This window comes from Muscardinus avellanarius (genome assembly GCF_963383645.1).
Source record: "Muscardinus avellanarius genome assembly, chromosome: 18".
In the NCBI taxonomy this organism is placed as follows: domain Eukaryota; kingdom Metazoa; phylum Chordata; class Mammalia; order Rodentia; family Gliridae; genus Muscardinus; species Muscardinus avellanarius.
The window spans coordinates 30,221,722-30,291,653 of NC_137804.1; the positions used below are offsets into that span (position 1 = coordinate 30,221,722).

At 49.5% G+C, this 69,932-nt stretch overlaps 3 protein-coding genes across 3 annotated transcripts in view; 1 reads left to right on the forward strand and 2 right to left on the reverse strand.

Annotated features, from left to right (window-relative positions):
- Positions 1–17,381, reverse strand: part of ITIH3 (inter-alpha-trypsin inhibitor heavy chain 3) — a gene marked incomplete at both ends in the record, with an annotated part of 18,025 nt that extends 644 nt beyond the window's left edge. The window contains 20 exons of the mRNA XM_080715376.1: positions 1,602–1,731; positions 2,054–2,165; positions 2,358–2,530; positions 3,542–3,746; positions 4,240–4,353; positions 4,487–4,522; positions 6,838–6,992; positions 7,872–8,011; positions 8,166–8,351; positions 9,837–10,018; positions 10,266–10,391; positions 10,741–10,909; positions 11,356–11,472; positions 11,721–11,846; positions 13,735–13,848; positions 14,744–14,906; positions 15,443–15,547; positions 15,637–15,803; positions 16,614–16,631; positions 17,289–17,381. Coding sequence (XP_080571502.1) covers positions 1,602–1,731; positions 2,054–2,165; positions 2,358–2,530; positions 3,542–3,746; positions 4,240–4,353; positions 4,487–4,522; positions 6,838–6,992; positions 7,872–8,011; positions 8,166–8,351; positions 9,837–10,018; positions 10,266–10,391; positions 10,741–10,909; positions 11,356–11,472; positions 11,721–11,846; positions 13,735–13,848; positions 14,744–14,906; positions 15,443–15,547; positions 15,637–15,803; positions 16,614–16,631; positions 17,289–17,381 — 2,631 coding nt within the window. The remainder of the gene's footprint in view (positions 1–1,601; positions 1,732–2,053; positions 2,166–2,357; positions 2,531–3,541; positions 3,747–4,239; positions 4,354–4,486; positions 4,523–6,837; positions 6,993–7,871; positions 8,012–8,165; positions 8,352–9,836; positions 10,019–10,265; positions 10,392–10,740; positions 10,910–11,355; positions 11,473–11,720; positions 11,847–13,734; positions 13,849–14,743; positions 14,907–15,442; positions 15,548–15,636; positions 15,804–16,613; positions 16,632–17,288) is intronic.
- Positions 17,382–21,135: 3,754 nt separating this feature from the next.
- On the reverse strand, positions 21,136–36,403 carry ITIH1 (inter-alpha-trypsin inhibitor heavy chain 1; the record flags this gene model as incomplete). The annotated part of the gene is made up of 22 exons (XM_080715776.1): positions 21,136–21,265; positions 21,426–21,537; positions 22,648–22,820; positions 23,637–23,838; positions 25,616–25,729; positions 25,868–25,948; positions 26,326–26,346; positions 26,715–26,729; positions 26,814–26,968; positions 28,636–28,775; positions 29,740–29,925; positions 30,197–30,378; positions 31,322–31,447; positions 31,535–31,703; positions 32,394–32,510; positions 32,595–32,720; positions 33,828–33,941; positions 34,472–34,634; positions 35,012–35,116; positions 35,556–35,722; positions 36,021–36,041; positions 36,290–36,403. 22 exons carry the CDS (start codon positions 36,401–36,403, stop codon positions 21,136–21,138), a joined length of 2,733 nt encoding a protein of 910 aa, XP_080571902.1.
- A 27,247-nt stretch (positions 36,404–63,650) lies between these two features.
- Positions 63,651–69,932, forward strand: part of NEK4 (NIMA related kinase 4) — a gene marked incomplete at both ends in the record, with an annotated part of 49,811 nt that continues 43,529 nt past the window's right edge. The window contains 2 exons of the mRNA XM_080715377.1: positions 63,651–63,743; positions 66,955–67,221. Coding sequence (XP_080571503.1) covers positions 63,651–63,743; positions 66,955–67,221 — 360 coding nt within the window. The remainder of the gene's footprint in view (positions 63,744–66,954; positions 67,222–69,932) is intronic.

A 69,932-nucleotide genomic window follows, 5' to 3' on the forward strand; every position in this document is an offset into this window, starting at 1 on the left:
TGTTCAGGCTGGATATCTCTTAGAGACCCTAATCCAGGGAGCCTCTCTCTGCCTCCCTATCCTACCCAGACTCATTGGGAGGAAGAGCATGTGATCACTAGGAAGTAGCAGAAGAATCCCAGAGAGTCCTAGTCCAGCCAAAGGCAAACTTGAATAGCCATGAAGACAGAAATTAGATTACTGAATTATGTGCTCCAGATCCTGGTCCAGGGGATCATGTTTATCTGTTGAATCAATGAATGGGTGGATGTACAAATAGTTAGAGGGATGGATAGATAGTAGGATTGATGGGTGGTTGGTTAAGTGGATAAATGGATGGAGAAATGGATAAGTGGTAAAATTGTTGGATTTGTGGATGGATGGATAGATGGATGGATGGATGGTGGGATTGATGGATTGGCAGATGGATAGATAAAGGGACAGATGGTTGGAGGGATAGATTGGTGGTATAATGGATGAGGTTTATGAATGGATATATGGTTAAATGGATGGTAGGTGGAAGAATAGCATTATAGTATGGATCTTGTGTGTCCCCAAAGGCCCATGTGTTAAAGGCTTATTTGTAGGGTGTGTCACCATTAGGAGGTGGTGAAATTTTTAGGAGGTGGATCTAGTGAATGAAAGCTAGGTCTCTGTGGAGACAAGCCCTCAAAGGGGATATTGGTACCCTGGACGCTTTCTGATTCTTGGCCTCCATAAGGTGAACATACCTCCTCTGTCACACATCCCCACCATGATGTACTGTTCCATTACAAGTCCAAAGTGACAGGGCCAAGTATCTATGGACTGAACTTGAAACCATGAGCCAAAATAATACTTTTCTCCTTTAAGTTGATTATCTCAGATATCTTGTTATACAACAAGATCTATCCACCTGTGTTAATCAGCTTGTGTTGATTAAAACAGGTGAATAGATTGAGAGGTGGATGACATCCCCACTTAGATGTGAACTATGCCTGCCCTGTAAACCTTGTCTACTTCTGAAGGTCCTGAGAAGAGCTCCTGGACACCATGACCCCTGACTTTTTTTGTAATGTGGACTTTGAAATGTACTCAATTCTTCCTGAATACCTTTATTCCAGAGTCAATTATTGAAGTGTGTGTGTGTGTGTGTGTGTGTGTGTGTGTGTGTGTGTGTGTTACTGATAATTGAATCCATGGGAATTCTACCTTTGAGCAATACCCCCCCCCCAGACCTATTTTATTATTAGTTTTATCTTGAAACAGGGTCTTCTCGTCTCCCTTGAACCCACAATCCTTCTGTATCAGCCTTCCAAGTACTAGCATACACCACCATGCCTGGCTTCAATTCTTATTTTTTTCCTTTCTGAATAATACACTTGAATTCCCAAACTGTCTCCCAGTTGTATCAGTTGTAAAGCCCAAGAAATTGCCTTTCTACAAGCCATCCCCTCATTTGAGTTGCCCTGGATCCAGCTGCCTGTTCCTTAGAGCAGGACTTGTAAAGACATGCAGAGGCTAGTAGCTGTCTAGTTTCCATGTTGGGCTTTATTGTCCCAGCCCCTCCCAAGGACCCCATTGGGTGTTCCTGTTCCATCCAAACAGGGCCTTCCATCTCAGCAGGGGGCTGCTGTGTTTACTGAGAACAGGCTGGGGACAATGTAGTCAGTGTGGACACCATCAATCAGCCCTTCCCCATTGTTGTGGACAAACCAGCAGATGACCTTCATGCCAGTGCTGGCATTCTTTCTGTAGTCTTTCTGGGAGCCCCTGGGAGAAAAGATAGAGTGATGCTGTAATGCACAGGTAGGCAAGATGTCAGTGACGTTCATGGGCCCAAGGTTGAAAAAGAATGTGAAATTGGAAATTCTAAGAGCCTAGAATTCTTTGGTCAAGAATGAGTTCACATGATTACTCTCTTCCAGAGGCTTTTCCTTGATTAGAAGGGGATCTAGAGGGGGCCAAGACCTCTAAGAAAATCAAAAGTACTCCATAGAAAATAAGAGCCCACCAGGCAAATGTGCTTTAACAGAGCGCTTTCCCCCTGTCTTGGTCCTGGGCAGGGAAAGAGTATCCAGAGGTGGCCCCTCACCTTGTGACAGTCAAACGATGGTTCTTCACCAGCATTGTGGCATCTGGCTTTGTAGGGTCAGAGCCTGGGTGGATGTCAGACACTTCAAAATCAAGAGGGTGAAAGAATTGACCTGGGAATGAAAGCATTCACACTGTTAGCTCCTGGCATTGCCATGGGTGATATGGCCACTGGCCTTTTAGCATTGGTGCAAAGGCTGAATGGGGTGTCATGAGTTGGGTACACGGTGACTCAGAGGGCCTTGTGCATGTCTTTCCCATGCTTCTATGTGGCCTGAAGAGCCTACAGTCTGAACATTTCATACCCAGAAGCCCATGCGTCTGTGCTGACATCCGGTGACTGTCGATCACGTAGAAGCCTAGAAAGTCATGGTGAACTGGAATTTTCTTCCACACCTGATGCAGGACAACCATAAAGGTGACCCCATCTCCAAAGGAGATAACCATATTCTTCTTCCTGTTGATTGTCACAGACAGCCTGGGAGAGAAGAGGGGTGGCTGTGAGGCCAGTGGTCATGACATTGGCCATCTGAATCAAGGGCATCTCAGCAAGGCCTTCTGGGTACATGGCACCTGAGGTACATACTCCAGAAACTGTGCATATCATCTATTTCCTCCACTGAGTGGATCTTGGCTTCTCTGTGAGCAGGAGAAAGGCCATCCTGGGAGTCCAGAGACCTGGGGCCAAGCCCCAGCTCAACCACTGACTCCTTATATGACCTTGGGAAGGACGTACCCCTTTCTGAGTCTTAGTGGGAGTAGCATTCCTGCCCAGCCCACAAGGTTCTGGGATATTAAAGACATAGTAAAGGCTAAGGAGTTTGAGAACTAACAGGTTTAGCCAGATAAGATATTCCCTCTTCCTCTTCCTCCTCCTCCTCCTTCTTCATCTTCATCTATTTCTTCTTTCTTTCTTCTTCTTTTTTCTCCTTCTTCTTGTCCTAGGCACTAAAGCCAGGGGCACTCTACCTCCAAGCTACACCCCTAATCCTATTTTATATTTTATTTATAAACAGGGTCTTGCTAAATTACAGAGGCTGGCCTTGAATCTCCTGTATCAGCCTCCCAGGTACTGGGTTTACAGGTGTGTGCCACCATGCCTGGCTTTTTTTTCTCTTTGAGGCAGGATCTTGCTAGGCTCCCCAGGCTGGTCTCAAGCGCCAGTGCTCAAGTGGCTCTCTTGCCTCAGCCTCCTGAGCAGCTGAGGCTACAGGCACATACCATAGTGCTTGAGTCACCTAATGCTTTCAGCCACCAGATTTCCTCAATCAGGCCTATCAACTATCCAGCCACCAGTTCAGCTCTTGGGACCACAGGAGTTGGTTAGGGTCACCATAGTCACCCTTTCCTAGGGACTAAACCCTAAGGCTACCAATACCTCCTGTAACCCCCATGGATATTCTGTCCTGGGATTACTACAAATCCCTCAAGCACCTCCCCAGGACCTCTGGCTGCCACATCCCTTGGAGACACAGTTGGAAGACCTTACCCGTCCTGTGTGACCGTGACTGTGTCCAGCCAACTGAAAGTGCTAGGTACATCCCCATTCCACAGCGTGATCGCCTCTGTCGTCACCTCCATCCGGAAGTCCATCTGAACGTTGGTAATGCCCAGTTTCCCAAAGTAAGTCTTTCTGTTCTTGGAGTCAGGGCTGCCTCTCTTGTCTCCAATGATCTGACCATTAACAGTGAGACCTGCCAGCAGGATGGGGTAGCAAGACAGACCAGCAAGGCCCTGAGTCCAGGCTGGATTTTAGGGGTGTGCCTTCCCCTTCAACCAGACCTTCTAAGGGGTAGCGGAGTAGGAGGCCCCAGGAAAGACCAGAACATCAGAGCCTGACCCTGTCTGTTCCCAATGCTTTGTGTCTGAGTTGGGCTAGAGCATTGTGGATCTACCTCTGGCCTGGGCCAGGAGGCGTTGTTTAGAGAAAAACTGTTGCTTAGACTTAGGCAGGGTCCTATACCCAGGGTGTCCATAATTCCAGCGCTCTCTCTCTCTCTCTCTCTCTCTCTCTCTCTCTCTCTCTCTCTCTCTCTCTCTCATTATAGCACTGGGGGTCTTAGTCTACCTCTCAGTGGTCCCCACTCCTGCATATGAAGATGGAGGTGTTAGAGCAGAGTTAGGAGAACCCAATCCCAGAGCCACCCTCCAGACTCTCCCAGGAAGCATGGCAGCCCACAGCCCCACCTGTGACTGGGTCCTGAATGAGGCGCAGCACCGTGCCTGGGTCTTCGTCGATGTTGAAGCAGAGAGCATCATCTTTTTTTGGGACTTGGATGATGAAGTGAGGGTCCCCGTCCACTGAAGACACATAGGCAAGGGGCTGGCTCCCAGGACTCACTGTTCCAGGGCCTTTCCTGGCCCCCATGTGTTGAACTCCCAGACAGGCAGGAATGCTGCACCCAGGCCCCGAGCCTTGCCCCAGGGAACTCACCATAGTAGTAGGGGTTTTGAGGACGCTGGTAGCTGACTGTGGAGCAGAGACAGAACTGAGCTGGTCTCACAGTCCTGGGAAGGGCCAGGACCCCACCCAGATTTTGGTTCATACTCCCTCCCATCCTGCTTCCTAATACTCCACTCCTCCCCCCACATTGCCACCCCCAGGCCCTGCAGGACACCTGCTCCATCTGCCTATCCTCAAGAGCTGGTTCAGGAAAGACGGAGGAGCCTGGGGCAGGCAGCATATACCTACCCTGGTAGGACATGGAGGGCGTCACTGATGTGGCTAAAAGGAAACCGAAGATGAGTCATGAGCATGGTTGAGGAGTTCCCTCCCTCTCAGCCCTTGTCTTGGGGCCTTTGGCTCCTAGTGGGGCCCTATCGCTGGAGAGAGAAAATGAGGGTATGACCCCAAGGTTTAGGCTTTATAAATGAGGGCATGTCTAGGGAAACTCCTTTACAGAGCTGGTAGTGAAAGGGGTGTGACTTAACACTAGGGGCATGGCATTCTGATGTGGCTAAAATGCAAACCCTCAAGACACCAGCTTATCTCTCATGAACAATGCTCACAGCAGACATCTGTCCACCCCTGGGTTCCCCAGCGCTTAGCTAGGGCAGGGTGAGGACCACAGTTGTCTATTGCTCCTGGTAGTAACTCCCCCCACACGTATATACACGTGAACACACTCACGCACACATACATACCGGTGACTACATTTGACAGGGCTGCTCTGTGGGGAAAGCAACGGCCCTGCCCAATATGTTCCTCATAGGTACACATGGGCAGGCTGGCAGGTGCTGAGGAGGCTCTGCCCAGTGGTGGAGGACTGGATGGGTTGGGGTTGCAATTTTGTGATGAGAGAGGTGCCTGGTACTATGCTTCCCACCATCTCCAGCACAACACTGGGCCCAGGCTGCCTCTGAATCAGTGCCAGATCACCTACTACCGAGCCCTTGAGAAAACACACTGAGCCTCTCTGTGCCTTGGTCTCCTCACTATAAAATGGGAATCATAAAAGGATTCCCTTCGAGAGTGGCTGTGGGGTTGAATGCAAGTAACTGACATGCTAAATTACTAATTTCTTTCCTTTCTTTTTTCTTTTTATGGTACTAGGGATTGAATCCAGGGGTGTTCTGCCTCTGAGCTGCATCCCCAGCCCCATTTTATTTTTTACTTTGAAATAGGGTCTGATTAGGTGGCTGACAGTCTCACCAAGTTCTTCAAACCTGCAATCCTCCTGTCTCAACCTCCCAAATACTGGGATTATAGGCCTGCACCACCATTCCCAGCTTAAATTGCTTTTTTTTTTAATATGGTCCTGCTAGGTTGTTGAGAGTTTCACTACTTGCTGAGGCTGTCCTTGAGCCTGTGATCGTCCTATCTTAGCCTTCCAAGTACTGGGGTAAATAGCTAATTTTTTCAGGTCACAGAATACTGTTGTATTCTTGTCTCTCCTTGGACAGGTAACTCTTATCCTAATAAGCTGAGGCTCGAAGAGGAATAGTCTAAACCACATCACTCATGAGTTAGTAATAGAGCTGAACCTGAGCCCAGGTGTGCCGAGGGCACCGTTCCCTTCTGGGTGTCCCCACCAGCTTGGAAAGCCCTCTTCATCTCGGCCTCCTCCTCTTCCCACAATGCCCACCTGGCTGGACTTACCTTCTGCACCTCCAGGCACAGCGAGGAAGGAAGAGAGGACATTGTTAGAAGCCGTAGACCACTGGTCCCGGCCAATGCAGCCAATGGAGTGGCCCCATGGCTGCCTGGCCAACAGCAAGTTTCATCCCCACAGTGTGTCCCCTGGAACCAAGAACTTCTGGGAGCCAGAGGCCTGGCCTGGACCAACTCTTTGGCTTTCATGCCTGTCAGAGCCAACCCCCGTCCCCGTACCACAAGCCCAGTTGCAGTGGGCATTTGAGGACCCCTGCTGAGTATAGCCCGGGCCTGCTTGAGAGGCTTGGTCCCAGCTCCAGCTCCAAGACCTCCTTTTCTCACAATCCCCCGGTGTGGAGAGGCCTGCTGTGCACCCAACTTTTGGACTGGAAGTGATTTTACTCACCTCACTGAGCCTTTCCATGCTGCAACCTTCCTTGAAATGGCCCCTAGCCTCACACCCTTGAGAGACTCAGAGGAGCCTGCTCTCCTGTACTCAGTGTGCTTGCTCTCTGCCTCGCCCTTGCCATGCCACCTTCCCTACCCCTGGCCAGTTTTGCTTCGGATGCCCCCAGACCTGCCCCTCTTCAGGAGGTCTGCTGCCCCAGGCTGGCCAGCTCTTCTGCTGGGTACCCTGGGCCCAAAGTCCCAGAGGAAGCATCTGAGCTCTAGCCTTCTTTCTCTGTGCCCACCTTCCCCAGGCTTGTCGGCGATGAGCATCTGGTCATCGGTGTCCTCGGGCTTGGTCACCACCATGGAGGTCAGAGGTGTCACAAAGTGGTACTTGAGGGACATTTCCAGGGCCTGGGCTGTGAGGTTTTCCTTCTCCTCGCCATGCGCGTTCTTGCTGCAGGGAGGGGCCGCTCCGTCAGAGAACAGCCCCCTGCCTTCCTGCGCAATCAGCCCCAGAGGCAGCTGGAGGCCCTCCTCCACCTCCCCTACTGTTGGGTTCCCCAGAGCAGAGCCCACTGGGGTTTGGGGAAGACCGATTCACCAGCCCCCTGGAGCATGTGGACAAACTCTGTTTCCTTTCTGGGCCTCAGTTTCCCCACCTGTAAAATATAATAGGCTGGAAATACCCACTTTGACAATCATGCATGAAGAGGCATGGTGGCCCACGTTTGTAATCTCAGTACTTGGGAGGCTGAGACAAGGATCGCAAGTTATGGTCAGCCTCAGTTACTTAGTGAAAACTTCGGTAACTCAATGAGACCCTGCTTCAAAACAAAGACTAAAAATAGGGCTGAGGGTGTAGCTTGGAGTTAGAATGCCCTGAGTTCAATCTCCAGTACTGCAGACCAAAAAACAAACAAACATCATGCATGATAGTATCTGTGTGCCAAGCGCTGAGCAGGCGCCAGACCCTGCTAAATGAGGCCTGCTTAATCCTTCCCAGGGGGCTCAGCTCCATCCTTTGGATCCTAGCCTTTAATTAGTTTGCTCACTATCCCTGGCTCATGCTCGAGGTACTCCCAGGCTGCTGCCCTTGGTAGCAATTGCCTGCCTGAGCCCAAGATGGGCAGGGGAGTAGACACAGGTACCATTTCCTTACTGGACCAAGAAAAGGGCAGAAGAGCAAGGCCAGGCTCAGGGACACTCTTCCCTGGTAACTGGCCAAATTTTACTCTTCTGGCCTCCCTTAGAGCACAGGGGCAGGTGCAAATAGTTGCTGGGCAATGCCAGAACCTGGGTGGGGCCCAGCTATGCAAGGGGTAGGCCAGGTCACCGTTTCTCCAGTAGCTGCTCAATGGTGAGATAGGCCCAGAGCCGCTCAATGTAGTTCCCAAAAATGTAGTCTCGTTCCTTCAGGGCCTCTTCCATCTCCTTCACATCTACCTCCTCTGTGAAGGTCAGATCACTGAAGGCCTGGGCGTGGTAGGAGAAGGTAAGGGGCTTGAGGGCTGGATCTGGGTCGGCTGGACTCAGGGGCCACCATACTTGGACCATCAGCCAGGAGGCTGAGGCCCATTGGTGCTGACCTTTCATCCTCAGCACATCCCCAGGACCCGTCCCCACTCACCCCTTGGCCCTTCACATCCGCCTTAAAGTTATTCATGTCCTCATCCACCAGGCGCCCAGCCACCACGATCTCAGAGCCATCATAGAAGTGCTGGTAGCTGTTCTGAGTGAGGTCCAGGATGGCATTTTGAGGGTACTCCACCTCCACGTCTGTTAGCAGTGGGTTAGCCACCTCATCATAAAAGCCCTGGAGTTGGGGTGGGGGGACTTGGTCATCTCGGGCTCCCAGGGCAGCATGGCAAGGGGAAGGCTGCAGCTCCCCTGGCACTGTGGACATCCCCATGCCGTGCAGCCAGTCCTGCCTTCTGATTTCTTTCTGTATGACTTTGACTGTGCCTTTCAGTCTGTGGGAACCCTCCCTGTTCCCCCTCCCTGCTCCAGGTAGAGACTAAGAAGAATACAAGGAAAGACAGAGTTCTTGGTGCGTAGAAAGTAATGTTTGTTAAAATAAGAAATGTTTGTTGGAATAAAAGCAAGGAGTAAAGGAAGGGGGAAGAGGCTGCCTCACTAGCGAGGGGGATGTGAGATGGGGGAGCGGGTGGGGGTCACCCACACGTAGACGCCTTCACCGCCTGCAAGAGGTAGCCGGAGCCAGCAAATAAAAAAAAGAAAGAAAGTAAATTTAACATGCGGTTAAGTTTGAATGTCAGATTAAAAAAAAATTTCATAATATGTCTGTTATGAGTTGAATTTTGTATTGCATTCCCAACGTGCGTAGGTTGCTGTCCTAACCCTCAGCTCCTCAGAATGTAACCTTATATGGAGGTAAAGACTTTACAAAGATAATCCAGTGAGGTCATTAGGGTGGGCCCTAATCCAAATATTACTGTGTCCTTAAGAAAAGGGGAAATTTTAACTGAGTACAGTGGCATACGCCTGTGATCCCAGTATTTGGGAGACTGAGACAGGAGGATCACAGGTTTGAGGCCAGCATGCAGTAAACTTAGCAAGACCCTGTTTCAAAATAAAATAGGCGACGTAGCTCAGAGGTAGAATGCCAAGGAAGAAGAAGGGGAGGAGGAGGAGGAGGAGGAGGAGGAGGAGGAGGAGGAGGAGGAGGAGAAGAGAATGGAAGGAAGAATAAAGGAAATAAAAGAAAAGAAAAGATCAAAATTGGACAGGGGCACAGAAGGAGGGAAGATCATGAGGGCATAGGGAGAAGCTGACCATTGACAAGCTGAGGAGGGAGGCCTGGACAGCTACTTTTTTCAAAACCCTCAGAAGGGATGCAGCCTACTGACACCTCGATCTAGGACTTGCAGCCTCCAGAACTCTGACACGAGAGATTACTTTGTTTAAGGCACCCAGTTCTCTGTTATGGCAACCCTAAAAAACAAAGTGACTTATGCAGCATTTAGGCATATTCACATCAGAAATTATCCATTGTTTATCAGCAGTTTGGGGGAGAGGTACTAGAAGTAAAACCCAGGGACATTCTACCTCTGAGCTATACTACCAGTTAATTTTTCTTAATTTTTTATTTTGAAACAGGTTCTGGCTAAGTTGCTGAAGCTGGCCCCAAACCTGCAGTCCTCCGGTCTCAGGGATTACAAGTGTGCATCACCACGTCAAGCTCAAGAAAAATTTTCTAATATGGAAAATTTCCACATAGTGGAATCGTTAAGGATGTAGTAAGCCCCTCATTCCTGGAGGTGTGCAAGACAAGGCATACCTGCAACTGCACGTCAGCATCAGAGTCTTCATAAATGCGCCGGGCAAGCCCATGGTTCTCCAGGGCCATTCGCTCCAGGAAATTATAATTCAGATTGTTGCCAAAGCCCAGGTTATACAAGGGGAACTTGCCCCCGATGGCGTTCCGCACATTCTCCTGAATCTTTTCAGGTCTGCTTTCACCTGTGGAAGAGGGTGACCATCTGCACCAGCTCTGTCTGGAGAGGTCTGACTCGTGCAACATTGTGGCCAGGAATGCTTGCCAGGGTGAGGGGAGGGGAGCCTGGCAGAGGGAGGCAGGGCTCTGCCATTGAGAGGCTCACACACCATGGAGGACCCTGGGAAGATGTGCCCGAGGTCTTACACTGAGCCAGCCTCAGAGCCAGGAGGAAGCCAGGCACTCTCTCCAATTAGAGCTGCCCGTCCTCACCAGTATTGGCATCGCCGTCAGTCAGCATGATGACGAGAGAGGTGCTCCTCTCAGGGACCAGGTGCTCCTCCCGGGCTTTGTTCAGCATACGGATGCCCATCAACAGCCCATCGTTGATGTTGGTCACTGTGGCACAGATAGATGGCATTGTGGGAGGGTGTCCCCAAGGTGTCAGGGTGCAAGGACACCAGAGCAGAGGAGGTCGGGCCAAGAGGAAGGGTTCTCTGTGGCCTTATCTTGCTAGGACTTGTGGAGCACTAGGATCTCAGGTTCAAAACAGAAAGAATGGATTTCCCTAGGTTGCAGAGGAGACACCCCAATATCTTGCCACCAGGCTCTAGGACACCCTTCCCACTTCTTTCCTGGGCGAAGGTCTGAAGGGAAGAGACCCGCAGAGGCTCTGCCCCAAGGCAGGAGAGAAACAGGCTGCTGGGTACGGGAGAAGAAGCTGGTAGGAGACCTCCCCCCATCTTACTTCCTCTGTCTTTAATATTCCTCACAAATGTCCTGGCCTCCTGGAGGTTCTCTGGAGTGGCTTGCACTAATTGGTCTTTCCAAGTAGTCACATCTCCAGTGAACAGGATGAAATTCAGGTAATCACTCTCTTTCATGTCCTCCAGGATTTTGAGGAGTGCATCCCTTGTCTAGGGAAGAGAGAGATACAAAGACAAGCTGAGAACCGGCTGCAGAGTGTGGCTGTCCTCATCAGAGAGCATTGCCCAAGGCTCCCCATGAAAGCAGACAGTGGCTAGGAACCTTCTTTGTGTGTGGGGGGGGGGTGGGGGGGTACTGGGGGTGGAACCCAGGGGCCTTCTACCTCCAGGCTACACTTCCAGACCCTATTTTATATTTTCACTTGGAAACAGTCTCACTAAGTTGCTGAGAGCCTCACTCAGTAGCTGAGGCTGTCTTCAAACCTATGCGATACTCCTGTCTCAGCCTTCCCAAGTACTGGGATTACAAGTGTGCGCCACCACGCCAGCTCTGGAACCTTCTTATATCCTGTCCATGTCCTTCCCTCTCATCAGAAAGAATTCTCTCCTTTCCCACAGTCCCTCACTCCTGCTCAGCCCCCAGCTGAGGAGCTAACCTGCTTTATCTTCCGGCCAGCCATGGAGCCGCTGACATCAATCACAAAGACCACATTCTTGGGCACCACTGGAAGGCCTTGAGGTGCAAAGAAGTGCACAAAGTATCCATTGACTACCTAGAAAGGGGAGAGAGACAGAGGCCTGGCAGGTAGAAGACAGACATTTACCACCCGAGGAAAAGGTGTCTCCTTCCCACCATCTACGCACTGTTGCCCAAGGCTCTGGAGCGTTGACTGTCCAGGCCAAGCAGCTTGCAGCCTGGGGCTGAAGCTGGAGGGAGATGGCCCTGGGTGCAGCTGCAGCTCCTCCTGAGCCCTCCCCGCCTCGATGACGATTGGCCAGCCACAGGGTGGCTGGGGGGTACCTGCACATTGACTGGAGACTCTCTGTTCACATCATAGGTGATGGTGAAGTCTCCGTCGAGGAGGGAGTCTGTGCAGGTTGGACATGAGCGCTGTTGGTCTAAGCTGGGTTTAAAGAACACATGGCCCTGAGGAACAGAAATAAAGGGCTGGCTTTCTTTCTTTCTTTCTTTCTTTCTTTCTTTCTTTCTTTTCTTTCTTTCCTTCCTTCCTTCCTTCCTCTTTCTTTTTCCTTTCTGATTTTTTTTATATTGGGGATTAAACTTGAACCCAGGGTTGTTCTATCTCCGAGATGCACCCCCAATGCTACTTTGCCTAAGTTCTAAGTTGCTTCAACCCTGCAATTCTTCTGTCTCAGCCTCCCATTATTATTATTTTTTCAGCACCAGGGATGGAACCCAGGAGCATTCTACCTCTGAGCTACCCCCTACCCAGCCCTATTTTTTATTCTTTATTTTGAAACAGGGTCTCACTGAGTTGCAGAGGACTTAAGTAGCTGAGGCTGTCTGTGAACCCTGATCCTCCTGTCTCAGCCTCCTGAATGCTGGGATTACAAGCATGTGCCACCACACCCGGCTTATTTTTTTATTTTTTAATTTTTTTGGTGGTACCAGAGGTGAAACCCAGAGGCTTTCTACCTCCGGGCTATACTCCCAGACCCATTTTATATTTTATTTGGAAACAGGGTCTCACTAAGTTGCTGAGAGCCTCACTAAGTAGCTGAGACTGGCTTCGAACCTACGTGATCCTCCTGTCTCAGCCTCCCAAGCGCGGGGATTACAAACGTGCGCCACCAGGCCTGGCTCTTTATTTTTTTTATTTTAAACAGGATTTTGTTGGGCGTAGTGGCACACACTTGTAATCTCAGTACTTAGAAGGCTGAGACAGAAGGATCACAGGTTTGCGGTCGGCTTCAGCTACTTAGTGAGGCCCTCTGCAACTTAGTGAGACCCTGTTTCCAAATAAAGAATAAAAAATAGGGCTGGGGGTGTAGCTCCAGTTTCTCTTTCTTTCTCTCTCTCTCTCTCTCTCTCTCTCTCTCTCTCTCTCTCTCTCTCTCACACACACACACACACACACACACACACACACACACACAGGATTTTGCTAAATTACTGCATGCTGGCCTCAAACTTGCAATCACCATCTCAGCCTCCCAAGTCTAGGATTACAGGTAAGGTCCTGCCCAGCCTGGCCAGCTGCTCACTGGTGAGCACCTCAGTGGGCAGGCCCAGGGGTGCACCTGCTCGCCAGGCTCTGTCTTGCTGAGCATCTCTTTCCCTGTGGGAGAACAGGGCCTCCTAGGAGGATGCCCATCTTTCTCATTCTGCTCTCTTCTCCCTTTAGGCTGGCCCCCATGCCCCTAAGCTCGGCTCGTCTTGAAGCTCAGCACCCAGAAGCCACTTAGGGAAGGAGTTTTGCACCATATACCAGAACTTCACATTGGGTGGTTTTGTATGTTAGAGCGTTGGTGCCAAGAGAGGGGTAGAGGGAAAGGTGTTTGGGGCCCCTGGCAGGATGCAGCTAAGCCTGGAGGGTCTAAATGACTTAGGCCTGTTATTTATATAAACATTTACTCATCCACAGTCCACTGCCAGTAAAATCCTTGGAATAGCTGAGGCCCTAGGGACTGGAGCCAACAACCCAGCACCCAGAACAAGGTTCTCATTAATCTTTGCCCATGAATGTGGCAACAGCAGATCTAGCCTCAGTCTCTTCTTATATGTAAAACAGGGACAGAAACCCCTGCGTTGTCCATTTCCCAAGGTTGACTGGGACTGGGCTCTATTAACAGTTCCCCTGTATCTCTCTTCCCAGTACATTTGTGACCCCAATTCCTCTGGCAAGTCATTGTCACCAGCCCCCTACCCCCAGCATCCTAACCCCTGACCCAGATGGCCAAGGGAAAAGGTAATGGTTGAAGATTGACTTTCCCCAGCACATACATATTTGTATAAGCAAAATCTGGGCTAAAAGTCTTCCCTGTGCCCCCAGGTGGAAAGGCATCTATATCACCTTTTTTCCTGAGAAGGACTTGGTGAGGGCGCTGCCCAGCAGGTCATTGGTGATAAACGAGGCCTCTGCATCCAGTGTGCTGATGCCTTGTGGCTCGAAGATGTAAGCCTCGATCTGAAATAGCCCAAATGGGGAGATGTCACTCAGTGACAGTGAGACGTCACCAGCCTCTGGAACAAGGCTGAGGGGAATGATGGTCCCCGATGGTGCAGGGATCCTCCAGGACATCACTAGGGCAAAGCTTGGTGTCTCCCATTGAGGAAGGAAACACGGAGACTGCAGAAGGGTACTCTGAACCCAGGCACTTCCACCATCTGCCATGTGTGTCCCGAGCTACACTCCAGCCCTTTGCATTTTGTTTGTTTGTTTGTTTATTTATTTATTTATTTGGTGGTACTGGAGATAGAACCATTCTACCTCCAGGCTACACTCCCAGACCTATTTTATATTTAATTTGGAAACAGGGTCTCTTAAGCCAGCGAGGCTGGCTTCGAACCTGTGCGATCCTCCTGTCTCCGCCTCCTAAGCACAGGGATTACAAGCGTGCACCACCATGCCTGGCATGTATTTTTTATTTTTGAGAGAGGTCTCAATAAATTGATTAGGCTGGTTGCAAACCTGCATTCCTCCTGTCTTGGTCTCCCAAATACTGGGATTTCGGGTGTGCACCATCACACATGGCTGGCTTTCAGCTTTGATGTAGGTGAAATGCCCACGCTCCCAGTTAAGGGCAATACAGAGGCACTTCGTGGTATTTCACTAAGGGCCCAGAACCAAATCCAATCTGCAGGGTCCACCTCAGTCTCTTTCTCCGTGTCACCCCATTACTATGTGTGGCCAGAGGCATCTGAATTGCTACAAGCGTCCCCAGCCAGGTGGCCAGGCAAGGGTTAAGCCCTTGCCTGGCCTTAACTCTTGCCTTGCTCTTGACCCTGTTCTGAGCTCTGCCTGTGACCCTTACCCAATTCCCCCTGCAGTTCCAGCTGGAGCTGCAGGAGCCATCAATTACCTCAAAGTGCTTGACAAGTTGCTTGGGCTGGACCTTGAGGAACATCTCATATTTGCCCTTGTGCCTCTTCAGCAGCTCCTCATAAGTCAGTTCAAAGGTGACCTTGCTGCCTGCAGCCACGTTGACTGAGACTGTGAATTTCTCCAGCTTCCTCCCAGAGGCCCTAGAATGGGGTGTGAAACAGCATCTAACCCAAGAACTGCAAGAGCCCACCCTTCCTGGGTCCTGGGTTCAAGTTGCAGCGCTCTGGTTTGGATGCTCCCTGACCATCCTGCCCCTTGGCTGACTCACTCAAAATGCGATATTGTAAATATGATGAGCACACTTTGCTATCACTCTTTCTTTTTTTTCTTTCCTTCTTTCTTCTTTCTTTCTCTCTTTCCTTCTCTCTTTCACTCTTTCTTTCCTTCTTTCTTTCTTTCTTCTTTCAAACCTGGAGATTGAAACCAGGGGCATTCTACACACTCAGCCCTATTTTTTTATTTTTCAATTTGAAACAGGGTCTCACTAAGTTGTGGAGGGCCTCACTAGTAGCTGGCCACAAACCTTCAATCCTCCTGTCTTAGCCTCCCAAGTACTGGGATTACAAGTGTGTGCCACCACACCCGGCTTTGCTATCACAATACCAATAATTGCTGTTTGTGTCTCTAGGGCCCTTGCAGCCCAGACTTTTCCCCAAAACTTGGCAGTCACACTTACTTGACCAAGCCGGCTGTCTTGCCCTGGGACACTGCCTTTTCATACTGCTTCTTGGCCACTTCCTTCTCCTTGATATTCCCAGGGTAGGTGACACCATCAATGGTCCTGCGGGGAAGGAGAGTTTGGAGGAGGGGATGTCACACTGGGTCAGAGCTCCCTTCTGAGCTCAGAGCCAGCATCCATGGAGCACGCACAAGGTGAAGTTGGTGATAAAGGCTGTTTTGGGCAGCTCCACGTCAAAGGAAACCTCCTTGGCCTTGTCTGCATGGTTGACTGCTCTCGTAGTGACAACATTGTGAGCGAAGCGGGAGGTCACCTTGCAGCTGATCTTGGTGCTGTAGACCTCGATGTCGTCCACCACCTGTGGGAGAGGTGGGCACTTCACCTCCACACGCTCCCTTGCAGGTCCTGAGGCTTCTGCCTGGTAAGCACCCCTGGGTTTTCCCAGACACCCACGTGGAAACCTTGGGAGTGGCCCCGGTTCCCACATTCAGCTGGCTGCTGGGATGCCGGTGCTTGCTGTCTCCTTAACCATGTGATCTATTTACACACAGCCAGCGAGAGCTTGTAAAACCACATCTGAGGCTGAGCCTGTCCAGAGTAAAGCCCTTGTGTGACTCCTGGTCGCCCTCAGGGCTCTGAACCACCTGCCCTGACTCTTCCTTCACACCTTTCTCACCCTACACCCTCCTGGTGCACACACACCAGCCCCTCTCCTGTGGCCTCAGGGACTCAAACAGGGACTTCCTTCCTGTGCCGCAGGGAGTCCTCAGACACTCTTTCCAACAGAGGTGATGGACTGAGGGAGGCTCCAGGGAGATGTCTGAATTAAATAGGGATACAGAGATGCTTCAGCAGGGGGCAACAAGGCCCCGTTCATTGTGGCTTCCAGCCCCCACACAGGGCCAAGCACCAGCAAGTGCTTGGCATGCACTTGTAGAAGGAAGAGATGACCGTGGGCCTTGCTCAGCGCCTCCCGCCGGGTCAGAGGCCATGACTGTGCAGTGCTCTCTCCCAGGGATCTTGCATCACATTGGGCTTCCAGGCCAGGGGCCAGGAGCGGTTTGCCGGCTCCATGGGACCTGCCAGTATGGCCCCAACCTACAGCAGTTGCGCAGTCAGCTCATCCCACCCTGCCAGACCTGACCTCAGCCCCGGTGAAAGTTCTCACCCCTGGGAGGCTCCGTTTCTGCAAAAACAAAGACAAACAAAGAAGTCAAGTCAAGGGCAAAGCCACACAGCCTGACAGCAGCATTCAGTGGTGCTCCCCCAAACACAACTGAAGGGGTTTCAAGACACAGGACCCTCCTACGACACATATGGGAGAAGGAAGGTCTCTGAATAGATGGGGACACTGAGGTCCAGAGAGGGACAGATCTCCAGGTCAGCCAAGGAGCAGGTCACAGAGAGCTAAGCTCAGAGCTCACGGCCACATACTCCAAACCCTAACTTACTTGGGCTCTTATTCTGCTTTTTCTGGACCCCCAGATTCTTTGGCCTCCTTCTAAATAGCACAGAGGGCTCAGTTCAACATTTTGTAGAGACCTCTCCATCTGTCTATGACTTGGGCATTCATAGCGCTCAGTAAGCAAGGAATTCATGGTGATCATCCATTTGATCTGTGGGAAAACTGAGGTCTGGGGAGCTTTAAGAGCCTTGCTCAGGGTTAGGCAGCCGGCTAGAATGGGCCCTGGCTGGAGCCTCATTTTCCCAATGTCCGGCACTGTTCCAGCATCTCAGTGCCAAGCCTCTGCCTCCTCCTCACCCACCTAGAGGACTTGCCCAGCATGGTGCTTTCTGGCTATTTGACCCCTGAAGCTCTGGGGGAAAGAGAGGGCATACTCACCCCAAGCAGCCGGAGTGGACTTCTTGGGAAGCCAGAGGCTGCCAAGCCAGAGAGCAGAGCTAAGACAATGCAAGGCCACCAGGTGGACGCCATTGCCAAGCACATTGGCCTGCTCTGCCCTCCTTATATGAGCCAGTCTGGTGTTTTCCAATCAGGGTCAGTGACCCACAGCATGGGGCTGGAGCAGCGGAGGGGGAAGCTCCTCCGGGAACTGGGTGTGGGTGGAGTAGCGGCCAGGATGTGTCTGAATGAAGAGGGCCAAGTGGATATTGTTGACAGTGTTGGTCCCTAGACAGGCAGTGTCTATGTATTGACAAGCAGACCCTGGGCTTCCTTGGCATGGTCCTGGAGACAGGGTGTAGAGTTCTGCTTAGAGCAAAAGCATCTTAGGGTCACTGCCTCTCATCCTCCCTGCTCACACGGCCTCTGGCCTGGCCCCCTGGACCACAGCCCCTTCCCTTCTTAAGGTAGCCAGGGTGCAAAACCAGACCGCGGCCCCTTGCTCACTACCCTGCTATGGTTCCTATGGCCCCAAGAAAAGAACACACTCCAAGTGCAGCTCTGCCTGGGACCTGGTCCCACCTTGCCCTGCTAAACTTACTCTTTTCTCACTGCATGCCCTCTCCCTGCGCATGGCTTCTCTTGACTCCCGCCAGCCTGCCTCTCCTCCAGGAGCCTTCTTAAGGATGGCTCTGCTCCAACCCCAAGTTCCCAAAGGGCCTGGCCTTTCATTGTGCTGAGGTTTGTGGGCTGGGTTTGGTGGTCCCTTCTGGACCCAGAGTTCCAGGAGAGCCGGACCGTGTCGTGGTGCCCCCAGGGCCCAGCCAGAGACTTGATCCCCTCAGCTGCTTGGGGAGGCCTTCCCCTAGTGTCCTCAGTGAGGCTGGGGCTCCAACACCTAGAACAACGGGAGCTTCAATGGCAGGATCTGGTCCCTTTCAATGGAGACTGGGACATCCCAAGCCACTCCAGAGTCCTGCTGGTCCCCAGTCCCTTCAGGGAAGCTGCCACAGACTGGCCATACCAATGACTTCTCCAAGCAAAGCTAACCCCATGCCCCTCCCACTGGTGAGCAGAATTGACAGGATGCCTGCTCCTAACCCAGCTAACTGACGGGTGGTACCCATCAGTTAAAAAAGCTCAGCCCTGCCAGGCGTGGTGGCGCACGCTTGTAATCCCCACACTTGGGAGGCTGAGACAAGAGGATCGCATAGGTTCGAAGCCAGCCTCAGCTACTGAGTGAGGCTCTCAGCAACTTAGTGAGACCCTGTTTCCAAATAAAATATAAAATAGGTCTGGGAGTATAGCCCGGAGGTAGAAAGCCCTTGGGTTCCATCCCCAGTACCACCAACAAACAAACAAAACAAAAACTCAGCCCTGCCAAGTGTGCTGGTGCCCGCTTGTAATCCCAGTACTCAGGAGGCTGAAACAGGTGGATTACAGGTTTGCAGCCAACCTCAGCTATTCAGTGAGTCCCTCTGCAACTTAGCAAGACCCTGTTTCAAAATAAAGAATAAAAAACAGGGCTGGGGGTGCATCTGGGAGGTAGAATGCCACTGGGTTCCATCCCCAGTTCCGGAAAGAAAGCAAAAACGCTCAGCCTGACTGTCAAATGGACAAAGAGAGTTGGTTTCCGGGAGCAGGGAAGAGAGGAGGCAGAAAGCAGAAGTTGTGATACAGGCGGCCACAAGAAGGGCAAGTTCACCACTGGAAGCAGCAGGAGCCACAGAACAATGACAGAGGGTTGCTAAGTCAGCAGTTCAGTGGCAGGGTCGCGGAGGTGGCTGTGCCTGACGCCTGGCTGTGAGACACCTGTTCCATCCAGGGGCCCAGAACCTTGACACCGATGCCACTGGCTGCAGGTGTACAGCTGCGGCCTGACAGAGCGCAAACCCAGCAAGTGCTGACACTCAGGAGTGGACAGAAGACCCCTGAGCGCTGTGTCAGGCTTTCTGGTCCTGGCTTTGTGAACATCATGTTTACATGGTCGTTTTCAACACCTATATCTACTACGCCCAATGGCTCTTCCTCCTGGCTCAGCAGGTGCTCACAGAACCTCTTCCTACCTCTTCATCCAGACTACCACCTTCTCACCTAATGCTTTCAGTTAGAGGAGAGGGGCTACTCAAAATAGGGATCCTGAAGCAGCTTTAGAGGCCCCCAGGATCCAGGTGCGGTGGTTCACACCTGAGAGTCCAGTGGCTCAGGGGGCTGAGGCAAGAGGATCGCAAGCTTGAGGCCAGCCTGGGTAATTTAGTGAGACTCCGTCTCAAAATTAAAAATGCAAAAATAAAAAGGGCTGGATGTGTAGCTTAGAGGTAGAATGCTCCTGGATTCAAGTCCCAGTACACACACACACACACACACACACACACACACACACAGGATAGCTGGGGTCTTGAAGAGAACCATAGTTATTATGAAGAATGAATTTAGAATTACATGGAATTTCTCTTTAGAATTACATGGAATCCCCATTTCCATTTTGCAGGAGGGGAAGAGGAAGCCCCAGATGGGCAGGGCATGCCTAGGCTGACCCAGCCAACTGGCAGCCTACACTCTCCCTGTAGAAGCCCAGGACACCTTAAAAGCTAAGCTGCCCGTAAGCCTCAAATGGCCACCCCTCCTGCATAAAGAACACTGTGTTCCCAGACCGGGGGCAACCTTTGAGCTCAACATTTGATTTTTTTTGTCTGGGCTGTCAATATCAGTCCTTGTCCTATCTGGGTCCCTATAGCCTTCATTTGTAGCAGAAACTGAACAGAAGGCAGCAGAGAAAAAAGCAGAAACTCTTTGAAATGGAGTTGGTGGGGCCCTTCCACCTCCATGTGGATGGTCAGTGGATCCAGCTCCCTGCTGTCTGTAGTGTTGAGTTTTCTGGGTTCCAAGGCTAAGCCAAGAGAAGGGGTAATCCTAGATGTCAGTGTGACAGTTCAGTGAGCATGGTTCCTGGGCCCCTGAAATCCCAGCTCTGGGCAGTGGCTGTCATCAGGAAGTTCCAGCCTGGCTTTCAGAAGTTGCCAAGCCCATCAGGGAAATGAGGCTAAGCTGAAGGCCCTGACTGAAATGGTGCAGCCTCCTCCTCCTCTTCATCCTCCTCCTTCTCCTCCTCTTCTTCCTCCTCCTCCTCTTCCTCCTTCTCCTCTTTTTCCTCATAGACTTATCCAGGACCCAAGAATATCTGGAAATAGTTCTTCCATATGTTTCTCCTAAGTTATCAGAACCAAGTCCCAACAGGCTTTGGCCATCTACCTCCCAGCTGACCAGAGCAGTCACAAATGACACATGTGTGATGGTGGCACAGGGTTCAAGTTCCAGCTCTACCACTGAGAAGCTGAGTGACTTTGGATAGATTACGTAACTATGGTTTCCCCAGTTGTAAATAGACATGATAAAAGTATTCCCTAGGGAGCTGGGAGCATAGATTTAGAGAATTCAAGTAAGTACTTAGCACCTGACTACAGGAAGCTCTGGGTCAGTGAGGACTACCCAGGTGTCCAGAGCATCTGTGAGTCTCCAGGCCTGCAAGTGGAGCTATATGCAGGGGGCTCTCAGGGATCTTAGAGGGCAGGGAGTGAGGCCCAGCAGTCACAGAGAACGGGGTGCAGTGGGTGGGTACAGAGTTGGGGGAGCTCCCCTCTCAGCTTTGAACCATGCTTTCCATCTCATGCCACCCTCCTTCCCCCAAAGCAGCCAGCGCTAGACTGAACTTAGCCTCTCTTTAATGGAAGTCAAAGGGTACTTCAACACCCAGGAACAGCTTAGTCAAGGAGACATAACAGATCAGGGTTCGGCCTTCCTCCTCTGCCATGATCCCAAGGGAAAGCTGGCATGCTGGCTGGAGGGCTCAGAAGATGGCAGGGACGATATAGTCAGTGTGAACGCCGTCAATCAGTCCTGCTCCGTTGTTGTGAACAAACCAGCAGGAGACCTCTGCCCCGTGCCGGGGGTCCTTGCTGTAGTCCTTCTGCAAGCCTCTGGGGACAGACAAATCAGCTGGGGTCATCCTTCAGACCTGGCAAGGTTTCATCTCCCCAGGAAACTCGCCCCATCCAGGTGGCACCTAGAGGAAGGTCCCCAGAAACAATTGGGAGCAAAAAGCAGCCACAGCAGGAGTTTCCAAGAGCAGCCACCCACCTGGTGACTGTCAGCCGGCGGCTCTTCACCAGCATTGTGGCATCTGACTTGATGGGGTCAGAGCCTGGATGGAGGTCAGACACTTCAAAATCAAGGGGGTGGAAGAATTGTCCTGGGAAGGCACATTGGGGGCAGAGGTGACTGTTGAGGGATCACTCCTGTTCTGCACTCAGCCTAAGCAAGCTGCTCCAACAGCGGTTTCAAGGGCTCCTTCCTGCCTGCCTGTCTGCCTGCCTTCTTCCTTCTTTCCTCCCTCCCTCCCTTCCTTATTTTCTTTCTTTCTTTTGTCTTTCTTTCTTCTTTTGGTGCTGGGGATTGAAGCCAAGAGCATTCTGCCTCCAAGTTACACTCTCAGCCCTTTTTACTTTTTATTTTGAAATAGGATCTAAGTTGCTACAGCTGTCCTGGAACCTGTGATCCTCCTGCCTCAGCCTCCCAAGTACTGGGATTACAGGTGTGTGCCACAGTGCCCAGCTAAGGGCTTGATTATTTCTTTTTCTCACTAAGTAGCTGAGGCTGGCTTCAAACTTGTGCAATCCTCCTGATCCAGCTTCCCAAGCGCTGGAATTACAAGCGTGCACCACCACGGCCCCCTCAAGGGCTTGATGATTTCCGATAAATCCCGATTATTAAAAGCCATCTCAGCTCCCTTGCTGTAGAGATGCAGATATATTCCCAGGTGGTCCTGCCTCCTGCCTTTTTAATCAATTCCAGTTAAACCCACCTGGCTAGGGAGAGAGGTTTGAGGTGCAGCTTCCCTTAGGGAGCAAGCGTGACAGCTGGCCACAAACAGAGCAGTGCAGCTGAAGACCTGTCCTGCTCACAGGACCCGGGGAGTGGCCTGGGCTTTTCTGTTTGCTGACCAGGCCTCCCCCCACTCACTTCCACTGGGTTTTTCACTGTGGGTATTTCTTTTGTTGTTGTTGTTGTTGTTGTTGTTGTTGTTGTTGTTGTTGTTGTTGTTTGTTTGTGGTGCTGGGAATGGAATCCAGGGCTCGCACATCCTAGGCAAGTGCTCTACCCCGGAGCCACACTCCAGCCCCTCACTGTGTGTTTGATTACAACCTTTTTGAGGACACCACCCTCACCAGGACAACCCATCTTTAGAGCTCTGGGTGTTGGAAGCCATGTTGGAGACTGGACTGTCTTGGTGCCCCCGGGAACCATGAGCAACACTGCCTTCAACACCCGGCCACAGCTCTACCGGCCTGGCCAGCCATACCCAATAGCCCATGTGTCCGGGCTGACATCCGGCGACTGTCTAGCACGTAGAAGCCCAGGAAGTCTCGGTGGACTGTACTCCCCTTCCACACGTGGTGCAGGACAACCTCAAAAGTGGCCCCGTTGTCCAGGGACACCACCAGGCTCCTCTTCTTATTGACGGTCACCACCACGCTGCAGGGCAAGGGCAGGCGCTGCTGCACTGCATCCCCTCCATCCACCTGCCCTCATCCTCTGATACCCAGCTCTTATGACCACCGCCTGAGGCCTTCGCCCCAGCTGGTTGGTGTTATTTGCTCCATGCTCCTCCCAGGTACTGCTATTGTATGTGACATGATACACCAGGCCCTGGGAAAAGTCTTCTCTGCAAACTGCACTTTTTGTTTCGGTTCTATGATGACCGAGGCTCAGATAGGTTAAATAACTTGCCCAAGGTCGCACAGCTGGTAATCAGTGGAACCAGGACTTAGACTCCAGCCAGTCTACTCTCAGAATCTGTGCCCCCTCACTCCTATTCAACACCTGTCTTCCACAGCAAACTCAGTCCACCTCTTCCTGTAGCTCTGCTGCCCAGAACCAAGCTTTGATGCTCAGCAGAATTTGTAGAATAAATGTAAGAGTGAAAGAAGGAATAAGCATGAGACAAGGCAGATTGAGACAGGTACCAGAAGGGAAGCCCAGAGAACCTGGGATTCATCAGATTAAGAGAGCAGGAGGGCTCAAGGGAAGAAGCAGCTTTTTGCTGGTCCTGGGAGGATGAGCTGGCTTTGCTTGGTGGAGATGGGAGTGGAATTCAGGTGAGGGCACAGGCAGCCAGACCAGAGCACCACCCAGGAGCCAAGGGAGGTGGGCCCGGGGGCCTACAGAGTCTCGCTCTGCTTGAGAGGCCTGGGTTCTGCAGGTGCAGGGAGCAAAGCTGGCACTGGGGCCTTTGGGCTTTGACCCAGGCCTCCCCTCCTCTGTCTCCCCTCCCAGGCTCAGCGTAGTTACCCATCCTGCCGCAGTGCAGCCTGGTCCCTCCAGGAGAACACGGGCCCGCCCAAGCCCGGGTTCAGTGTGATGTTCTGAGGAGTCACTTCCAGCTGGAAGTCTGTTGCCGGGTTTGCGATTCCCAGTCGGCCGAAGTATGTGCCCTCGTGCTGCCCAGGGCTCCTGGCCTCATTGCCCACAAGCTGCCCATTCACTGAGAAACCTGCAGTGGGGCGAGGGGCATCTGGTCAGGGAGCGGTCCCCGCCTTGATCATGCTGCGCTTCCTTCCTGGAGGCCCCTGCGCCGCTCGCGCCGCTCCTGCCATGCCGTCTTGGGGCATTCGGGGCTGGTCCTGTTCACGGTACCACCTCTTCTTCCTTCCCACCTCGCTCCCTGGCCCTCCTACACAGCAGGCACCCTGAACTTAGCTCTCCATTCTGGGCTCTAACAGAGGTCTTGTCTCCCTGAGGACAGGCCCAGCCTGCTCCTTCTTGGTGGCCCCGGTCCCTGTCACAGCAGGTGCTGGAAATGCATTTGTGGGGCCTCTTCACAGAGGCCTCCGCTGGCCTAAACAGTTCAAATGACCTCTCCATCTTCACTATCCCAACAATCTGAAATGATCATCTAAGTTTTTTTTGTTTTGTTTATTTGTTTTGGTACTGAGATTGAACCCTGGGGAGTTCTACCTCTGAGCTACAACCTCAGCACTTTATTCAAATGGTCTTGCAAAGTTACTGAGGGTCTTTCTAAGTTGCCGAGGCCGGTCTTGAACCTGGGATCCTCCTGTCTTGGCCTCTCAAGCACTGGGATTACGGGCATTTGACACTATGCCTGGATCATCTAAGAATTTTGGTCCCTTTCCTAACCCCTATGAGGACACAGACAGCCTTGGTTCCCACTGATGCTCAGCAAACTCGTGCTACTGGATTGACTGGACGGGGAGGGAGAGAAGAGGGGAAAGGGCCACGAGATAAAGAGGGAAGTGAGCCCACCACCTGGCACTGCTGGGGAGAGTCACTTTGACACCCAGGTAGCCATGCTGTGGGAAAGGTGAGCCAGACCCCTGTGTGATTTGCAAGACCTACTATGAGATAAGAATGAGGGCCTCTTGTTTTTTTTTTTAATTTGTTTATTTTTGTGGTACTGAGATTGAACCCAGGAGCATTGTACCTTTGAGCTATACCTCCATATGCTTTCAGTCCTTATTACATTTTTTTTTTTTTTTTGTGGTACTGGGGATGAAACCTGGGGCATTCTACCTCCCAGATATACTCCCAGCCCTATTTTCTTTCTTTCTTTCTTTCTTTCTTTCTTTCTTTCTTTCTTTCTTTCTTTCTTTCTTTCTTTCTTTCTTGTGGGTGTGGGGATGGAACCCAGGGGCATTCGACCTCTGAGCTACACCCCTGCCCTATTTTTTATTTCGAAACAGGGTTTCACTAAGTTGCGGAAGGCCTCACTAAGTAGCTGAGGCTGGCTGTGAACCTGCAATCCTCCGGTCTCAGCCTCCCAAATGCTGGGTTTACAAGCGTGTACCACCACGCCCGGCTTTATTCTTCGTTTTAAAACAGGGTCTCACTAAATTGTGGAAGGCCTTACTAAGTATCTGAGGCTGGCCACTAATTGGCGATCCTCCTGTCTCAGCCTCCTAAATTCTGAGAATACAGGGTGCACTATCACACCCAGCCAAGGGGCCCCTTCCCTTGTTTTAAAATGGTTAAGGATTTCTAGACAGCAAGAGCAAAGCATTAAGCCAAGTATGAAGTCCTTCTAAGTATAGGTCCTGTGCACCTGTATGCGTAGCATACCCACAAAGCCAGTCTCCTGTAGGGTCCAACCCAGGACATAAAAAGAGAAGAAGCAGGCAGACCCCAGCAGGATGACAGTGCACCAGGCAGTGGGCAGTGGAGGCCGTGGCCACAGTCCTGCCCATGGCTGAACGTGGAGGGTGGAGGAGCCATGGACCTGCCCTGTCTGGCAGAGGACATGACATCCACCATACCTGTGTCGGGATCATGTACCAGGCTCAGGATCACACCCGGCTCCTCGTTGATATTGAAGCATAGGGCATCCTCTTTCTGGGGCACATGGATGATAAAGTGGGGATCGGTGTCCACTGGGGACACAGCATGGAGTTCGTTAGAGTGGGTACCAGACGAGGTAGGCATTCAACCAGGCAGGTCCCCAGAAAGAGGTGGACCAGGCAGGGTGGGCGCCGAGCAGGGTCGCCCCTCAGACCCTCTCAAGGACTCACCGCCTGTCACCTGGTTTGGCAACTTCTGGAAGTTGGGGCTGGTGCGAGTGGGAGATGGCTGTGTGGCTGATAGTACGAACGCTGCAGAAGGGAGCGAGGGGCATTGAGAAGGGGCACCTAGGCCTTTGGGGGCTGCCAGTCCTTTTTGACACCCCCTTCCACCCAGGCCAGCGGGCCTGAGGCCCCAGGAGCAGAGGCAGCCACAGAGCATCCCGTGCCCTTGACTGTCTCTCAGGTTATAGGGACAGCAGTCTGACCCAGCATGGGGATCTTGCCCCTCTGACTCCTCCCATGGAGGAGTCTCTTCGGGGAGTCTAGGCCCTTGTCAGGGAGACTGTCCTAGGGACCCCTGGTGGGGGCAGTGCAGAGAGCTGGAAAGGGTGGTCGTCTAGAGGCTTTGATCAGAGTGGAGCCAGGAGAGGGGTAGAAATACAAATGCCGGGATGGTGGCCACTTACTCCTTCTGGGTCCCAACATTTCTGCAGAAGACAAGGATAAAAGGCACAGTCACCACAGCACCCCAACACAGGGCATGCAGCTCCGTCCACAAGCACACCCTGGGCCCAGGCCTTCCCTTTTGGGGGTCTCAGACCTCCTCACAGATGCTTGTTGGTGCATGCAGAGGGGCCCAAAAGAGGCTGGTGTGGGGTTCAGGCTGTGCACGCACTCATGAAACAGGAAGGATGCAACACGCAGTTTGCAGGGAAGCAGGGGAAGGGTGTCTCAGGGAAGGAAGTAGCCCAAGAATGAGTGGGAGCAGGGAGCTTCCTGGCCAGGGGACTAGAGCATGCACCCCAGTCCTGTTGCCTAGAGCCCCACATGAAAACCAGCATGATTTAAAACTCACCCAAGGGCTGAGAATCTGTAAGAGGGGAAAAAGAAGAGAATTAAAGCCCAGAATATATTTAGCTCTCAGCCCCCACACCCTGCAGAACCCTGCCCATACCTTCTGTGGTCTTATCAATGGTGGGCTCCAGTCCATCCTGGTCTGCCATGCCCCTGATGGTCATGGAGGTCAGTGGGGTCACAAACTGATAGTCCAATGACATCTTCAGGATCTGAGATGACAGGTTGGCCCTCTCTTCCCCTTCCGCCTTCATCCTGTGTACAAGACAGGTACCAGCTCCAAGACCCCACTCAGGTAAGGATGCATCCCATTTATCCAGTAAAAGGGACCCCCCTTTTCTTTTCTTTAATCCAGCCCTTTTGTGTGTGTGTGTGTGTGTGTGTGTGTGTGTGTACCGGGTGTAGAACCCAGGGGCATTCCATTTCTATGCTACATCTTCAGCTCTTATTTTTTGTCTTAAAACAGGGTCCCACTGAGTTGCTGAGAGTCTTACTAAATTGCTAAAGCTGTTTCAAACCTGTGGTGATCCTCCTGTCTCAGACTCCTAAGTACTGGATTAAAGTATGTACCACCATACCTAGATACCACCAGCCTTTTTAATTAATTTATGGTACTGGGGATTGAACCCAAGGGAATTCTACCTCTGAGCTGCACCCTAGGCCTCCTTTTATTTATTTTTTATTTTTTTATTTTCTTGCGGTACCAGGGATAGAACCCAGGGCCATTGTACCTCTGAGCTACACCCCCAGCCCTATTTTTTGTCTTTTTATTTTTTAAACAGGGTCTCACTGAGTTGCGAAGGGCCTTGCTAAGTAGCTGAGGCTGTTCCCGAACTGCGATCCTCCTGTTTCTACCTCCTGCATACAACCATGCCTGACTTTCTCTCTTCCTTCCTTTTTTCTTTCCTTCCTTCCTTCCTTCCTTTCTCTCTCTCTCCCTTTCTTTCTTTCTCTTTCTTTCTTTCTTCCTTCCTTTCTCTCTCTCTCCCTTTCTCTCTTTCTCTCTTTCTTTCTTTCTTTCATCTTTCTTTGTGGTACTGTAGGTTGAACCCAGGGCATTCTACCTCCAAGCTACACTCCAGCCCCCACCCTTTTTGTGGTAGCTGGAATGGAACTCAGGGGCATTCTACCTCTAAGCTACACCCCCAGCCCTATTTTTTATTCTTTATTTTGAAACAGGACCTCACTAGGTAGCTGAGGCTGGCCATGAACCTGAGATCCTCCATTCTCAGCCTCCCAAGTACTGGGATGAGAAGCACGCACTGCCAGGCCCAGCCTCAGCCCCTTCTTTATTCTCTGTTTTGAGAAGGGTCTTGCTAGGTTGCTGAGAGGCTCACTATGTTGCCGATGCTCTCCCTGAGCCTGAGAGCCGCCTGTCTTAGGCTCCAATGGGATTACAGGTGTGTGCCCCCACACCCAGCCCTTCCCTCTCCTTTCACCCTGTGTTCACTCATTCACTCATTCAACCAATGCATATTAAGCACCCACAGAGCCCTGTTCAGTGGCCAGGGCTTCAGGGACCTCAAAGTCTCACGACCTACCACAGAGAACTCCTGGAGATTGAGGGGATTTAATAGCTATGAGATTCAGGCGAGTGGCCTCTCTGAGCCTCAAATTGCTCATCTGTTTAGTAGGGTAATGAGGAAATTCCCCCACATCGTGAGGACTGAGTGAGCGAGTGTAGACACAGCAGCCTCCTCCCAGGCAGCTCAGTGGGGTCAACATCAGGCTGTCCTGTCCCCCAGTGGGCCCCACCCCCTCTGTTGACTAACTGGTTGATATTAACTCAGCTAGAAAAACAGGAGAAAAGTAAATTTGACCCACTTATAACCCTGAAGACCCAGAACCACCCCTTCTCTGTTCTCCAGGGCACAGAGGACTCTGGGCGGGCCACTGCCCGCTCCTCAAGCTGCAGGGCCTACCGCTTGGCCAGCAGCTCCTGGATGGTGAGGTAGGCCCAGAGGCGCTCGACGTGGTTCTCCAGCATGTGGCCACGCTCTTGGAGCAGTTTCTTCATCTTTTCCTCATCCACTAGGCAGGTTGTCCTGAATTCTTGTCCCTCCTGAGAGTTGAGATGGGGATAGAGGCTGTGTGCCATGTGGAACACACCTTAGCTGGCACCCATGGCTCTGAAGACCCCTCCGCCATCTGTTCTCTGTAGCTTCACTCTCGGCATTATCCTCTTTTCTGAGCTTGTTTTTCTCATCCCCATTCATTCATTCATTCCTCAGATCCTAGCCTAGCACTGCCTGTGAGCCAGGCTTAATGTAAGCCCCGGAGTCCTGTGGGGTGTAGGACCAGCCCTGCCCTCATGGAGTTACCCCAGCTGTTTCTATGATCTGCTTCTCCAGATGCCCAGATGGGCTGCCCCATTCAACTTGCCACAGCACACAAATGTGCCTTTGCTTCCTGGCTACAATAAGAGCATCCACTTCCCAAGGGGGTCCTATGCACCAGGCAGTGTATAGGGGTATAACCTGGATTATTCCATTTACCCTACATAACACAATGTTACCTCTGATGGTACAGAAAATGAAACTGAGGCCTAGACAGCCGAATTCACTTGCCCCAAGTCTTCCAGCTGGTCAGGGCAGTGCCAGAGTCCAGCTCAGCTCCCCTCACTCAAGGCCTGAGTGGCTTGATTCTATGCCCTGAAGGGTAGGGTCCAGGTCTCCCATCCCTATGACTCCTAACCTAGAGGTACACAGAGATGCTTGCACCACGACACAAAGCCTGGCACACAGTAGGCGTCTAAGTAAGAAGGGAGAGATGACCTCTTATTATCTCATACCCTAGGAGGAATGATGTGAAGAGTAACAGGGGCCAAGGAATTACAGCTAAAGGCCATGCTTCCCCCATTCCAGCCTGTCCAGCCCCAGGCCTGCGGTGTGTGTGGCAAGATGGGGATGAGGATACTACTCAGTGGAAAGACAGGCTCCTGGGGGCAGGTCGGGGTGGGGAACACTGTGCGTTTGGAGTCTTTGGGTGCTGCCTGGCCTTTCCACCCTGCAGGGCTCACCACTTACTCCACGGGCCTGCACATCGGCTTTGAAGTTGCCCAGTTTGTGGTCAGCAATGCGCCCAGCCACCACGATCTCTGAGCCATCGTAGTACTGCTTATGTCGGTGCTGGGTCAGGGCCAAGACAGAATCCTGGGGGTACTGCAACTCCACGTCCACCAGAAGGGGACTGGATACCTGGTTGTAGAAACCCTGCAGGGATAGGAAGTGCAGACTCAAAGCTGAGCACCTTGGGCACCTTTGGAGAGAAGTCAGCTCACAAAGTGGGGTATCAGGATCTCCAATTTAGAGGAAGAATCTGAGGCTTAAAGAGGTTAAGTAGCCTCTTTGAATGGATCAAGGTCACACAGTGGATTTGAACTCCATATCAGAGCTTTATCTTGTCCTCTGTGCTACTGGGCAAACAGCCGCCAAGGCTGGGCTCCCATGCATGCTGTCGGGGTATGTGGGGTGTGAGGGAGACCTGTAGCTGCTGAGTGGCATCATGATCCTCATAGATTCTCTGGGCCCATCCATTGTTTTCCGAGGACATGACTTCCAGGAAGTTGAAGTCCAGGTCGTGGCCGAAGCCCAGGTTATAGAGTGGGAACCTGCCCTGGATGGCTTCTCGGACATTCTTGAGGATTTGGGAACGGTCCGTCACCCCTGCAGCCACACATCCAAACAGTGATTGGATGCCACAGGCACGTAGGACGCTAGAAGGCTTTGGGGAACACTCCCTGGGGACCAAGCCCCCATCCCAGACCACCCGCAGCCTCTGTAGGAAGCTGGAGGCATCACCTCCCCTCTGCTCACCTGGCAGCTGCAGTGGCCACAGAGCTCCCTGCAGCTCTATCACGAGTGGATCTGATTCTGTTCTAAACTGTCCCACAGCTACTTGCTGTGATCTGCAAGGCCTTGGCACTCCCCCCCCCCCAACCATGTCATGTTCTGCATGTGTCCACAATTCCTGAGAAGGCCCTATCAAACATACATTTTTTTTTTCTTTCTGAAGCTGCCCCCTCTGCCCAGGATCCCTTCCTGTCTCCTTCTCTTCCTTCCAGAATGAACTGGATTTCACTCTGAGCTTCTCTGTCCTCCAGCTCACAATTCACCTCCTCCAGGCAGCCTTCCTGCACCTCACCTGGGCCAGGTGTCCCTTATCTGTGGTTCCTGTTCTCTCAAGGGACTTGGCAGAGCTTCTGCTCCTCCTGGGTCAACCTCCCCTGGTGGACCCTGAGCCACTGAGGACGAGGACATTTCTTCTTCTTTTGGTATCTCTTTTCAGTACTTGGCACCTAGTAGGTGCTGAATACATAGTCCATTAAACTCAGCCTAGAAATCCGACTCATCCTCCAGGGCCCTGTGCAGGCCCATGTCATGCAGAAACTCCCCCAATTCCCAGTTCACAGGACAGAAGTACAGCCCGAAATTCCCACGGACTTTGTGGTCTGAATTAAGTTTTCAGACCAGCTCTGGACTTCACTCTGAGCCTTTCTGCCCCCCAGCAGCACCTCCAGTTATTGAGTTTCTGACGTCATCTTTCACCTTGAACACCTCTGCTAGCGAGGAGATCACTACCTCCTCGGGAAGCCTTCAGAGTGCTCACCCTCCGTGGGCTCTCCGTCTGTCAGCATGATGAGGATGGAGGCCTGGTTGCTGGCTCCTGCAGGGCTTCCCTGAGCTTTGTTCAAGATCTCAATTCCCCGAAGCAAACCTCCATTTAGGTTTGTGGCTTTAAAAAAGAGGAATCAGAGCAGTGTATGAAATGTTCTGAGAAAGCAGAGGTGATTCCGCAGTGGCCTGAGACCTCTGACCTTACCCCCGGCCAAGGAGAAGCGCCGTACAAAGTCCTGAGCTGCTTTCAAGTTGGCTTCTGATGCTTGCACCAGGGAGCCCTGCCATGATTGCACTTGAGACCCAAAGAGGACCAGGTCAAAGTAGTCCTCTGGACGCATGTCTCCCAGGATTTTAAGGAGTGCTTCCTTGGTCTGCAAGGACAGGTTAGTTAGTGGAGGGCCCAGGGCGTGGGGCCAGGGTGGCCACAGGATGCCACCTATCATCAACTCCAGATACTCATTTCAGGGACCCATAGGACAGAGGCACACAGTGGACAGGCAGGAGGGCATGAATAGGGCAGCCAGGTGGTTCCAAGAGGGCAGCACCCTGCTGGGCCCCAGGGGGGGATGAGGGGCATGAAGAAGGCACCCAGCATGGGGCAAGAAATGATCAGGAGTTGGTGGGCCAGGACTAAGAAGGCCCCCAGGAGGCTACATTTCTAAAACTCAGCTTGACCTGCCATGGCTTCGCTACACCAGAGGCAGGGTGCCTCAGGGCACTGTGGGCAGCAGGCTGTTCCCTGCTGGAAGATGCCTCCCCAGAGGCCACCTTCGTTATTCCCAGAACTTGTACGGGTAGTGCACAGGTTACCTCTCCCCATGCCCTTTTCTGTTGAGAAGCTCCATGACACCATTATCCTCAGTTTTGCCAACAAGAAGGGTTGCCCTGTCCTAAGATTGCGCAGTGAGAAATCCCTAACTGCTGGGATTTCTGGTTAAATTGCCCAGCCTCCCACCAGGGGCACAAGTCTCAAAGCAGAATCTGGCAGCCAAACTTTTATAGGGTGGGGGATAGGGCTGATGAAGTTTCAGCTGGGTGACCAGCTAGCTGTCACAGTTTACCTGCCTCACTTTCTGGCCTTCCATGGAGCCACTGATGTCAATCACAAACACCAGGTTTTTGCTCATGTTTGTCAAGTTTTGGGGAGCGAAGAAGTGGGCAAAGTAGTTATTGGCCACCTGAAACAGAGGAGAGTGAGGGAGGCCTCTCTCCCAAGCACCCCTTGCCCATCCTCTGGGGTTGGGACCATGCTGCAGGCTCACCAGGAGGTCACAGAGCTTGTCTCTATTGACATCATAGGTCACCTTGAAGACTCCATTCAGCAAGGACGTAGGGCATGTGGGACAGGATTGCTGCTGGCCCACGGTGGGGCGGAAGAGCACACGACCCTGGAAGCGTTGATGTCATGAAGCATTACTGATTTATGCATTTACAAAAAGAATTTGGGGTGTGTGTGTATAATTTTTTTTATGGTACTGGGGACTGAATCCAGGAACATTCTACCTTTGAGCTACAACTCCCAGTCCTATTTATTATTTTATTTTTTGTGGTATTGAGGATTGAACCCTGGGGCATTCTACCTTTGAGCCACACCTCCCCAGCCCTATTTTTTTTGAAATAGGGTCTCATGCTGGGCATGGTGGCGCACGCTTGAAATCCCAGCATTTGGGAGGCTGAGACCGGAGGATTGCAGCTCGTGGACAGCCTGAGCTACTTAGTGAGGCCCTCTGTAACTTAGTGAGACCCCGTTTCAAAATAAGGAATAAAAAATAGGGCAAGGAGTGTAGTTGGGGTGTAGTTCAGAGGTAGAATGCCCCTGGATTCAGTCCCCAGTACCAATAAATAAATAAATAAATAAATAAATAAATAAATAAACAAACAAATAAATAAATGATGCCCATTTAAAAATATCCTTGAAGAGCCAGGCGTGGTGGCACACAGTTGTAATACCAGCATTTGGGAGGCTGAGACAGAAGGATCATGTTTCGCAGACAGCCTCAGCTAATACTTAGTGAGGCCCTTTCCAACTCAGTGAGACCCTGTTTCAAAATAAAGAATAAAAAATAGGGCTGGGAGTGTAGCTCAGAGGTAGAATGCCCCTGGGCCCATCCCCAGTACTGAGAAAAAAAAAAAATCCTTGAAGCTGGGTGTGGTGGCTCACGTTGTAATCTTAGCATTTGGGAGGCTGAGAAAAGGAGGATCTTGGTTTGTGGCCAGACTCAACTACTTAGTGAGGCCTTCTGCAGCTTCGTGAGACCTTGTTTCAAAATAAAAAATTAAAAAATAGGACAGGGGGTAGAGCTTGGAGGTAGAACGTCCCTGGGTTCCATCCCCAGTACTGGAAAAAAAAAAATCCTTGAAAATTGTTAGGAAAACAAAGATGCATCCCTGGTCCCCAGCGGAAAGCGAGTATGTGTAGTAGCATTCCATAACGGGGGAGGGCCAGGCTACAGATTCCTTGAGGGCCCACCACCGTCCCCCAACATCCCATGTACCTGCTTATCTGAGATGGACTTCTTGATAGTTTGGGCTGCTAGTTCCTTGGTGAGGAAGGTGGTCTGCGTGTCCAGCTTGCTGATACCCTGGGGCTCAAAGATGTCCACATCGATCTGCACCATCAAAGCAAATTCTGTACCAACATCAAGTCTCAGCCAAGAGCCAACATGTGACCTGGCTACCTACTGTGTGCAGTGCCCACCTAGCCCTCAGCTTAGGGCCTGACGTGTTGTGGACACTCCAAAAACGTTTATCGAGTGAAAGTATGCATGACTGAATTCATCAACTCAGCCACCACTGAGGGGCCAGCAATAATCACAGCCCCTTGGGCTGCCCAGGACTTTCTGATTTACGAATTACCTGGAAATTCAGTATCTCTTGCGATCCTTGTGGCCGTCCCAGGAAGTGCAGGAACCCCCCAATCAGCAGATGAGCAAATTGAGGCTCAGAGATGAGGAGGGAGGTGAAAGGTTTGGGAAGCTCCCTGCCCAAGAAGATCCCACTGGAGCCGCTCTGAGGAATGAGTTCCCTCCCCGCTGTGCTCAGGCCTGGGGTGGCACATGGCGACTGCTGAGCCAGTGCTGGGAGCCATGGTAAGAGTGAAAGAGGCAGAAGCAAGCCCTGCCCTGGACCTGTGATCCACCTCAAAATGATGCACCAGTTGCTTGGGCTTGACTTTGATGGCGATGTCATACTGTGTGAGTCTTCGCTTTAGCACTTCTTCGTAGGTCAGCTGAAACGTGGCCTTGCTCTGGGGACCGATGGTGATGTGGATGGTGAACTGTTCCATATTCCTCCCCGAGGCCCTGGACATGCCAACAGAGGCAACAATAGGCAGGAAAAGGGTAAGTGCCACGTAGATGCTTGTCACCTAAGGCATGGCCCTTGGAATCCATTTCTCTTATTTTAGTGCGGCTCCCAGGTTTTCTCACCCTTACTCTCCTCTCAGAAGGTCAGGATCAGGTCTCAGGGATGGGGCCCCATTTCTCCCTGAGGTCTGGGAAAGGGCAGCTGCATGCCAGCCTGGCCCAAGTGAACCTGGGCTGGCCTCTGGGTCTGGGCAGTTAGTTTGCTTTGTCTTCCATCACCCTGGGGCTTCTCCCCACCCAAGGCCACCTTGCAGCCTTTAGTGCTGTCCTGGATGGGAAGCCCTGGAGGCTCGGCCAGCAGGGCCAGACCTTACCTGACAAGGCCAGCATTCTCTCCTGAGATGGCTGCTTTCCGGTACTGCTTCCATGCCTTCACTTTGTCCTTTATGTCCCCGATGAACGCGTTCCCATCTGCTGTGCTATAGGGAAGGAAGAAGGCACTCGGGGGCCCTCCCTGACCACACATGTCCTTCCTATTGGAGGTGTGCTGAGCCTAGACACTGTGAAGGCCCTGTTCACATGACCCCTTGTAGGAGAGCATCTCCCGATAGGCTTTCCATTGCCCAGTGCTCAGGGAACCCAAGGGTGGTGTGTCAGGCAGCCATGGTCACAGAGTCCAGCTCTAATGCTGGCCTTTGCTTGATGGGACCTATGCAGGAAACATGCACTCAGAAGTCCTAGACTACTCTCTAAGATGGGATCTGAGAACAGACCTAAAGGGCCTCTCCCTCTGCTCAGATCTGGGGCCAGGTGTGCCCCATTTGGAAGTGAGAGAATTGTCTGCCACTTTGGTCCTGGGCTGTGACTTGTGAATAGACACCTTCAGGATGGGGTCTGGGAGTCAGGCAGGGCACACACATGGCAAAGTCACTGATGAAGGCCGTCTTGGGGATTTCCACATCGAAGGCCACTTCCCTGGCTTCGTCAGCACTGTTGACCACTTGGCTGGTGATGACATAGTGGGCGAAGCGAGAGGTGACTTTGCAGTTGACTTTCAAACTCCGGATGAACACACCATCAACTGTCTGAAGTGAGACATGAGGCACCTGTGGCCTGGGACAGGAGCCTCTGAGCCACTGAGAGCCTGCCTGTCATACTGAGCCCTGGCACCAGGTCTGATGCTAGGTACGCAGATGCCAGAGCAGACCAGACCTCCCAGGAAGACCCCTTCTCTCTGCTCAAGACTGCAGTGGAGCACGAGGTAAAGCGGGAATAATCTCCCATTTCCAGGAGACAGAAGCCTACAGCCCTAACAGAGGACTGGGGAAGCAAACCTGTAATCAGGGCCCTAGCACAGACCCTTTTGCCAAGACTTTCACTCACTGTGTCCACAGCCTGACGCTTCTGCAAAACAAAGCCAGCACATGGTGTGGGGGCATGCTCAGGGACATGGCCCTCTGTTCAGGGTGAGGGTGGGGCCAAGTCTGTGTCCCCTGCTCCTCACCCCGCCTCCTGCTGCTGGGAGATCACCTCTCCAGTTAGAGGTGGTCGGGCAGTAGGGATATCCCTGATCCCTGGTGTGGGATCATGTCCCTTCAGAGCCCCATCCAGGTACAGCTGCCTGTCTCTGCCCTAAGGGCTTAGTCACATACCTCGCTGCCCTTGGACCTGCCTCTAGCCAAGCCTGGAGCAGGCCTGGCCTGCAGGGCAAGGATGGACACCAGGTACCCATACAGCAGCACCCGAAGCCCCATGGCACCGTCCATGTCTCCAGGCTCCTGCCGCCTGTCACTTCACTCAGACCATTAATCAATACCCACGCTGGATAAACATGGATTAAACATTAGACACAGTGAAGGTAAATATCACAAACCGGGGAATCAAAAATTGGCAAGGAAAGCTTTCTCCTTGGTGGGGTGTCCCAGCTCTGGGCTGTGTAAACTCTTCAGCAGACTCCAGTGCAGAACCACATTGGTCCACGTGAACTATGAAGACCCCCGATGGCTCCCATTGTCCTCGATCTGGCACCAGATAGTACTGGTGACCCAATGGCATCAGGCAAGAAATCTCAGATAAAAAGGGACTTCTAAACTTCACTAAGCTTTATTTTTTTATTTTTTATTTTTTTGGGGGGTAGTATTGGGGTTCCTGGACACCCTTCTACCTCCGGGCTACACCCCCAGACCTATTTTTATATTTTTATTTGGAAACAGGGTCTCTTAAACCAGCGAGGCTGACTTTGAACCTGCGCAATCCTCCTGTCTCTACCTCCCAAGCATGGGGATTACAAGTGTGCACCACCATGCCCGGCTTAAGCTTTACTTTTGAAATTCTTTAAACATCAACAAACTTTTCAGTTGTGTTTGGACCAGGAAAGCAGACATGGTGGCTTAGAAAGTGTGATGAGAGCCAGGCATGGCGGCGCATGTTTGTAATCTCCGCTCTTGGGCGGCTGAGACAGGAGGATCACACAGATTCTAAGCCAGCCTCAGCTGCTTAGTGAGGCTCTCAGCAAGTTAGTGAGACCCTGTTTCCAGATAAAATATTAAAAAAAAATAGGTCTGGGAGTATAGCCCGGAGGTAAAAAGCCTCTGGGTTCCACCCCCCAGTACCACCAAAAAAAAAAAAAAAAAAAGTGTGATGATACCTAACTGATAAGTTGGGTCCTGCACTCGTGTGACTTTGTGTCACATGACCTCTGCAGGGCAAGGGAGGGGCTGAAACCCCCACAAGATTTGGGCGTTCCCGCGAGTAAACCCCCATCTCGTGAGATGCATACCTTGAAAAGGAGAGCCCGCGTCCTCAAGCTTTGGACAGGCGCGCAGGCCCCACGGTGCCTCGCCCTGATCTCCGGGAGAGCCGTGCAATTAAAACTTTACATGCCACGTGTACCGGACCTCTCTCGTGTTTTTCACACTCCGCCGTACTCACTTATTTTTTATTTTACTCGCATTCGTTTTTTATTTTACTTATCACTAACCATACCCATGGTTCTGATCGTGCCAACCCTGGCAATAGTTCCATCATCAGAAGCCATCTGCTCTGCTATGGGGCAGTCGTGATGGGTGATCCATGCCTTAGGCCAATTGCTTCATCTCTCTGCACCTTCTCACCCAGATTTGGAAAGGACAGAAATCGTAGTATGCCATCTGGACAAGAATGTCTGGCAGGCAGAGGAGAGAGAAAGGTGAACAATGCATTTTCATAATTGAGGACTGATCATATCTCCCTGTCTCTCTCCTCTCCTCTCCTCTCCTCTCCTCTCCTCTCCTCTCCTCTCCTCTCCTCTCCTCTCCTCTCCTCTCCTCTCCTCTTCTCTTCTCTTCTCTTCTCTTCTCTTCCCTTCCCTTCCCTTCCCTTCCCTTCTCTTCTCTCTCTCTCTCTCTCTCTCTCTCTCTCTCTGTTTAAGCTCCAACCCAGCCTGTTCTCCACAAGCCACAGCACACTGGGCAGATTGGCCCAGGGTCAGTCCACTCTGTGGCCTGAGTGGGATGTACTGGCTGCTATGATCCTGATTAAATGAGGAAGGCTGGAGGCCTTACTGGTCTCTGTTTGCTTGTCCTGGACTTTGTCTCACAGAGTAGCTTCTGGGAAAGGGTTTATTGTTCTCAGGCTGGGGTGACCTTCTGACCTGTTTTCTGTCCTTTGTGGGAAACTGGCTTGATCAACATGACACTACACATTTGAGTATCTGTTTAGTTTCTGTACCGGTACAAACTGAGCCCCTGCTGTGCTGGACACCATGCCAGGGGCTGGAATACCAACATGATGAAACGTGGCCTCACTGTGCTCAGGGAGCAGATGACTTGGGAAAATAGACTAAGTCCAGTGAAGCCCAGTGGCTGGAGGCTGAAGAATCACATAAAGGAAGAGCTGTAGCAGACTGAAGAGGTGCAGCTCATCCCCTCAGTTGTCAGGAAGTTTCTTTTTCTATCTATCTATCTATCTATCTATCTATCTATCTATCTATCTATCTATCTATTTCTGCTGTACTAGGGATGGAACCCAGGGGCATTTGACCTCTGAGCTACACCCCAGCCCTTTTTTTTTCTCTTTATTTTTCAACAGGGTCTCACTGAGTTGCAAAGGAGCTCACTAAGTAGCTGAGGCTGTCTGAGAACCGCGATCCTCCGGTCTCAGCCTCCCGAATGCTGGGATTACAAGCGTGTGCCACCACGCCGGGCTGGTAGGAGATTTCTGAAGGAGGTGGCTGGGGAAAAGAGCGACACTTGGAAAGGTACAGGAAGGGGATGGTGGCAAGGAGGCAGCCAAGTGGTCTTGGACTAGTTGGTATAGGTATAGGCAAAGGGGTGGAAAACATTAAAGGTAGTGTGTGTGTGTGTGTGTGTGTGTGTGTGTGTGTGTTATGAGGATTGAACCCAGGGGCATTCTATCTCCAAGATACACCTCAGCCCTATTTTATTTTTTATTTTGAAACAGGGTTTCACTAAGTTGTGAAGGGCCTCACTAAATAGCTGAGGCTGGCCATGAACCTACGATCTTCCTGTCCCAGCCTCCCAAGTACTGGGATTATAGGCATGTGCCACTATGCCCGAGTCCATTAAAGATATTTTGAAGCCAGGCGTGGTGGTGCACGCTTGTAATCCCAGCATTTGGAAGGCTGAGACAGGAGGATTGCGGTTTGCAGACAGCCTCAGCTACTTAGTGAGGCCCTTTGCAACTCAGTGAGATCCCGTTTCAAAATAAAGAATAAAAATCAGGGCTGGGAGTGTAGCTCGGAGGTGGAATGCCCCTGGGTTCCATCCCCAGACCCACACACACACACACACAAAAAGATATTTTGAGCCAGGCCTGTTGTCATATGCCTGTAATCCCAGGATTTAGGAGGTTTAGACAGGAGAATTGTAGGTTTGAGGATAGCTTCAGCAAGTAATGAGATGCTAATTAACTTAGTGAGACCCTGTTCAAAATAAAAATAAAAAAGCCGGGCATGGTGATGCATGTTTGTAATCCCAGTGCTTGGGAGGCTGAGACAGGAGGATCGTGCAGGTTCGAAGTCAGCCTCAGCCACTTAGTGAGGCTCTCAGCGACTTAGTGAGACCCTGTTTCCTAATAAAATATAAAATAGGTCTGGGAGTATAGCTCGGAGGTAGAAAAAGCCCCTGGGTTCCACCCCCTGTACCATACACAAAATAAATAAATAAATAAATATAAAATAGCCAGGCATGGTGGTGTTGCGGGATAGGTTTGGGGGTGGGGGGATGTGCGTGGTGTGTGTGTAGGGAGAAGTAACCCCACCACCACCACCACACAGACAGACAAACAGAAAAACCGTGGATTCTTGTCCTAAGCTAAGAATAAGTATTCATCGCTTGGACAGCTGATGAAGATTTAAAGAAGTTTATTAAAAAGATAGAAATATAGGAATAGTTACAGCCCTGTGCCTGGAGCAGGGCACAGGGGGGCAATTCGAATGAAAATGCCAAAGAACTCCAGTTTACTGAGATTTTATCCTAAATCCAGCAGGTCCCTCTGATTTCTGGAGATCATGTTACCCCTTATCTCCAGCCGAATTTATGGCCTAAAGGAGAAGGCATCTCTGTCTCCAAACACAGGCTCAGATTTATGGCCTGAGGGGGGGAGGCATCTTTGTCTCCAGACACAGGCTTTTACCTTTTGTTTTATCCCCCAAAATGTGTGAAGTTGTTCTTATGAATGCAAAGACACATTTTTCTCCTGGCTTCTAGCCTTCCTTTCTTTACAAATGAAATTACAAGTCTCTTCTTCTTGTTAGCTAACCCTGGCTTTCTTAGTAAAGAAGGTATATTATAAAATTGTAAATCTTTCCCAATACTGACACATTACTACATTTTAAACCCTCTTCCCACTACCAGTACAGTGGCACATGTTTGTAACCCCAGCATTTATTTGGGAGGCTAAGATAGGAGGATCCAGGTTCATGGCCAGCCTCAGCTACCTAGGGAGGCCCTTTGCAACTCAGTGAGACCCTGTTTCAAAATGAAAAATAAAAAATAGGGCTGGATCGACTTCCAGGAAATGGCGATGGAGAAAAACGGGGCTTACGAGCCCTGCTAACAACCAATCTCTATTACCACAAAATCAGCACCTTTCATAGCCAGAAAACACCATCAGCAGAGAAAGAAAAAAATGTAATTTCAAGAGACAGAGAAAAAGAGGGCTGGAAAAACAAGACACCAGAAACCAGACTGCAGTGCTGCAGCCGGACCCGCGGCGCAAAAGTGGTGGGCGCCATTTTTTTTGTAGCACCAGGCTCCAGAGAGGAGGGGAACTCATAACAGAGCTCAGAACCAGAGAGTAGATACGATGGCCTCACGCCCGAGGACTCAGCAGCAGCGCCTTACTACCGGCGGCAGCGGCAAGTTCACCGGAGGGCACCAGACTATAAGGTTTGCAAGTTCCACAGACACGCGAGATCATCCATGCAGGTGCCATAAGTCTTTATTAGTCCAGCCCACTTGTCCCGGGTAGCTCCCTCCTCCACCCCTGTGTCACGGGTGCGGGGTGGGGTGGGGGAGGTGTGTGGAAGAGAGCCTTCCACAAGTATAGAAATCTCTCTCTCTCTCAAGCTTCTTCTTCTTCTGGATCGCTCTGTCCCACTTTTTATCAAAGGGGAGTGGCTTTCCGTGGGAAAATCCTGGACCTTGCAGGGTAAGGAGGCGGGTCTCCCTGCCTCCTGGCTTCCAGCCCCGCCCCTGCCCCGTATGGGGGGGGATCCAGAACCTAATATCCCGGCCTTTTTGGTCATAGGGGCGACGACTCTATTCGAGCTACTTCCTGCTGTCAGAGGGGACGTAGTCAGGGGCCCCAGGCCGGGAGTCAGGATCCAATCCCCCGGAAGGGTGGGGGGGCAGGTGGGCGTGGCTACAGCGAGAGCTGGAGGTTACCTTGGTTAACAGGCAAGGTGCTATTAAAGAAAGAAAGAAAAATTGTGAGAGCAGGTCCTGGGAGCCCTTTTAACTATGAGGTAGATTGTCACTAGATCTATTAATTTTTTTTTTTTTTTTTTTGGTGGTACTGGGGTTCCTGGAAGCCCTTCTACCTCTGGGCTACACTCCCAGACCTTTTTTTTTTTTTTTGAAATAGGGTCTCTTAAGCCAGCGCGGCTGACTTCGAACCTGCGTGATCCTCCTGTCTCCGCCTCCCAAGCGCGAGGATTACAGGCGTGCGCCACCATGCCCGGCTAGATCTATTAATTTAAATAGCAGCATTTCCCTGAGGAGAACGTCTTCTGCCCCTTCAGCAGTTTCTATTTGACCAGGGTTACAATAGCAGCAACTCCCTGAGTGGGTATAGGTCTGTCTGGTCAAACGAACACCTGTTACTGCGTCAGGAGCATCAGTAACCGACTTCCAAGGTTTAATACTTATGGCAGTTTAGCATCCGAAGAGGGAGAGCACCATAACATGTAAACAAGTGGACCTGCTAAAATATAAACATCAAAGAGAGTTACGTCAAGAAAAACGAAGCTTGCTTAGTAGGTCCTAATACTGTGCAAGAAAATTCGTCCTGGGACTGTTGCAGTGGGGCCCTTTTTAGCCGAGTAAGATGGTGCCAGTGGGGGTCCCCCAGCAGTTTGGCTGTGGTGGGTGTGGTGAGGATCACTGTGTAGGGCCCAGTCCACCGTGGTTGAAGTTGTTTTGGCTGGAGTGACTTGAGAAGGACCTGATCCCCTGGCTTAAGGGCCTTAACTGCATGGTGTGGAGCTGTTTCATCAGTCCCCGGTTGGGGAAGGTATCGGTCAGCATGTTCCCTAAGAAGGTGCCTGAGGAGAGACAAATAAGGGAGATAGGAAGACAAAGGAGGGGGGTCCGAAGAAAGAGTGTGATTAAGCAAGAAAGGGTGACATATAGCAACTCAAATGGGCTCATAAAGGTGGGGCTTCGGGGGGTGGCCCTCACCCGGTCCAGAGCTAGTGGCAGGAGCTCCAGCCATGAAACCCGTAGTTCCAGAGAGAGTTTCATTAAATGATTTTTAAGAATTCCATTCATCTTTTCTACCTTTCCTGATGACTGTGGTTGGTATGGAACATGGAGCTTCTACGCAATGCCCAGAGCTTGTGCCACCTGCTAAGTGATTTTAGAAACAAAGGCTGGACCATTATCAGATTACAAGGAGTTAGGGAGTCCAAAACGAGGAATGATATCTGAGCAAAGAACATTGGCCACCGTGCTGGCTGTCTCATCCTTTGAAGGAAAAGCCTCCACCCAACCTGTTAGGGTATCGACCATGGTAAGAAGATATTTAAGTTTTTTATGGGGAGGCATATGTGTGAAGTTGATTTGCCAGTCTTGTCCTGGCAGGTGTCCCCTCATTTGGTGGGTGGGGAAGGAGGGGCGAAGGCCTCCCTGAGTAGATACAGCAGCACAAGTAGAGAAGGAGGCACTGACTTTACCAATCAGCTGTAGTTGGAGAGGAGAATAGAACAAGGGGCTCAAGAAATGCTTCAGTGCCATAGGTCCCATGTGAAGGGAGTTATGTATTAGGCTGATGATCTTTTCAGCCTGGGCCTTAGGCAGAGCAATTTTATCCTGTACCATGAGCCAGCCATCTTTCGCGCTGGATGCCCCAAGTTTTGTCAGGTGTTCTCGTTCAGCCGGGCTGTAATTAGGCACCATTGTAGGGAGTGTTAGAAACAGTATAGGTGCTGGTGGGCTTGATTGAGCCTGTTGTGTCAGCTGTCTTGCTGTATAATCAGCTTTATTATTTCCTTTTGCCACTAAGGAAGATTCCATCCGATGGCCTCTACAGTGAATGATGGCCAGCTCGGAGGGTAAAGAAAGGGAGTCTAGAAGCTTTTTAATTAGGGTAGCATTGATAATGGGTGATCCCTTGGTGGAGAGAAACCCTCTCTCTCTCCAGATTGAGGCATGGCAATGTGCTATTAAAAAGGAATATTTAGAATCAGTGTAAATGTTTACCCGCTTGTTTTTTGCCAGCTGTAAGGCTCGAGTTAGGGCAATCAGTTCAGCCTTTTGGGAGGTAGTACCATCCGGTAATCTGGCAGCTTCAACTATTTGAGTTAGAGTGACCACTGCATAAGCTGCTCTTCTCTTACCTCTGGCGTCAGGAACAGAGCTGCCATCAACAAAATAAGTGACATCTGGATTAAGAAGGGGGGTGTCCTGGAGGTCCGCCCGAGGTTTGGCTAGAGCTTCAATTATATCAACACATGAGTGAATATCGCTAAATGAACCCGAATCAGGGCCCTGACCCTGGCTCACTGGTAACAGAGTGGCCGGGTTAAGGGCTGGGGAATGAGATAGTTTAACACTTGGGTTTTCCATAAACAGCAAATAAAGTTTCTGAATACGGGATGGTGACAAAAGAGGGAGTGCTCGAGGAGAGAGCAAATCCTGGAGCCTATGTGGGGAAAAGACTTGCAGGGGCATCTGAAGACAAATTTTAAGAGCCTCTTTTGTGAGTGCAGCTGCTGCTGCCAGAGCCCTGAGGCAGGGTGGCCAGCCCCGAGTAGTGGGGTCCAGTTGTTTAGACAGATAGGCCACTGGCGCCTGAGTTGGTCCCAGAGGTTGCGTGAGCACTCCTGTAGCTATCCCTTGCCTTTTGTCAGTAAATAACAAGAAGGTCTTAGTGGGGTTGGGGAGTGCCAGTGGAGGCGATTTAAGGAGGGCTTCCCGAAGAGCCAGGAAAGCTTGTCGAACGATCGAAGGCGAAGTGAGAGGGCCAGCCAGGGTTTCCTTAATTGCCTCATGTAGTGGCTTAGCTAGAATGGCAAAGTTGGGGATCCACTGTCGGAAAAATCCCACAAAACCCAAGAAATATTGGATCTGGCCAGCTGTGGTGGGCAGCTGTAAGTCTCGTAAGGCCTTGACCCTGTCCACAGTAAGTCCCCGAGTGTTTGGGGTGAGATGCAGGCCTAGATACCGCACCTCAGGCATCGATAACTGGGCTTTATGTGGGGCCACCCTATAGCCCTTGCTCCCAAGGAAATTAAGGAGGAGAACAGTGTGCCGCTTAGACATTTCTAAGGAGGGGCTACAAAGCAGAAGGTCATCTACATATTGTAGTAGAGAACTAGGCTCTAAGGGGCACTGGAGGAGATCCTGTGCTAGAGCCTGTCCAAAGAGATGTGGGCTGTCTCGAAAACCCTGGGGGAGGACAGTCCAGGTAAGTTGCTGGGCAACCTGGGTGTCGGGGTCCTCCCAAGTGAAGGCAAGAAGGGGATATGATTCCGGATGTAGGGAAATTGTATAGAATGTGTCCTTTAAATCAAGGACTGAAAAGTGGGTAGTATTGGGGGGAATCTGAGACAGGAGGGTATAGGGATTAGGGACCACCGGGTGGATTGGTACCACTGCCTCACTGATCAAACGGAGATCTTGGACTAGGTGATATGTCCCATTAGGCTTTTTAACTGGGAGGATAGGGGTATTGTAAGGGGAATTAATAGGGATGAGCAGTCCCTGCGCCAGGAGACGAGAAATGATGGGCTTAAGCCCACGCCGATGAAGGAGGGATATGGGAAACTGGGCGCGAGCAGGAAAAATATTGGGGTCACATAGGGTAACCCGAACCGGGGTGTGGTGAGTTGCCACAACTGGGGTACTGGTGTCCCATACTATGGGGTCCACCACATCTGTTGGAAGGGGAGGTTTTTCATTTTGGTCTTCTACTTTAGCTGTAGCTATTAAAAATATGTTAGAGGAAGTGGAAACTGGGGGAAGATTAAATGAAAGTTCTGCCCCAAGTTTGGTTAAAAAGTCTCTACCCAAAAGGGGGGTAGAACATGATGGGATAATCAGGAATGGATGGTTGACCATAAAACTCTCCAGATGGCATAACAGGGGGCCTGTGGTACGTGGGCAGGAGGGTAGGCCGTCAATCCCTTGGACCGAGATTTGGAAAGGGAAACTAGGCCCAGAGAAAGAAGGGAGGACGGAGTAGGTAGCTTTTGTATCAATCAGGAAAGAGATTGGTTTACCTGCTACCTGTAGCGTGACCCTGGGCTCAGCTTGTGTAATACGGGTGGCCGAGGCCAGGGAGTGTCAATCTTCAGCCAGACCCAGTAGGGCCATCGGCAGGGCCTGGTCTGGAGGGGTGGTTCTCCAGTGTTGAGGCACCTGAGACTCACCTCCTCTCCAAGGGCATTCACTTCTCCAGTGTCCCTCTTGGCCACATGCCGGGCACGGCCTGGTTGGTGGACGTGGTTGGGGGCAACTGCGTGCCCAGTGACCAGCACCACCGCACTTGAAACAGGTTCCTGAGGGTGGCTGTTATTGCTGGCGTCCTCCCCTAGGTGGCGCTCGCTGTCCCGAAGGCTGCTTATCCTCAGCCGGTAGCAGGGCTGCCGCCAGGGCTTGGGCCTGTATATTCGCCATCTGGCGAAGTTGGAGTGTACGTTCTACTTCTGCCTGTTCCTCTCTGGAATTAAAAACTTTAAATGCCATGTTCACCAAGTCTCGGATAGGAGTTTGAGGGCCATCCTCAGCCTTTTTCAGTTTTCTCCGAATGTCAGGAGCTGATTGCCCAATAAAATGAGTGGCCAATATGACCGAGCCTGCCTCCGTAGATGGATCTAAACGGGTATAACGGGTAAAAGCCTCTCGTAACTGATTTAGAAAAACAGCTGGGGCCGGGCGTGGTGGCGCACGCTTGTAATCCCCGCGCTTGGGAGGCAGAGACAGGAGGACCGCGCAGGTTCGAAGCCAGCCGCGCGCACTGGCTTAGGAGACCCTGTTTCCAAATGAAAATGTAAAAATAGGTCTGGGAGTGGACCAGAGGTAGAAGGGCTTCCAGGAACCCCAGTACCATCAAAAAAAAAAAAAAAAAAAAGAAAAACAGCTGGGTTTTCATCTGGACCCTGGATAATTTCCTTAAGCTTATCGTAATTAACTGCCTTATGGGAGGCATCTCTCATACCATCAAGAAGGCACTGTATCATATAATTTCTTATTTCTATTTCCTCCTTTATATTATAAACCCAATTGGGTTCCTCAGAGGAAACTGCAGTGTTACCGGTAGGAAGTAGTGGGTTGGTTACATGGGCCTGGTCGGCCCTTTCCCTGGCCGCTTTCAGGATACGGTCACGTTCATCTGGAGTTAAAGAAGAGGTTAGAATGACATGAAGATCCCGCCAAGTTAAATCATATGCTTGTATGATATGTTGGAATTCCTTGATGAAACCACTGGGATCGGCTGAGAAAGAGCCCAGTTTCCTTTCAAGTTGTCCGAGGTCAGGAAGGGAAAAGGGAACATGTACACGGACCACGCCCTCTGCACCGGCCACCTCACGAAGTGGGGCCAGGAGAGAAGGAGGGTTTCTGGAACGAGTTCGGTGACCTATGGGGGTAGGCGAGGGGGAGGTCAGGATCGGCCCCTTGAGGGAGGAAGGCGGGGGAGAAAGAAGTGGGTTAGAGCAAGAGGCCGCCCCGGAAGAAGCTGATGGTCGCAGCGGTAAGGAGAGATCTTGTGGGTCAGGCTCATCAGTAAATGAGGCCTGTGCCTCAGCCGGGTCAGACTCTGGTACCCATGTTTCCTTGTACAATGGCGCCTGTGAGTCAGCAAGATTACAAGCCTGTGTCCAGGAGGGACCACCAGGTGGCGCTTGTGGGTTGCCAGGGGGTGTCCAAGATGGCGGCTGTGGCTCGCGGGAATCCCGAGCCAGCATGACTCGGGCAGCAGGGCTGGGAGGGGAGGAAAAAAGAAAATGCAGGCGCCAGAATGGCTGTAAATACAACAGGTCAGACCATTTCGCAGATCGTGTGCAAAATTCACTGAGAGCCATTAACATCCTAGGATTTAATGTCCCCATTGCCGGCCATCAAAGATTATTGGTTAAATCATATGTCAGCCAAACCTTAGTACAGAGAGAAATGAGCATCTCAGGGGACAGTTCCCCGGAGAAACCCAAAGCCTGGAGATTAGCCAGAACACGGCCCAGTGCAGACTGGGAATCAATCTTAATCTTAGATTGCTAATTTCCCCCCATTACTGATAAGTGGGCAAGAACGAAGTCAAAACTCCAGCGTCCTAGGGTTCCACCCTTTGTTTGGAAACAGATTGGTGTGCCAGAGAGAAGACATCTCTTTTCTCTGCACACACACCCGCAGGTCGGCCTGGCCGGCTGGAGAAGCCTCAGACACCAAACGTTCGGATTTCTTAACAGCCAGAAACCTGAGTCCAGAGAGGGCTAAAAGCCGGAACCCGCTTATACAAATTAAGGGGAAGCTTACCGCAGTGTGAACGCAGAGGGGCTGCAGAGCCAGACCCACGCTGTGGAAATGTGTGTGAAATAATGGCTGTGAATGGTATTTAAGATGGCCGCCAACTTTCACGATTGGCCAGGAGAAAAAATGGGAGGGTTTTAGAATTTCAATGAGCCCTAGGATTGGTTAAGAGTGAAATAGGGTGGAGTATAAGATGGCTGCCGACCTGTAGGTTGGATAAAATGGCCACCCCCGGCATAACCACGTGTCAAGATGGCTGCAGTCACTCCCAGAGAAGGAGGAGGAAAGATGGCCTCTACCAACATAACCACGTGTCATGGTGGCTGCAGTCGTCCCCTGAAATCCCGGAGGCAAGATGGCCTCCACCAGCATAACCACGTGTCAGGGCGGCTGCAGTCGTCCCCTGAAATCCCGGAGGCAAGATGGCCTCCACCAGCATAACCACGTGTCAGGGCGGCTGCAGTCGTCCCCTGAAAATCATGAGGCAAGATGACTGCAGCCAATATATCCACAGGCCAAGATGGCTGCAGTCGTGCCCAGAAAACCCGGAGGCCCATATAGTACTCACGACAATCCAGAACAATCCAGAACGTAGTGAGATCAGCAGGGAGAATTGGAGATCGGGTAGGGGCCTTTTAGTCCGCTGCGCCAATGTAAGGCCAGTTCCAGGAATCTGCGGGGCGGAGTCAGTGTCCGGCTCCGGGTGTCACAGAGCTCGGGCTGGGGGCGGTCGCGGGTAGAGTCCTGGCGGACTTTTGTCGCCATGATGGAGGGCGCCGTGCCAGCAAGAGTCCAGTCGCAGGGGTGCAGGGGCCCATCGTGGCCACGGCTTAGAGGATTTTAGGGTGCGAGATCACGGGCGCCCAGGGCACCCTGGTAGAATTGAATCCAAGCCTTAGCACATAAGTTTTTTTTTTTTTTTTTTTTTTTTTTTTTTTTTTTTTTTGGTGCAGGTGCCAGATCTCAGCGCAGAAGTTTGCAGCGTGCAGGTTCAGGCGCAGAAGGTTTTTTTCTGCGGTGCAGCGGTCTCCGCGGCGCTCAGAAGCATTGTTGTTAAATCCAAAGGCCAAAATACTTCATTTGGGGTTTCGACACCAAGTATAAGGTTTGCAAGTTCCACAGACACACGAGATCATCCATGCAGGTGCCATAAGTCATTATTAGCCCAGCCCACTTGTCCCGGGCAGCACAGTCCCAGGACGAATTTTCTTGCACAGTATTAGGACCTACTAAGCTTCGTTTTTCTTCTGGATCGCTCCGTCCCCCTTTTTATCAAAGGGGAGTGGCTTTCCGTGGGAAAATTCTGGACCTTGCAGGGTAAGAAGGCGGGTCTCCCTGCCTCCTGGCTTCCAGCCCTGCCCCTGCCCTGTATGGGGGAGGGGGTCAAGAACCTAACACAGACCAACGCAATCAACAGCCCACCAGGCTCCAGAGACGAATGGCAGACAGCGAGCCGAGGTGAGCCGCTGCGGATCAGCCGGGAGAAATTCGGCAGATCTCTCGGCACAGGGAGCATCTAAAGCTCCCAGAGGCTGGGCTCAGCACACCCTGCAGGGACTCAGAGCGGAGCTCAAAAACAGAAAAGAAATATGCCAGCCTCACGGCCGAGGGTGTGGCAGCAGCGCCATATTACCACCGGCGGCAGCAGCAGTGAATTCATCGAGTTCACTACAGCTCCATCTGCGCACTCAACAACAGTGAGTCAAACTGTGGCCCCTCGAGGAGAAATCCCAGTACTGTACTCCCAGGAACTTGACCCAGTGGGGGAGTGGCGGTGGCAGGGATATCACACTATAGGAAAATGCCCAACCTGGCACCCCCCATGGTCTAAAGCAGCCTCGATTGACTCCCAGGGTCTGAGATTCTGCAATACAACCCAGTAAAGGAGTAGTGGGGACTGAGATACCACAGACTCGAGATTTAGAGCACCTTAAGTGAAGTCATAGTGACCCAAGGGAAGAACCCAGAGAAGGCACAAACTTCCGAAATCATGGGAAAGAGGAATAACACTGGAGCAATGAATGCCCACAACCCCACAACATCAGAACCTGATAAAACAGAAATTCAGAGATTTCTAGAAGATCAAATCAGGAAAATAACTGTAGAAATAATAGAGGTGTTTCGAAAAGAATTCAGAGAGAGCCAAAGAGAGATAAAGGATGCAATTAATGAAGTAAAGGCCTCAATTCAAAGTACAAACAACCGATTAGACCACATGGAGAATAGAATCTCGCTCCTAGAAGATGATCATTCAAAAAATGAACGCATATTTTCTAATTTAGAAAAAAAAATCCGACAGCAGGAATCTGACATTGAAGAAATATGGGCCCATTTTAAGAGAGCTAACCTAAGAATAATTGGAATAGAGGAGGGAAAAGAAAGTGAAACCAAAGGGATCAACAATCTTTTCAAAGAAGTAATAGCAGAAAATTTTCCAAACGTAGAGCAAGAGGTCTGTACACAGGTCCAGGAAACTTACAGAACTCCCTTTAAACAGGATCAGAGAAGAGGATCCCCATGCCACATAATTGTCAAAATGACCAATGTGGAAGCCAAGCAGAGAATCTTAAAGGCAACAAAAACAAAGGGCCAAGTGACATTCAGAGGGAAACCAATTAGAATCACTCCAGACTTCCCAAACCAAGTCATGAGAGCCAGAAGGGCTTGGAGTAACATATTCCAAACTCTGAAAGAAAACAACTTCCAGCCAAAATTTCCTACCCAGCAAAATTTTCTATCAAATTAGATGGGGAAATAAGAAGCTTCCACGACAAACAGAACCTGAAGGAATTTATGTCTTCAAAACCAGCGCTAGAGAAAATACTCAAAGAGATTAACTACAAAGAAGAAATAGGTAACACACACCAGAACCAGAGAAACAAGATTTTCCATCCAACAGACAACTAAGACTGGTTATCTGTGTAGATTCATTATTTATGTTAGTCTTTTACCTAACTCTAAATTGTATTGTTTGCTTTTATTGTTGCTAATTTTTAGGATTTCTAGTTGGAATATTAATATACCTTCAGATATAGCATTTGGAAATATTTTATCCAATTCTATCAGTAACTTTTAACTCTGTTTACATTGTCTTTGGATATACCATATTTTTTTATTTTTAGAAAGTTTGTTTACCCTTTTGTTGCCTGTGCCATCGAAATCATATCCAAGAAATCACTGCCAATTTCAATGTTGTGAGGTTTTATGACCCAGATTTTCTTCTAAAAGTTTATAGTATTAAGATTTATATTTAGGTCTTTTATCTATTTTGAGTTAATATTTGTATATGTGTTAGGTAAGGGTCCAATTTTATTATTTTCTTGTAATTATTATTTTTCAACAATATTTAGTTAAAAGATTATTATTTCCTCCACCAAATGTTCGTGGAAACCTTGTCAAAAATAACTTGACGATATATGGAAGAATTTAGCTCAAGGCTTTTATTTAACTCCAATGGTTTATATATCTGCCTTTAGAACAGTACTACACTGTTTCAATTATTGTAGCTTTATATGGTTTGAAATCAGAACATATACATCTTCTAGCTTTGTTCTTCTTTGAGATTGTTTTGGGTATCTAGAGTCCATATTCTATATCAGGATAGATTTTTTCTGAAAAATAAATAAATAAATGTATGATAGTTTCACCTAAAATAAAGAAAGAAAAAAATATTCTCTGGTAAGAAAGAAAGCAAAAAGAAATATTGAAATGTTATCTTTAAGTCATCAAAAGCTTGGAATCAGACAAATGAAACTGTTATGTGAGATTATCATCATTAATATTGGATAAATTGCTATAAAACTAGATGTCAACCACTAAGCCAAGCATGGGAAGGAGGGATGGGGAGGGAACAGGGTGGGGATCGGGTAGGGGCTAACTGGGCGATGTGTACATGTATGTCTACAAAAGTATTTTCTTTATACCATTATGATGTATGAATACATTGCACCAATAAAAAATAAATTAAAAAAAAGAAAAAAATAGGGCTGGAGCTGGGCTTGGTGGCACACGCTTGTAATCCCCGCGCTTGGGAGGCTGAGACAGGAGGATCACACAGGTTCGAAGCCAGTGGCGCTGGCTGAAGAGACCCTGTTTCCAAATTAAAAACAATATAAAAATGGGTCTGGGAGTGTATCCCGGAGGTAGAAGGGTTTCCATGAACCCCAGTACAACCACATAATTAAAAAAAAATAAGGTTGGAGGTATAGCTCGGAGGTGGAGTGTCCCTGGGTTCCATCCCCAGTACTGCAAAATATAAAAAAATTAAAAAATGGAGATGAGAATAGTACCAGCTTCAGAGTGTTGACAAAAACGAATACATTTAATGTAGAATTAAACCCCTCCCTATAAGAATGCATAATATTGCCAAGTGTGGTGGCATGTGCCTGACCTCTGAGCTACTCGAGATATATACCTTAAATGCATGCCTACCCAGCAGCTCCATTCCTACAAATTTACCCAGTAAATGAAAGTATATGTCCACAGGAAGACACAAATATTCACAGAAATTTGATTCATAATAATCCAAACTGGAAATAACACAAATATTCATCAGCAAGTGAATGGATAGACAAATTGCAGTGTATTTGTGCAATTACAATATTATTTAGTGATAAAAGGAACAAATTATTAAAACAAGCAATAACACAGCTGCATTTTATAATCATAATGCTGATTGAAGAAGCATTATATAATATATAATGTATAGTTTTATTTTGTGTTGCCGACTAATCTCAGTTGGGTCATTATTGTCAGCTCCCGGTCAAATCCTCAGAAAGATGGGGCAAAAGGCAGGTGGAGTTCTGCAGAAACTTATCTGCAGCGATTCTTTCCCCTCTATGAATTCCTTAAATTTTTTAGGTACGACGCTTTGGAAAGAACCTGAGATGGACAAAGGCTTCTTGAGCCAATGACACTTTATTACAAAAACCCCAAGAAATTTATACCCTTCACCAGTAAAGTTAATAGTAAGAGGAAAGGAAGTGAATGTAATCACTGTGAAACAATAGTGAATGACACGTAAACAGAGGTAAAAAAAAAAAAAAAAACTAGTCCGGTTTTCAGCTGGCTTTTGGCTTTCAAGAGATTAACTCCGGATCTCTCCCAGATCTTGCAGTCAAGCAGTTCCAAAGGGCAATCTTTCAGAAGAAAACGGGCACACCCAAGGCTTGGAGGCTTCTCGGGGAATCTTCTTTAACTTTCCTGGAACTTTCCATCTTTTGTGCTCAGTTCCATATAGCAAGTGTGGGGAGATGTGGTGATTCAGGTGAATGTGATAGAGTTTCTCCAGGTGTTGGCATTTTACCTTCTAAATCTGAAAGCTTAAGCAAACTCACAACACAGTTTGGCAGACAAAATACCACAAACAACACCACAAAGTTCTTGGTTTTAACTGTCAGATGTATTTCCTTAACTGCTGAACACTCTTCTTTAGACAACAAGCCTATTAAAAGTCTATCCATCTTTAATAATCCATTTCCCTGTCACAAGCCCTCTGCAACCTGCTTTTAACCTTCTAATTCCTTTCTTTCCCAGTTGGGACTTTCTTATGATAAGCTCTTCTTCATGCAAAAATGCCTTTTTTCTTCAGGAATATTTACACTGGGCGTAAAAGTCAACAATCTTTTTCCTTGGCTCTATTGTATTTGGGCAACTAAGTTGTTCATCAACTAAATTGCTTCGAAGTCACACACAAAATTTTATCTTCTCTGTCTCTAGGCAGGATCTCAAGGGTAAACAAAGTTTCCTTAAACTGAGCTACCGGTTACCGGAGTTAATAGCTTAACCTAGTGATAGGAGTGAGGGTCGGAGACCCTTTGTGATTGCTGCAGCTGGAATGCTTATCACAGCATCTGAGTTCTGGCCAGTTTTTTCATTACTATTGAGCAAAGCCAAGGACGTTTAGACAAATTATTAGAGAATTTATTTCCACAGACTCAATTTCTATCATAGTCCTGTTCTCACATCACCGGAGCAATTCGTGTAGAGAGTTAAAAGGATAATAGTAAAAGTGGGGGGTACTTTGGCCAGAGACGGCACCTCCTTCTCGGGGCTTGTCCGCCGATTGGCTATGTGGAGTGGGGTCTCAACACATAGATGCCGAGGCAGCAGGATGTCTTGGCAATTTTGCTTTTAGGAAAAACTAATATACAGTGAAAAGAAAATCACCAGTACCAGGGAGATACTGGGAACTAGCCAGGAAGGGACACAAATGAACATTTTAGGGCAATTGTAATATGCATTTTTGTGGGGTTTTTTCTTTTTTTCTTTTTTTCTTTTTTTTTCTTTTTGCATGTGGTCCTGTGGATTAAACCAAGGGGCACTCTACCACTGAGCTACACCCCCAATCTTTTATTTTGAGATCAATCTTTTATTTTGAGACCCTTGATCTTTTATTTTGAGATCAAGTTTCCCTTACTTGCCTTGGATGACCTTGAATTTGTAATCCTATTGCCTATGCCTCCTGAGTCACTGGGAATACAGGCATGTGCCTTGCAATATATGCATTCATGTGTGTGTGGGGGGTACTGGGGATTGAAACCTGGGACATTCTACCTCTGAGTTATACCTCTATACTATTTTATATTTTATTTTGAAACAGGGTCACACTAGGTTGATGAGAGTCTCACTACATTGCTGAGGCTGTCCTCAAAGCTGCAATTCTCCTGTCTCAGATTCCCAAGTACTGGGATTACAAATGTGCACACCCACACCCAGCTCTTTAAAAACAAAAAACAAAAAAAACAGGGTCTCACTATGTTGCTAAGAGTCTTGATAAATTGCAGAGGCTGGTCTTGAACCTGCAATCCTCTTGTTTCAGCCTCCCAAGTATGGGGCTTACAGGCTTGTGCCACCATGCCTGGCTCCTCTCCAGAACCTTTTCATTTTTCCCAAGTGAAGTTCTGTACCCATTAAATACCAGCCCCAATTCCCCCTTTCCCCAAAGCACTGATAGCATTATTTTATTTTCTGTCTCCATAAATTTGCCTGCTAGAGATACCTTATATGAACGAAACCATACAATGTTTGTCATTTTGTGACTACCTTATTTTATTTAGCATAATGCCTTCAACTTTCACCCATATTGTAGAATGTCAAAATTTCTTTCCTTTGTAAGGCTGAATAATATATCAATATATGTATATACCACAATTTATTTTTTTATCCATTCATCCAATGATTAGGTTGCTTCTACCTTTTGGCTATTATAAATAATATAGCTATGAACATGTGAAAATATAATTAGTTCTTTTCTATCAAAGGCAGAGTTTGACGTAGGCTCCATTTTGTAGAACTGCCACTGAGGCAGGGCAGAGGAAATAGGAATAGGAGGGGTGAAGAAAAGCCATCTCAGCCGGGCGCGGCGGCGCACGCTCGTGATCCCCGCGCTGGGGAGGCTGAGACCGGAGGATCGCGCAGGTTCAAAGCCAGCCTCAGCTACTTAGTGAGGCTCTCAGCAACTTAGTGAGACCCTGTTTCCAAATAAAATATAAAAAAGGTCTGGGAGCCAGGCAGGGTGGCGCACGCTTGTAATCCCAGCATTCGGGAGGCTGAGACCGGAGGATCACGGTTCGCGGACAGCCTCAGCTACTAAGTGATGCCCTCTGCAACTCAGTGAGACCCGGTTTCAAATTAAAAAAAAAAAAAAAAATAGGGCAGGGGGTGTAGCTCGCAGGTCAAATGCCCCTGGGTTCCATCCCCAAACCGGCAAAAAAAAAAAAAAAAAGAAAAAAGAAAGAAAGAAAAAAATAGGTCAGGGGTGTAGCTCGGAGGTTGAATGCCCCTGGGTTCTGTCCCCAGACCCACAAAACAAACAAACAAACAAATAAAGAAACAAAGGTCTGGGAGCATAGCCCAGAGGTAGAAAAACCTCTGGGTTCCACCCCCAGTACCACCAAAAAAAAAAAAAAAAAAGAAAAGCCATCTGCATGGCCTTCTGTGAGGTGGGGGAGTGAGCAGGTAGGGGAGAGACCAGTGGGCTCCAGGAGAGCAGGGCCACCAACCCACAAGATAACTGTTCAAATGAAGGATTGAAAATTGTGCAAAAGACATTGGTTCCACCAAATCCAATTCTGACCAATCATAAGACAGCAGATGAGGACCTCAGTAAGGTTTAAAAGCCCACCCCTCAAGAGTTTCAGTAGTTACTTTCTTTCTGGGAACTCTCCCCCAAGAGTTGGGGGGAGTTGCTTTTGTCTTTTATCTTTCTCCGGTTTGAAATAAACTTTTATATTTCTTTCTTTTTCCTTTCCTTTTTCTTTTTTCTTTTTGGTGGTACTGGGGTTCCTGGAAACCCTTCTACCTCTGGGCTACACTCCCAGACCTATTTTTTATATATTTTTTAAATTTGGAAACAGGGTTTCCTAAGCCACCGCAGCTGGCTTCGAACCTGTGCGAGCCTCCTGCCTCCACCTCCCAAGCGCAAGGATTACAAGCGTGCGCCACCATGCCCGGCATAAACTTTTATATTTCTATATCCTTTGCTAATCCTTGACTTTCTTCTTTGAAATCCACTGGACAAGAATCTTACTAAGAGGAGACAACCTGGTTCAGCACTGTGTAACTTTGTGTGTGCTTGTATCTTTTGTAAAGACTGCATTTACTGGAAATTGTGTGTGCCAACCCCTCCCCCAGGATCCCCTTTAGCCAATGGCATAAAGACTGTGAGGCCCTCCCTGCTCCCACCAATAGGAGCACAGCGCAGAAGTCCTGCTCTGGAAATAAAATATCCACCAATTTTCTGCCATGTTGTTCCTGCCTGCCTGACATTACTACTGGCAGGATCTTTTTTTTTTTTTTTTTTTTTTTGGTGGTACTAGGGATGTAACCCAGGAGCCTTCTACCTCTGGGCTACACTCCCAGACCTATTTTATATTTTATTTGAAAACAGGGTCTCACTATGTTGCTGAGAGCCTCACTAAGTAGCTGAGGCTGATTTTGAACCTGTGCGATCCTCCTGTCCCAGCCTCCCAAGTAGTGGGATTACAAGTGTGTGCCACCACACCTGGCTGTAGGATCCCTTTTTGTAAAAAGTAAAATTTGGCTGGGAAATTTCGTCATGGAAATTTATTTCTAACAAACACAGGCGTACAAATATGTTTGAACTCCTGCTTTCAGTTCTTTTCTGTATATACTCAGAGGTGAAATAGTTGAATCCTATGTGTTAGGTCGGAGCAGGGGCATTGGCAGCCTCCACCCCTGAAAGTTCTAGCCTGCTGATACATGTAACTGCAGTTAAACAACAATGGCCTAACTGCCCTGGCTGATGTGTACAACTGTAAACACATGTCACCCAATTCCTGACACAGGTAACTCTGATACGGACCACTGCTTAAGAAACAACAACCTACCTGCCGGAAAGTCCTCAACTCCATGCTCTCCCCAACCCTCAAGAAACAGCCCCAGAAAAAGCTTCAAACTGCAGACCCTGGGTGCTAGCTTCACTGGCGCCGCCTTTGGACTGTGAACCTCTGTGAGTGCAGAATAAAGCGCCTCTTGCTTTTTACTTGGCCTGCTTCTCTCATTCCCTGCGTTGCAACTTTACAATATGATAATTCTATATTGATTTTTGAGCCATCTCATCAGCAATATTTAAGGATTCTCATTTTTCCATATATTTGGTCTATATCTTGATAGGTTTGGGTGAAGGCATTTGTATAATTCTTTTTCTTTTCTTTCCTCCTTCTTCTTCTTCTTCTTCTTCTTCTTCTTCTTCTTCTTCTTCTTCTTCTTCTTCTTCTTTTTTTTTTTGGTGGTACTGGGGTTCCTGGAAGCCCTTCTACCTCCGGGCTACACTCCTACAGGCCACACTCCCAGACCTACTTTTTAATACTTTTTTTATGTGGAAACAGGGTCTTTTAAGCCAGTGCAGCTGGCTTAGAACCTGCGCGATCCTCCTGTCTCCGCCTCCCAAGCGCGGGAATTACAAGCGTGCACCACTACGCCCGACACATTTGTATAATTCTAAATAAACATTTAAAGCCAGGCATGGTGGCACATGCCTGTAATCCCAGTACTTGGGAGGCTGAGACAGGAGGATCAGGTTTGCAGCCAGCCTCATCAACTTAGTAAGACCCTGTTTCATAATAAAGAATAAAATAGGGCTGGGTGTAGCTCGAAGGAAGAATGCCCCTGAGTTCAATCCCTAGTACCAATAAATAAATGAATAAAAATACATATACATTTAAGATTTGCACACTTAATCTGTAATGCGAATTCAATCTCCACAAGGAAAAAAAAGAAGCATAAATAAATATTGAACTCTAGTTAATGATATTGCTAAGTTGGGTCCTGCACTCATGTGACTTTGTGTCACATGACCTCTGCAGGGCAAGGGAGGGGCTGAAACCCCCGCGAGAATTGGGCGTTCCCGCGAGTAAACCCTCCTCTCGCGAGATGCATGCCTTTAAAAGGAGAGCCCGCGTCCTCAAGCTTCGGACAGGCGCGCGGGCCCCACGGTGCCTCGCCCTGATCCCCGGGAGAGCCGTGCCATTAAAACTTTACACGCCATGTGTACCGGACCTCTCTCGTGTTTTTCACACTCCGCCGTATGCACATTATTTTTATTTTACTCGCATTTAATTTTTTATTTTACTTATCATTTGGTGCCGAACCGGGAGAACTCTTGGGTCCCTCCCCATTTTTTCTTTTTTTTTTCGTTTTTTTCCTTTTTTCTCTTTTTATTTTTACTCTCTTTTTGAGCCCCGGACTCTCCGACCCGCCAGCAGCTGACTGCGAGGTCCCACACCAGCGCTCCGCTTGCAGGCGTTGCTCCCACCACTGCCGCCGCTGCCGCCCCGTGCCTGCGTGGACTACCTCCTGCACGGGCCAGGACCTCTGCCTGCCGCTTGGACCTCCTAAAACCGCCGTTCCCGCCTGCCCACGCCGCCCGCCGCTGGAATGGGAACGCGCCGCCTGCGGACTGCGCCACGCCGTGCACCTATGTCTTCTCCACGCCTGGCGTTGCTTAGACCCGCCTGCCGGGGCCGCCTGCCTCCTCCATCTAGGCGGCCGCCACTCTGCTAAACAGCCCCCAGCCCGCCAAGTCCAGCCCGCGCTCCAGCTGGTTCCTCCACTCAGACTCGCGCCCTGGCGCCCTTCACCCTGTGCCTGCCCACCCCTGCTGCCTGGGCCTGGCCATTCCGGTAAGCAGCCACATGGGATTACTGGGGGGGGGGGGTCGCCAGCTTTGGCCCGCCATCTTGCACACGTGGAATCACTGGGGGGCCGCCATCTTGGCCCCACCATCTTTAACCCCTCCCACCTCATGGCCTCACTGGAGGCCTCGCCATCCTTAACCCCTCCCACCTCATGGCCTCACTGGAGGCCTCGCCATCTTTAACCCCTCCCACCTCATGGCCTCACTGGAGGCCTCACAATCTTTAATCCCTCCCACTTTCCACTCCTAACCAATCCTAGGAGTCGGCGGCCATCTTTCTGGCCCGAGCCAGGCAGCTTGGCACTTGCTCTGCCTGCCAACTGCCTGCGCGGGCCAGGACCTCTGCCTGCCGCTTGTACCTCCTAAAGCACCGTTCCAGCTTGGTTCTCCGGTCACCGCCGGGACCTCTGGCCGGTTTGCCCCACCCGCCCCGAGCCAGGCTCACTGGCGGTGCTCCTCGGGGCCCAGCCTCAACGTCTGGCGTGTGCCTGGAAGCCATTTTGTCTCCACGCCGCGGGCCCGGCAAGCCATGCCGCCTGCGCACCCCCACTTATCCCACCTGCGCCAGCCGCCAGTGCCGTCCACACCAGCCACTGGCATCCACGCGCCCCAGCTCCACCACGCTCCCAGCAGCTTCTCAGCGCTTCTGTCGCAGCCAGCGCTGGCTGGCAACACTTCACTCCGGTAAACTGCCTCCTTCCCTTGGTTAGTGGGTTCCGGACTTGGGTCTTCCGGTCCACTGGGACCTAAAAATCCAAGCGCTTGGTGACCCATTGTCCCCCGGTCCACTGGGACCATGCTGCGGATGACCAGGTCATCCTCCGGTTTTGAGAAGGAATGAAGACGTTCTTCCCTATCTCTTAACCTCTGTTTCCGAACGATTGAGCAGGGAAATCGGGGACGCCCATTTCCTGTTCTTCGTTTCTGCCCGCGAACCAATTATGGAGAGTCGAACCTTTATACTAGCAGATGCCCTGAGAGCCTGTCTGCCTTGATACGAGTTGGGAAATAGGTTGCGGTGGCCCAGGAACAGTTAGAAACTTTTATAAGCGGTCTGGTATCCTTCCAAATGCTCTCCCCCATCAGCTTCCATTTATTTTCCTGCCAGCTGCCATTTTGTGATGGCGCGTAGTCACTGCCTGGTGATGTCACAGTCGCCATCTTGGCCCGCGCCAGACTGCAATTTTGCTGGGCGGCCCGCGTGGGCGCGCCCTAGGTGCTGTGGGAAACGCCGGGGCTGGGGCGACACCCTCTGCCCGTGGGGAGTCTGCGTTGCCATTCTTGCCAGACACCAGCCCCGGGACGCGCTCTTTGTGAGTATAGGTCCGTCACAGCTGACAGAACCTTAACATAGCATCTAAGTTTTAATTCCAGAGAGAAACAGGCGGAAATGGAGCATACACTCCGACTTTGCCAAAAAGCAGATCCCTGGTAGCTGCCCTTTGGCTGGCGGTGGCGGCTCAGCCCCCTGGAGCGCCACCTACGTGTGGAGGACTGCAACAACAACTACCTCCAGGAGCCTGCCTCAAGTGGGGCAAAGCCACGCCTACCAATCAGACTGCTCGGCGTGTGGCCAGGAGGGCCACTGGAACAGTGCCCTTGGAAAAGGGTGAGCCCCAGGTGCCTCAACACAGGGGGAGCACCTTTCCAGACCAGGCCCCGCCGCTGGCCCTACTCAGCCTGGCTGAAGACTGATGGCTCCTGGATCCCTCAACCTCCATCCTCTTTGCCAGCTCAGGGTAGCTCTCCAGGTACTGAGTAAGCCAGTCTCCTTTTTGGTCGCCTGCTCAATCTCATGATTTGTTTTTTTCTTTAATAGCCCTTGCCTGTTCAAGCCTCCTCAAGCGCACATCACTAAGCTGTCCAGGGTAACCTCCAATTCGCACTGCAGCTATGCACCCACCTGCACCCCCTTCTGGGGGACTGAACTCCCGACTCCTCCCGGCCTGGGGCCCCTGACGACGCCCCTTGACAGCAGGAAGAAGCTAGAGGGTCCAATCGTCATCCATTATCCCTACCATCAAAAGGCCGGAATGTTAAGTTGGGTCCTGCACTCATGTGACTTTGTGTCACATGACCTCTGCAGGGCAAGGGAGGGGCTGAAACCCCCGCGAGAATTGGGCGTTCCCGCGAGTAAACCCTCCTCTCGCGAGATGCAGGCCTTTAAAAGGAGAGCCCGCGTCCTCAAGCTTCGGACAGGCGCGCGGGCCCCACGGTGCCTCGCCCTGATCCCCGGGAGAGCCGTGCCATTAAAAACTTTACATGCCATGTGTACCGGACCTCTCTCGTGTTTTTCACACTCCGCCGTACTCACTTATTTTTATTTTACTCGCATTTAATTTTTTTTTTACTTATCAGATATTACTAAAGACAAACAAGGCCGGGGGCTGGGGATGTGGTGTGGTGGTAGAGCACTTGCCTAGCATGTAGGAGGTTCTGTGTTCAATCTCCAGGACTGGAAAATGAAAAATAAAAAGGTAAAATGAAGCATTAAAGCAGAGAACATAGATTTTTACTCAGTAAGTACTGACAGGAAGAGGAAAAGCTGAGTTTCATCCTAATTTGTGCAGAAGTGACTGGGACTTTTAAGGGAGAATGAGGGAGTAGAGGAATAAGTGGGGACCCACTTAATAAAGGGAAGTGAAAAATTACAAAGGTTGGTCAGTGAAAATGTACTTAAGTCAGTTGTGTCAGCTAGCTGGCAATTGTGCCAGTATTGGGAATGACCTAGGAAGATTTGAGAAAGCTATGATTATTATATTTCAAAAATCTGTGAAAGGACTTGGTTTCTGCCTAAAAGCAGGCAACTATTCCAATGTAAATTGACTTAGATAAAAGTAATTAACAAAGTCTATAGGAGAGGTGAGCTAGGGCTTCCTCTTTCTAAAAGACAGATCTAACCGGGCGTGGTGGCCCACGCTTGTAATCCCCACGCTTGGGAGGCAGAGACAGGAGGATCACGCAGGTTCGAAGCCAGCCGCGCTGGCTTCTTATGTTTCCAAATAAACTGGCTGGCTTATGTTTCCAAATAAAAATGTAAAAATAGGTCTGAGGGTGTAGCCCGGAGGTAGAAGGGCTTCCAGGAACCCCAGTACCACCAATAAACAAACAAACAAACAAAGACAGATCTACACAATCTAGCTAGGATGGTAGGAGGGGTTGACCTTCGTGAAAGGAGACACCTTGCCACACCTTGCTGGGGGAGGAACCTTACAGGGATATTCACTATGTCAGAGTTATGTAAACAAGATGGAGGTCATGGGTATAAAAAGTCCAGTCCACGAGCTGTATCTGGGGTGGGGCATCCCCCAATGGCATGGGGCTATAACTATCTTCTATATTTCTATCTTTTTAATAAACTTATTTAATTCTTCAGCAAGAGTCCAGGCTCAGGACAAGAACCCGCGGTTTCTCTCTCTCTCTTTTTTTTTAATGTGTATTTTGAGGGAAATTGTGTCTGGAGCCCTAACAGGGGTCCTCCTGGACAGTTTTCCCAAAACCATATCATCTCACACCATAACATTAGTGAGACTCTGTTTCCAAATAGTAAATAAAATAAAATCCAGCTGGGAGTATAACTTGGAGGTAGAATGCCACTGGGTTCAATCCCCAGTTAACCCCCCCACCCCTGCCAAAAAAAATATTTATTTTTATTTTTTGCGGGTCTGGGAATGGAACCCAGGGGCAGTTGACCTCCGAGCTGCACCCCCTGCCCTATTTTTTATTCTTTATTTTGAAACCGGGTCTCACTGAGTTGCAGAGGGCCTCATTAAGTAGCTGAGGCTGTCCGGGAACCGCGATCCTCTAGGTCTCAGCCTCCCGAATGCTGGGATTACAAGCGTGCGCCACCACGCCTGGCTCCAAAAAATAAAAAATAAAATAAAAAATAAAAAAATTAAATGCTCTAGGAAAGGGAGGTGTTGGCTGTAACAAAGAGTAAATGTTTTTGGCAGCCGTGAGCTTTCTCAGGCAGTCATATTAGTGGAGGCCTGGCTCCCCCGTGGGGATCCAGCCTTTAAACTGTTAATGCCAGGCAGGAGTTTGATCAAATGTTCTAGTGCAGTGGTTTGCACAGATATTATAAACGGAAGTTCTTTGCTAGGCCGAACCTTTTAGGGATGGAGTGTATTGGTATCTTCAACGTACTGGCTTTGTAATTTATTTAAAAATAAGATGGACTGCTGGGTGCACAATCTGTTAGGCATGTGATAAAGTAAAAATACAAAAAGTTACTGATGTAACTAATAGAGTGTGAGCTCCAGGAAGGCAGGGACTCTGTCGGACAAACACACAGGCGGTCAATAAAGTTTTGTAGAATGAACGAACCCCTACTTGCAAAGAGTTCAGAAGTAGCCGGGGCGTAGCCACTCTGGCCGCCCAGCCGCAGCTCTATGGCGGTCCTCCGAGGGAGGCGGAAGCGCTCGGGCCGCGCGGGCGTGGGCTCCGCGGCGCGTCCTCCGCGACGCCGGAGCATGCGCAGGACTGCCCCCGCTGGGATCGCTATGGCAGCGGCGTCGCGGTGGGCTGGGCCGCGGTGCTCCTGTCCTGGCGTGGCCGCCTTCGCTGTGGACCCCATCGCTGCCTCTCGGGCATGAGCGGGGACCCCTGCCGCCGTCCGTCGCCCTGTCGGCCGCCGCCGCGTCCCGACTGTGGGCCTGCGCCGGGAACATGCCCCTGGCCGCCTACTGCTACGTGCGGGTCGTGGGCAGGGGCAGCTACGGGGAGGTGACGCTCGTGAAGCACCGGCCCGACGGCAGGCAGGTCCGCGGGGTTGGGGTCCGGCCAGGGGCGGGCTGGGTCCGGAGAGCTGCGCCCCGTGAGCTGCGAAGGGGCATATCTCAGGTGGCACTTCCTCAGAGAAATCGTCCTAGACTATCAAAACAAGGCCAGGCTCCCCATAACCTCCGTCCAAACTTGTCCAAACTTCCCCACCTCTCTGCAGAAGTCGTTTGTTGTTTGACCTGCCTACCTCTCTCTCACCCCCGACAATTCCATGAGAGCAGTCAGGGATCGTGCAGTCCAACACAGCCCTTAAATGAAGGGCCGCAAACAACTCTAGTGCAGATTGTGGACTCAAAACTCAGTTCATCTTCCCTCCAAACCTTCTCACCCAGCCCATATTTCACCAGCCATGCAGCTGTCCACCCTATGCACGTGGGAGTTATCTTTAATTCTCCCCGATTCTGGTTTTATTTATCTGACACGAAACCCTCAGGCCTCCTCTCCATCTGCAATAGTATTCCAATCCAGGATACCATTTTTTTTCTGGCTACACTATAGCCTCTGCTTTCCAACTGGCCCCTCCCACCTACTTGCTCTCTTCTAACCCATCATTTTCATTTAGCCTCAGTGATCTTTCTAAAACTTAAATGTGATGTTGTCACTCTTTTGCTTAAAGTACTTTTTACCCCCATCATACAAAGGGTGATGAACCCGTTTTTAAGCATGGTTGTATTAATAGGGTAGCCGTATAATGTACAAACCTGGACAATTATTTTCCCCCTTGTGGTGCTGAAGATTGAACCCAGGGACATTCTACCCCCGACTAACACCACTCTTTCTTTCTTTCTTTCTTTCTTTCTTTCTTTCTTTCTTTCTTTCTTTCTTTCTTTCTTTCTTCTTTCTTCCTTTCTTTCTTGTACTGGGGATGGAACCCAGGGGCATTCTATCTCTGAGTTGCACCCCAGCCTTTTTTTTTGGCAGGTCTGAGGTGGAACCCAGGGCCATTCGACCTCCGAACTACACCCCCTGCCCTATTTATTATTATTATTATTATTATTATTATTATTATTTTATTTATTTTTGGTGGTACTGGGAATGGAACCCTGGGACCTTCTACCTCCGGGCTACACTCCCAGACCTGTTTTATATTTTATTTGGAAACAGGGTCTCTTAAGCCAGCTGAGGCTGGCTTCGAACCTGCATGATCCTCCTGTCTCAGCCTCCCAAGCGCTGGGATTACAAGCGTGCACCACCACGCCTGGCTCTTATTCTTTATTTTGAAACAGGGTCTCACTAAGTTGTGGAGGGCCTAAGTAGCTGAGGCTGTCTGAGAACTGCGATCCTCTGGTCTCAGCCTCCCAAATGCTGGGATTGCAAACTGGGATTACAAGCGTGTGCCACCACACCTGGCCTCAGCCCGATTTTTAATTCTTTATTTTGAAACAGGGTCTCACTAAGTTTTGGAGTGTCTCATTACGTTGCTGAGGCTGGCCTCTACAACAGGCATGTACCACCATGGCTGGCCAAACTGGGATAATTTTTTTGCCGGAAAGGAGGTACTAGTAATAGTCACAAACGACAACCCACTTGTACTAGGCAAGCTGAGAGATGTTCCCCTTAGTATGCCCTTAATAGGGCTCACTCGCCTATTCTTCTTTGTCTTAGGTACAGGTTGGGAACACAAGCACAGATCAAAATTTATTCAGTAGGCACTGGGGTATTTTCATTGAAATTTTGAGCTGAGGATAGGAATTTAGCTATCATAATAGCCCCCTGCGTTTGAGCAATAAAAATGAGATTAAAAATGTGTTTATTGAATGAAGGAATGAATCATGTGGTCTTTGAGTACAGTGTATTAGATGGTGAACAATATTGATTTTTTAAAAGCAGGAATAATTTTGTATGTTGACTGGTGATTTTTAACCTTATTGAGCCATGGATCTCTTTGAGTATCTAGTGTAATTTAAAGTTTTTTTTTTGTGTGTGTGCGCGACTGATTCATTCTACCCCTCCTCCCCAGATACAACCCCAGTCTTATATTCTTTTTTTTTTTTGCGGGTCTGAGGATGGAACCCAGAGACATTTGACTTCCGAGCTACACCCCCTGCCCTGATTTTTATTCTTTATTTTGAAACAGGGTCTGACTGAGTTGTGGAGGGCCTCACTAAGTAGCTGAGGCTATCCGCGAACTGTGATCCTCCAGGTCTCAGCCTCCCAAATGCTGGGATTACAAGCGTACACCACCATGCCTGGCTCCTATTTTTATTCTTTATTTTGAAACAGGGTTTCACTAAATTGTGGAGTGCCTCACTAAGTAGCTGAGGCTGGCCATGAACCTGTGATCCTCCTGTTTCAGCCTCCCAAGTCCTGGGATTACAAGCATGCGCCACCATACCCAGTGTACCCAGCTACAATTTAAGCAATCTTTTTATGTTTCTTTGTAGGAGGAACTTGGAGGTTAAGAAATCTCTAACACAGATTTTATGAATGATTTAATGGTATATTATCTTAGATTCAATTTTTAGCCATTAATGAAATTGTATTTTTTATTTTTATTTTTTGACACTGGGGATTGAACCCAGGGGCATTTTACCTCTGAGTTATACCACCAGTCCTATTTTTTATTCTTTATTTTGAAATAGGATCTCACTAAGTAGCTGAGGCTATGATCCTATAGGCCACGAACCTATGATCCTTCTGTCTTAGCCTCCCAAGGACTGGGATAGCAAGCATGTACTACCACACCCAAAATTGTATATTTTTTTGTTTGCTTTTTTTTTTTTTTTTTGACATGGGATTTCACTATATGGTAGAGGCTGGTCTCAAATTCCTGAGTTCGAGAAATCTTCTGTTGTAGCCTCCCATGTCAGTGAGACTGCAGGTATTTGGCTCACTGAAATTGCAAACTGCAGATGGAAAGGATAATTTTTTTTTATAATATATAGCCTTAAGTCTAACTTATAAAAAGCATCATTAGTGATAGCAAACATTTTCCTCAGTTGTATGCCCCCCCCCCACCTCGTAGTTCTGGGGATTGAACTTGGGACCTCACACATGCTAGGCAAGTACTTTACCAACTGAGCTACATCTCCAGTAATTTTATGCTCCTTGAAAAACACAAGGAATAGGTTATCTAACAGGCTCTAGAAGGTTGGTTTTGAAGACATTTGTGAGAGCTCTTAGATATTTTGAAATCTAAAAGACTGTATGTTTACTTGCATATTGTAAAAATATGTGTTCTCTTTGTTAGTATGTCATCAAAAAACTGAACCTCCGAAAGGCCTCCAGCCGAGAACGGCGAGCTGCTGAACAGGAAGCTCAGCTCTTGTCTCAGTTGAAGCACCCCAACATTGTCACCTACAAAGAGTCATGGGAGGGAGGAGACGGTCTCCTCTACATTGTCATGGGCTTCTGTGAAGGAGGTGATCTGTACCGGAAGCTCAAGGAGCAGAAAGGGCAACTTCTTCCTGAGAGTCAGGTGGTAGAGTGGTTTGTACAGATTGCCATGGCTTTGCAGGTACTGTGTACACTTGCAGCATTCCATTTGCTCTAAGATGGCAGAAAGGTATATTTTAGGAAAAAAATTTCCAGTTCTTTACATTAAAAAAATTTTTAAATCCATTTATAAAGTGAAACCTGTTCTTGTTCTTAGAATGTTTCTGAGTGATATCTGTATTAAAGTAGATATAGATTTCATGCCTTAATTGCAAGAGAAGCCAATTTTTTTTTTTTTTTTTTTTTTTTTTTTTTTGCAGGTCTGGGGATGGAACCCAGGGGCACTGGACCTCTGAGCTACACCCACAGCCCTATTTTTTATTCTTTATTTTGAAACAGGGTCTCACTAAGTTGCAGAGAGCCTCACTAAGTAGCTAAGGCTGTTCACGAACCTCAATCCTCCAGTCTCAGCCTCCTAAATGCTGGGATTACAGGCGCGCGCCACCATGCCTGGCTGAAGCCAATTCTTTATTTAATATTTATAACAAAGTCAATTTTAAGGACCTTGACTTCAACAAAGAGCAGAGAATGATCATGTTATCATCTGATCTGCTGTGTCATGGTGAAAGGTGGCTGGGCCAATGAATATTCTAAACTGGGGTTCGAGCTTTCATTCTGCTGTGGCAGAGAATGCAAAACCAGTTCGTGTTTTAATGTACACATATCCCAAAGTGAGACTGTTTATGAACTGCCCCTCTGGAACTGAGCAGACTTGTCTAGAACGAATTGTCCTTGTTGTTGAGATTCTAAAATAGTCCCCATTTATTACTATTTTTATTTTGTGGTTCTGAGGATAGAACCCAAGGGCATTCTACTTTTTCTGTGTGTGTGTGTTGTTCTGGGATTGAACCAGAGACATTCTACCTTCGAGCTACACCCTCAGCCCAATTTTATCTCTTATTTGGAAACAGGGTCTCCTTAGGTTGATGAGAGTCTTACTACTTATTGAGGTTGTCCTTGAACCTGCAATCCTCCTGTCTCAGCCTCCCAGGTCTGAGATTACAGGCTTGTGCCACCATACCCAGTTCATGCATTCTACTTCTTAACTTCACCTCCGGCTCTATTTTATTTTTTATTTGGATTTCAAATATTCTGTTTGTATTTATATTTTATTTGGATTGCAGGCCTCTGCCACCATGCCCGGCTGACAGTCTTTTTAAATACAAATTATTTTGTTAATTCACATGTTATGAAGGCCAGGATTTCATGGGTCTGAGAAGAATGCATGTCTGGCATTGTATAAATTTGTCTTATCTTCAATGGGAGTTTGTAAGCATGTTTTTATGTATTTATTTTTTGTGTGTCTGGAAATGGAACCTAGGGGCATTCAAACTCTGAGCTACACCCCCTGCCCTATTTTTTATTCTTTATTTTGAAACAGGATCTCATTAAGTTGCACAGGGCCTCACTAGGTAGCTGAGGTTGTCTGCAAACTGCCATCCTCCTGTCTCAGCCTCTTGAATGCTGGGATTACAAGTGTGTATCACCACACCTGGCTTGTAAGTGTGTTTTTAAACTGAATTCATGTAATGCTAAGATGTTATAATTGTCAAAGTACCAGGAAACAATTTTGGAAGGTCCTAGGCCAATTAAACGTAGAACTTATTTTTTTTCCTTTTTTTTGTGGTACTAGGGATGGAACCCATGGGCATTCTACCTCTGAGCGACACCCCCAGCCCTATATTTTATTCTTTATTTTGAAACAGGGTCTCACTGAGTTGCAAAGGGCCTCACTAAGTTTAGCCGAAGCTATCCTCCTACTGTGATCCTCCTGTCTCAGCCTCCCAAATACTGGGATGACAGGCGTGCGCCACCACATCCAGCGCAGAACTTAATTATCTTACATTAAAAGTTATGAATAAGCCGGGTGTGGTGGCGCACGCTTGTAATCCCTGCGCTTGGGAGGCTGAGACTCGCGCAGGTTCGAAGACAGCCTCAGCTACTTAGTGAGGCTCTCAGCAATTTAGGGAGACCCTGTTTCCAAATAAAATATAAAATAGGTCTGGGGTATATATCCCAGAGGTAGAAAGCCTCTGGGTTCCACCCCCAGTACCACACACAAAAAAAAAAAAAGAAAAAAAAAGTTATGAATAAGTGCTGGGCATGGTGGTGCACACTTGTAATCCCCACGCTTGGGAGGCGGAGACAGGAGGATTGTACAGGTTCGAAGTCAGCTGCGCTGGCTTAAGAGACCCTGTTTCTAAATATACAAAAAAGTATAAAATAGGTCTGGGAGTATGTCCTGGAGGTAGAAGGGCTTCCAGGAACCCCAGTACACCACCAAAAAAAAAAAAAGTTATGAGTAGGAGCCAGGTGTGGTGGCCCACACTTGTCATCCCAGTACTTGGGAGGCTAAGAGAGGAGGATCACAGATTTGAGGACAGCCTCAGCAACTTAGTGAGGACCTCTCCAACTTAAGACCCTGTTTAAAAATAAAAAATAAAAAATAGGGCTGGAGGTATAACTCACAGGTAGAATGCCACTGGGTTCAGTCCCTAGTGCCAGACACACAAGTTGTAGATTGAACCTTTTCTTTAAAGATTATAAATCAATAGTATTGTGGTAGCTAGATAGCTAAGGATTTTTAACTCATGCAAATGCTGATAATATATTGCTGGGCTTTGTACCAGCAAAACATGGGATGACTCAATAAAAAAAATACTCTTGAGACTTTACTCCTGATCTTGAGGAGGTAAGAGGGGAGAAGACAAGAAAGCCAAGCTCTTCCTTTTA